Below are 72,089 nucleotides of genomic sequence, written 5' to 3'. Positions count from 1 at the left end.
TACCATAAGAAAACAGACCAAATCTCAGTCATGTGCAAACAATAACATTTGTAAATTATGTTTTTAATAAGTCATCTAATAAGAACCTGGCCTTCACTATATAACATTATATGAATTACAGTTTGCATACACATAAGAATTGTGTTTGTTCATTAATTTGTTCATTCATTCATTCATACATTTATTCCATATGGGAAAGTATGGGAACTGCTGAATTCAGTTACAGTAGTAGCTCAACTTAAATTGAACTAAACTATGCAGGTTCCTTATAGGCCTTAGCAAACCAGCAGGGCTTTTCAATAAATAAATATCACCAGTCCTGCCATGTTTCTTACATACAACCCTTGCACGGTTTCTACAACTGACTGACAAGCAGATAAGATTCTGAGTTTGTTACATAATCCTGTTATTTTGTTTAGACTTTCAATAAACTCTTATAAATATAATAAATGTAGGCAAGAGTAGCAAAAGTTTATTTATGATGAATGTATGGTGTATTTTTTATTAAATGTATGATCTTGATCAATTTGAATTAACTACACTACTATAGAAGCCTTTTCCTGGTGTTGGATTTTAGTAAACCAAATTCATTATAAACAAAACAGAAATAAAGGAAATCCAAAAGTGTTTCTTTCTTAACAAAACATTCTCTCTCTGTATATATATCCTGTAGGTCCTCTGGTTTTGGTTCCACGTTATTTCTCCAGTATTAATGATTGCCTTGATTAGTCAGTTTTAGCATCTAAAACATTAATGGGTAATTAAATTATGATACCATTAAACATACAGTGTTACACTTCATGATCACTTTGATTTGAGTATGATGTTGATTGTTATCATAGAATTTACTATCTAGGATTTAAATGAAAAATTATCTGTCATTCTAAGAACTCCAGTACATTTACAAACATCAACCTGACGCTCTTTCGCAATCACAGTCCATGTACTGTCTATACTAAATTCAAATTCCAGATCTAAATGAGAATGACATTTTGTCTACACTACATTAAAGCAATGCAAAATGAACTTACCACTGGTGCAGCATCACAGAGAAAGATGGCGGCAGCAAAAAAGATAAAGATCATGGCACGGCCCATTCTTATTTTAGTATCCGATGCTTACTGAAGTATGAGAGTATTGCCTTGCAGATTTTTATACCCTGTCCCATTACCTTTTTCTGCATTTTTCACTGACCATGTGATTGCAAACCTGCTGACATTGCTTATTGACTCAGTAAATAACAAGAGAATAAGTAACCCATACAAAAACTCTTTGTAAGAACCTTATAAAAACGAGATTTAGCTTTAGCTAATCCCTTGGTGATAATCCTCAATCCTTTAGTACATACTTATCAATTCACATTTTTTAACAAATAATGAAAACTATGAGTTTAGCCAGTCTATGAGTCTATCAAATACTGTGGGTTTACCACTAACAATGATTTTCAAAGACTCCTCAACGTAACCATTGTCAATTCCATTTAAAACTCATAGCAATTATACTTTTATATCATTGATATATACACTCACCTAAAGGATTATTAGGAACACCATACTAATACTGTGTTTGACCCCCTTTCGCCTTCAGAACTGCCTTAATTCTACGTGGCATTGATTCAACAAGGTGCTGAAAGCATTCTTTAGAAATGTTGGCCCATATTGATAGGATAGCATCTTGCAGTTGATGGAGATTTGTGGGATGCACATCCAGGGCACGAAGCTCCCGTTCCACCACATCCCAAAGATGCTCTATTGGGTTGAGATCTGGTGACTGTGGGGGCCAGTTTAGTACAGTGAACTCATTGTCATGTTCAAGAAACCAATTTGAAATGAATCGACCTTTGTGACATGGTGCATTATCCTGCTGGAAGTAGCCATCAGAGGATGGGTACATGGTGGTCATAAAGGGATGGACATGGTCAGAAACAATGCTCAGGTAGGCCGTGGCATTTAAACGATGCCCAATTGGCACTAAGGGGCCTAAAGTGTGCCAAGAAAACATCCCCCACACCATTACACCACCACCACCAGCCTGCACAGTGGTAACAAGTCATGATGGATCCATGTTCTCATTCTGTTTATGCCAAATTCTGACTCTACCATCTGAATGTCTCAACAGAAATTGAGACTCATTAGACCAGGCAACATTTTTCCAGTCTTCAACTGTCCAATTTTGGTGAGCTTGTGCAAATTGTAGCCTCTTTTTCCTATTTGTAGTGGAGATGAGTGGTACCCGGTGGGGTCTTCTGCTGTTGTAGCCCATCCGCCTCAAGGTTGTACGTGTTGTGGCTTCACAAATGCTTTGCTGCATACCTCGGTTGTAACGAGTGGTTATTTCAGTCAAAGTTGCTCTTCTATCAGCTTGAATCAGTCGGCCCATTCTCCTCTGACCTCTAGCATCAACAAGGCATTTTCGCCCACAGGACTGCCGCATACTGGATGTTTTTCCCTTTTCACACCATCCCAGTAACTGAGCAGATTGTGAAATACTCCGACCGGCCCGTCTGGCACCAACAACCATGCCACGCTCAAAATTGCTTAAATCACCTTTCTTTCCCATTCAGACATTCAGTTTGGAGTTCAGGAGATTGTCTTGACCAGGACCACACCCCTAAATGCATTGAAGCAACTGCCATGTGATTGGTTGGTTAGATAATTGCATTAATGAGAAATTGAACAGGTGTTCCTAATAATCCTTTAGGTGAGTGTATATATATATATATATATATATATATATATATATATATATATATATATATATATAGATATATATATATATATATATATATATATATATATATATATATATCTATATATATATATATATATATATTTGCAAACTGGGATTCTAAATTTTTGGAGATTATTTCTTGGCTGTCTACCTGCCCTTAAAGCTGTGATCAACAGGTACAGTATGCCCACTTTGCCAAAATTAAAGGTTTACTGTCTGCTCTGTTTGCAGTTGTAAGATCTGTTCTTTCAAACTTAATTAGAGTACAAATAGTATAATTTTTCACCTGCATTACTCTGCTTCCCACAGCTGAATTGTATTTGTGATTATTTAGAGGTTCAGTGTGCTGTTTGTACAATTACAGGTATACTGCATGATCACATTTAATTATATATGGAAATATCACAGTTTATCAAGTATAGAGTGCGGAAAGCTGTTGTACCTTACTAAGAAAACATAATTTCCTGCATTTAAGCAATTATTCTTTTTTTTTTGCTTGCTTGTTCTTTAAATATTTGTTACTCATTTGTTGCGAGTGCTTCATATCAGTGATAATGTCAGTGAAATAATGTAAGGAACTCTAAGGCAGCATGGTTAAGAAACACTTATAAATAATTTAGAATGTGAAATGTTCACAAAAACAGAAAGTCCTGAATGTTTTAAGATATCAGTACCTTGTACATGTGTGACTTTATTTAATACCTATAAAAACGTTTCCAGCAACATTTATTAATAGTGAAATTAATTAAACCATCAGTTACATGAATCGGCTTATATATAAAGAAAGCAACATGTTTTTAAAATTTGAATCCATTCAGCAGCACAACAGAAGTTCATTCACCACATAGGGAAACATTGCCTCGATGCTTACTTTCTTTTGCATTACCTTTTACCAAGACCTGCTTTGTACAGGTCTTTTCAAATGGAGGAAAATACATTGTAGATGAGTATTCTGGATAATAAGATTGTTTGCATTGTGCAAACTCCTGTTAACCATTTTTAATCAACACAAAATACTAGAATTAAAACACAAACATTAGCACTCCAGGCATGTTGAGCTGATTTGCGGTTCATGTTGGTCAGCATGTGAGCATCATTTCAATCAAAAATCTCAATCATTAAAGTCAGTATATCAACTGCCTAATGAGTGTATACTTTGTGCACAGATTTATTCCTTTTCCTCATAATTTGTTTTGGAGTTTCCTGGCTTTTCTATTCCTATTATTCAAGTTTGCTTTACAATGCATCCAATAAGTATTTGCCTGGTTTATCCAACTGAGGATTAAGGAGTTTAACTTTTTCTGAATTCCCATGGATGAAATTTTCATTAACACAAACAACCTGGAGGATTTTAATATTAATAAAAAACATGTAGGGGTTTCAGACGTTTTTATTGTTAGTTTTGGGGATCAGTCAAGGCTGTTCTGATGTGGATTTTGTACAGCTTGTAAGATATAGCTATCTATAGCTAGCTATATTCATTGTTGTGAAACCATGATAGAGAGAAATATTGGTTCAAACATAACAGGATATGTAGCAAACCAGATAAATGGACCCTAGTAATTATTAGACATTTGACCTTTTATATGTGTAATGCCATATTCACATATAAGTTGAACAAGTACATACAAGCACACAGCCAAAGCAACACTTGAGTGGCTTAAAAACAAGATGGTGAATGTCCTGGAGTAGCCCAGTCAAAGCCCAGATGTGGGTGCAATTAAAAATCTGTGGTAAGACTTGAAGATTGTTGTCCACCAATGGTCCCCACTCAACTTTACAGAGCTAGAACAGTTGTGCCAAGAACAATAGGTGAATATTGCATAACGCAGATGTGCAAACCTGGTATAGACTTACCCCAAAACATTCACAGCTGTAAATGCTAACAAAGATGTTTCTAGCAATTATCGACTCAGGAGGGTGAATCATTCTCTAACCAAAAAATATCAGTTGTCTTATCTTGTTTCACAATAACATTTCTCTTGCCTCTTCAAAGTGTTAAGTAGGTTGTGTAAAGCACAGGGATAAAATCCAATTTAAATGCATCAAAATTTGTGTGCAACACAACAAAATGTGAAAAAGTCCAAGGGAGTGAATACTTCCTATAGGCACTGTAGGGGACAAAGCAGACTTCTATTCATCTGGAGGTTTACTAGAGCTTGCGGAGTCTTTCAGGAGCAGGAGTTTTTTTCAGTTTACACTAACTAAATTCAGAAAGGAAAGAGTCAACAACTTTACAACTCTTACAGTCAGTAAGAGTAATTGGTAAGGCTTTATTTGAATGCAGCTCGGTGCAGCCTACATAATACCTCTGTAAAGCCTATATAATATGTCATTACAGGTGCATAATTATTCACACTCATAAAATTTGTCATAGCATTATGACAACGTTTTGACAACACAGAGCTGCATTCAAATAAAGTGTTACCGAGTAATTTTATGAAAATAAAATAAAGAACATTTATCACCATTAGTCTTTTGTGTACTCCATATGTCTCATACCTGATAAGCAGGGGAAGGAAGCATGAGTAAAAATAATACACACACTGGAGAATTGGGTGTCAGTGCTCACAGAGCATTAATGTAAGGCTACAGGGACACCACACAGATGCAGTTCAACTGATATTTACAGTTTGGCTCACCTTTCCCATAGTCCCTTGCAGTTCTCATTTGTGTATAGGGGAAGAATGCAGCTTTCTAATCCTTTTCAGCCACTGCAGTACTGATGTGTGCCAGGACAATGCTAACTTGGGTTTCATTTGACAGCCCACTCAATATCTTTGCTAAATCACCTTACATAGAGCTTTAGTTTGTATTTATTATTATTATAATTTTATTAGCAGACACCCTTATCCAGGGGGATTAACAAAATATAAGAGCAATACAAAGTGCAATAATACAGTAAACTAATAACCATTCTTTGGGACCTGCAACAATACTGTACTATTATTACAATATGACCTATTGTGATGTGCACATTCAGTATATTTTCAGAAAATGGATATAAATAACTACATATGTTTCTCGTGTAAAGAACATGTCTTGTACCAAGGGCCTCTCAGATTGGGTTTGCAACCATAATCCTGTTATACTTTGAGACTTTTTTAAAGGCCTGTTAAACAGGTGACTATAGTGCCTGTTGGCAACATTACTTCCAGTAAATACTGTGACTCCCTGGAAATCATATTTCTCCCCTCTAGTTCTTTGACCTCCAGCTCATAAATATCTATCAATGCAGTAAACAATACTGTTTAATGTTTAATATAAGATCACACACATCACAATAAGCATATTGTGAATAGATTCAAAGACACAAAGAGTGAATTTAAAATGAGGATCAATGCAATGAGGGCATTTGAAAGGCCTACAGTGAGGAGATACTGAATTCATCAGTTATCTTCCTCAATTATCAATTATTTCTATGTTGCAGCTGAATCATATTTTCTGACATTTTTCAGAACATTAAGCAGAGTCCTTAATTGCAGTGACATCACCTTGTAACACACAAGTAAGTACATAAAAGACAGGTTATTGCATCAACATCGCACCTTCTTTCTCTTCTTTCTCACCTCTCTCCGACTGAGCTCTCCTCTCTGCTTCAAGGTCACAAACTCACCTTGTGTGCCCTTGACCCCCTCCCCACTTGCCTTTTCCAGGTGACTCCTCCTCACCTGGTGCTCCTCCTACCTCAACGGCTGCACCTACTAGGTGACATGGTGGGGATGTTCTTCTACACTGCAAAATCTCCTAACAGGTTTTACTCAAGGCTGTCCTGCCCCCTCCTGTTCTCTCTACACTTGCTCTCTGGGCCCCCTCATCACATCCCATGGGTTCTCTTACCACTTCTGTGCAGATGATTCCCAGATCTTTCTTTCTTTTGCCTCTTCTGATCCTCTCATCTTCTCCTGCTTCTCTTCCTGTCTCTCTGATATTTCCTCCAGGATGCACTTGGTGTAACATTTCCAAATCAGATCCCCACTTCTTTCCCTTCTTCTCCACACCTTCTACGGACCTCTCCATTTAAATTCCATTGGAATCTACCACACTCTACCCTTCTTGTTTTTCTATTAAGAATCTTGGAGTCACCCTTGACCCCACATTGACCTGCTCACAGAACATCACTGTCACCCAACTACTCAACTTAGTTGCTCATCCAGGCCCTGGTTCTCTCCTGCCTGCATTACTGCAACTCCCTCCTTGCTGGCTTGCTTAAATCTGCTACCCGCCCGCTCCAGCTCATCCAGAACACGCCACACCACGCCTGTCTGGTGTTCTCTCTGCCCCGATTAACACTACTTCACTGGCTCACAATCTCTGCAATCAAACAGTTCAAGACTTTGGTTCTTACCTACAATAATCTCGATCAGACTCTATCTAACTACCTACACACTATCATCTCTCCTTACACTTCCTCCAGACCACTCCAATCCTCCTGTGCCAGAAGACTCACTGTACCCCATCTCCACCCCTCCTCCTCTATAGCAGGGGTTCCCAATGTCTGGTGATGGAGGATCAATTTCCAGAGGTTGCATGGGATGGGGGAGCCACAGTAAAAAATTCACTACTGATGAAAACAAAATATGTGCCAAATCATACCTTTTTATTTCCTATAAATTTCTATTAGGGAACATTTATTAACTTTAATTGTTGTTTTATTATTATCCCCCAAATTACATGTGCAATGTCTAACAGAAAATGTTCAGAAATTGTACAAATAGAGTAAAGGTTCAGAAAAGGGGTGGCTTTGGGGGGCCGCACCAAACATCCTCGAGGGCCGCACTTGGCCCCCAGACCGCACTTTGGGATCCCCTGCTCTAGAGTCTGCTCCTTTTCCACACTCACCCCTAACTGGTGGAATGACCGTTCCACTCAGATCAGGACCACACAGTGTCTGACCACCTTCTGGCGATTACTCAAGACACATCTGTTCAGACTGGGCCTGAAATACAGCAGCCTAATCCACTGGGCTAATCAGCACTCTTGCTATTTTGCACTTTATTTGACTTTGCTTCCTTATGCTCCTGCTTATTTATGTATTGTTAGCAATTCTTTTCTAATACCGTAACTTCTCCTATGACTACCCCTCCCTTTAGCACATACCTAGGACTTAAACTGTACTAGGTCTTCACTTATTAACTCATTGTTCTAGGATGTATGGTAATTGTATTACTGCAATTTTGTAATGCTTTAAAAAGGTTTGTGTACAGCGAAAGTTATACTGGATAAGGGCAGCTGCTAAGATATACATAATAACTGAATCATATCGTAGTTTGCTACACTTGGAGGATACGAATATGATGCTCTACCATGATAAATATTTCTAAGACATGTTTACTATGCTAGATCATAGATTATTAATTATTCATACAGACCTTGATTGCCATTAGTCTTGAAGTACACTACCTAAAATAACATTGGCTAGTCCAAACTATGTGTGAAACCATCCCACAGAGTGCAGTAAAGCACAAGTGAAGACAAATTCAGTTCAGTAAAAGTATGATACAGCCATTGAAGAACCATATAAAAAGTGTACAAATTCCATGACAAACTTACCAGGGTAAACTTGCATAATGGTGTCACAACATCCAAACAGTTGTCCTGCTGCATAGCATTAAATTAATAGTTAGTGCATTTTCTTCCAACAGATGGCACCACAATGCTGTGTTTTAAAATACCTTTTAACAGAGTTAAATTCAGATATGTGCATAGAACACCCACAGATTTAACAACAGTGTATTTCAATGTATGTTCCATATTTTTAGCATTGTTTCCAAGTGTATTTTTTCAGGGATTTCTTGCCTGAAAAACAACAACATTTAATGCTCTCTTACTCTCTATCTGTGTTTGTCTCACTCACTCTCTTTCATTGCAGTGTATTCTTAAGTAAAAATAACATACACCAGATTCAGATACAATTAACTGGAATACAAATGCTTACATAACAGAACAAAATATAATTCTGTATATAGGCTATTTTTCATTGTATTCATTGTTTTGCTTTTCAATTTTATTTTTTATTTACTTTTACATATTTATTTGATATTCCTAGGGAAGTGTGTACATTGATGATTTAACAAGTTCCAATGAGGCAGTAGTTTTAACAAAGTCACTGTCATTTACAGATTGAGTGGAATATGATATGTAAAAGTTTTGAGAAGTGAAACATAAATTCAGATAATGCGTTTAATATAAATGATACCTTTGGTATTCAGTACTCATACAACCCACTTAGAACAAGTGAAACATTGTCCATTGTTTGGCATATCTTGGAATGCATTACAATGAAAATGCCGACAGTAGACAATTACAGGTACTTTATTTACATACTTCTAGCAACATTCAGGGCCTTATATTCCCAATGGTTAGAGACTGTAATCGTTTTCTCTTATCAGTCCCACAGTGCACCAATTTCTGCACTGAGGATTGACCAAAGGCACTGAAAATCCTTAATTGAAAAAGATCATTCAAGACAATTAGTCTGATAAGACTATCACCTTTGGACTTTTAAGGATGGGTGACTCACCTTGCCTGTTACACAACATTAGTTTTATATAGGCCTGCTAAGTTGTCTGTAGGAATAGGAATAGATATTACATTAAAACATTGAGCATCTCTTTAAAACACTAGCATGTACTGTTTTGTGTAAAAAAGCAATCAAATAGTAAGATAATTAGCCCATAAAAAATAGAATTTGTTTAAATGAAGATGTACAATTGTTGTTTTGTTTATATGACTTTCTTTTCAGGCAAAAAAAGGCCTGTTTGTATGCTCATTGCATTGAATTCCAACACAGTTTAGAATGTATACTATTAATTCATATTTAAATTAGTTCTCTATGTAGTAAGCTTTCATATATATTATATGCTTATGCTAGTATCACCACCAACTTCACCTAAAAGAAAGCCTGGAGAATTACATTGTACATTTAGAATTCATAATAGATAAGTAAACATTGCAGAATATAAGGTTTTGTTATTAACTATTACATTTGTAAATTGTTTTCATATTATTATATAACATATTTTACCTGTGTTAATATGCCTAAACCTCCTGCTGGTGGCTATGGTTCTCAGAAACACAGTCATTGCCAAATATCCATAACAATATTCAACACCATACTTAATTGTTTATTCTGAAATGTAGGTAGGCTAAATCTTGTCACCTGTTGACCATGTTCAATGTGAAAATATACTGAATAGCAGGATGAAGACCCTATGATATAAATGTTTATAACTTCAAATAGAAAATAAATTCATTATTGATACTGATGATTAATATTTTAATTGTGTGTGAGTGAAATGTGTTCTGCCAATATTTTACTTTTCAAAGGAGAGGAAGTTGTTATTCATTTCTTTAGAAAAAATAATATTAGTATTACATATTAGTTCATTTAAAATGTAGCACGTTATATTACCCACTACAGTCCTTGCTTTTGCCCTGTAAAACAATGTGACTAATCTCCTTAGTCTGTTAATGCATTTTTTCAACATATGCCAAACAAATGTAACTTAAGGCCGTGGGTTTCCTTAGTTCTCAGGTTAGTATCGTGACAAATGCGAATGAACCAGGATGGGTGATATTATCTTACTTCCACTTCCACTCTGTGACTTCATTACACAGGCTCAACAATAATAGACAAAGCAACCTTTAGTAGTCTGCTCTAAATTGTGTTACAATTAAAACAGTAAATATAAATAAAGTGGAAGCACAGTAGGGATCGCTGCGCACTCGACAACATCTGCTGCATGGAATTCACTGCTATTGAGGTAATAAATCAACACTATAAAATCAAACTAAATATTGCAATCCGCTAAATTCATTCACAAAACTAAGAGCAATCATTTACTTTAATTGAGATAACCTTTCAATATATACAGGGGTGTGAAATGAAAATCCCAAAATCCAAGGAAGAAAATGTACATATTGTAGTTTCACTTTCTCTTTTTTAGCTTCAGTTTAATGTAAATTAAACAATGGTAAAAGTGTAAATCTAGCTGTGGAACACAATCACATATTATTAAAATGTATGTTTAAACATTTAACACTGGTTTCTTGCATTAACTGTCAGTGTGGCCAAAATACAAACAATCTTTGGGGGAAATATGACAAGTGTGCAGGTGTGCTGTACTGTAGGGTCTACTCTCATATGAAGTACTGCCCCTGGTGACACCCAGCAAAACTTTGTACTTGTATTGCCTCTTAGCTAACAGTAGATTACTAGTATAGCAGAGCTTTCAACATAAATGAAAATGGCATCAGGAGATATTAAAATTACGTATTTTGTACTGTTCACTGTTCAGTTTCAGACGATGATAAAAAAAAACCACATTACAATGAATGCATTTATATCACAATACTTTGTCCATGGCTGGGATTTAATCAAAACTTCCTACACACACAATTGAGTAGTAACCACTATGATGTACAGTTTTTTAGTTTGCTGTATAGCCTCTGGGTCAAATTGTTTATTTAATCCACCACGCTATTTGACTACACATAAATGGACACTGAATCAAATATGTGCATTTATCTGTTAATCACATAAGCCAACACATCAGCATTGATCCACCCGCTGATAACACTCGGATAAGGGCGTCTGCCAAGAAATTAATAAAATAATATGAATAATAATTTAATAATAATAACTACACAGCTGTCATCAATTGTGGCTTTGGTTTTTATGTATTCATTTTTTCACATTTGCAACCACTAAGAAGTACAAGCTAATAGTTTTGTATCAGTGAGTATTAAAGCTTGTGATTTACAGCACGGAGCACCAGATTACTGTGTTTGTATCCCTTCATGAGCCATCACTGCTTCTCACAGGGAGCTCTTGCTCTTCTGCCTCAGTTTCTTCTTGAACAACAAACACTGTGATTGGCTCACGGTGCCTCTTGCTCTGCCTGACCATTGTGGAAGCCACACCAGCAAAACATGTCTCCCCATTATCTATCACTGCCCCAGGGGGATGGGGTTTCAGAGCACATTGCTGGAATGTATCGAAGACATTTGTCTATCAAAGCTGCCATTGGCCCTTGTGCCCGTCACTCAAACAGGACCCTTTCAGTTCCTGTTTGTATAAAAGGTGACGTCTGCACAGAGACGTCCTCTTTTTGCCCTTTGCCTTGTTTCGTAAAGACAGGTGAGAGCTTCCGTGTTGGTCTAAAACCAGAAAACTGTGTTTTTCAGCTGGCTGGCTCATACATACTGTGCTTTCCTTCCACCAGTTCACTACAGTTGTGTGATATTGTGCTATTTTCATTTATTTAAATTAGCCATGCTGATTTGTTCCCTCCACGCCACAGAAGTCTGTCGGTGCCTTGGTTCATTTCAGCTTTCATGCGACTACTAGTCGTTTAATATTAATATATTATTATTTAGGCTAGTTCACTGTGTTGGTTTTTGTCAACAGGATTCCACAGCAAGAGCGCATGCAGCGGCATTCATAGCTGAGGCAGGCTGCCTGGCCTAAAGACTGCTTTATACTTATGCTTAGGTACGCATATGCGTCTCTGTGGAGCAATGCAGAGCAGGGGTTTCTGGGTAAGCGCAGCCCGCAGAGCCACGCAGAGGAGCCGACACGCACTCCTCCGAAATCTCAACAGCACGTCTCTGCGTCCTGCGTGTCCTGTGCTTCAAGCCAGCGCTGATTGGCAGGACATTCTGAGCACTGCGACCAATTGCTCAGTGCTGGGGCGACTGGTGTACGATATCTGGCTGTAGGCACTGCAGCAGGTCAGAGAAACGATGTGGTGACATACGAAAGTGTTTAAAATGCATCACCTCATCCATGAAAGGCATTTGTCCACATAATGAGTATTTTGTCCATCGAACCGCACATTTCGTGAACATAATTCACATTTTATCCCACGAAATGCCCACGTATTTCGTGCTTGGAAATTTTGGACGAAAGGTAAAATGTATTTTGCTTTCCGTGGACGGAATTAACAATTAGCATTCATGATCAAACCGGTGACTGACAAGGGCATTGATCCAGAGACCTGGGTTTGCAACATGATCAAGATTTAATTCCAAAGGAAAGTTAGACTTGCTGAGCCGATCAGATAAGCGCTATATCAAGTGCAAATCTAATACAATAAATAATGATAATAATGAATATATGATGTGTAGAAAGTCACGTTTCACCAATCAACATGATTATAAATCTTTCACAAATAATAATTTGATTACAAAGCCCATATTGTCAGCTATATTTAATATATTCATCATAAATTGAAGAAGATTGTCTGACGTATTTATAGCACATTCATTTTGATGAGTTTAACAGCTGAAACTCCATATATGTATTTAATTTAAATATTTAGTAACATATTAGAATGGATATGCAGGAGAAGTTCACATACACAGAGATGTGTGTATGTATGTTCTAGTGTTAAGTCTCTAGCCAACTATAGCAAGACAATATAGATCTGCACATACAGGATGCAATTTGTATTTGTGTGTGTGTGCATGTAGTTTCTGTAACATGTCATTAACAGTATGTTAATTTACATCCATACATTTTTAGGTGCACCATAGAAATCGGGTTTCGTTTTCTGTAGATTGCGATGTGTTAATGTGACACTGCCCCCTATGGACGCATCAACCTTACGTGCAAGTATGTTGGCAGACAGCTATACGAACGTCTGCATGTACACAGAGACGCAGACACAGAAATATAAATCAGCCTTAAGCCTTGGTCTGTCGAAAGAGACCTTGCCCATGAGAGGGTCTCCTCCGCTGGCTTGTGCCCACACTACAGCCCACGGCTGTGGCTGTAGGAGGTCACTAGTGGTTTTAGTGTGTTAAGCCTCGCTTTGGCTGGTGGTTTTTCTACTGTGGTCCCTCCGGATTCTGAACAGCGCAGCGCCCAGTGTCCCCGGAACCCCCCCGGCACACGTGGTCCGACTAGGCCTGTACAGCCCGTGAAGCACTTGCAGTGTGCAGTGCTTTGTTCGGCGCACTTCAGCAGTGCTTGTTGTTACTCCTTGGGACCTCCCGTGTTGTTGCCTCAAAAGAAAAGGCACTCGGTAGTAGTATTCCCTGTTTTTTCAACCCAGTGCCCCAGTGCTGTAATGTGTGGTCGGAGTGTAGTGTCTTTCCCCCACTGTGTTGTGTTGCATTGCCAGTGGAGATGCACTTACAGCGGAGGACTCGCTGTGCGCTCACATGGTACTGATAGGATGGAGAGACCCTGTTCCTTCTCCTCCCGCCCCCGCCACTGTGCTGTCTTCGGCCACCACACATTACCTTCTTGAAGCAGTGATGTGGTCTGCCCCTTCTGTTCAGGACCGGACCAGGGGGGAAGAGCATCTGTGGGCCTGTCCCCTGCTCAGGCACATGCAGGGTCCCAGTCACATCCTGGACGTGGACGTTGCCACCGCAATGTCAGGCTGTCCTCCTCTTCAAGCGAGGGCAGGGCTTCGGTGGATCCGTCTTTCCGCCTAACCCTCAGCTCCTGTCTCCTCTGTCAGGCCAGCGACTGCTACACTCTACCTGGGACCACCGGCGACGTGCTTTGGCCCTAGCATGGACAGGCGAGGTCTACACCAGGACCAACACCTGTCTGCAATGGACAGGGAGTCCGGGGCAGTTGGACGGCACATGTCAGGGCCCTCCATATCAATGCCCTGAAATTATGAGCTGTGCTCCTCGGTCTCCATCACTTCATGCTGGCCCTTTGGGTCAGTCATGTTCTAGTACAGCCAGACAACACAGCGGTGGTTGCCTACATCAACAGGCAGGGAGGTCTCTGGTCACACACACTATACCAGCTAGTGCATCGTCTGCTTGGACGCAGCCTAAGCAGCGCTCCATCAGAGCAGCCCACCTCCCAGTCATCTCCAACACGGCGGCAGACCTCCTCTCTTGGGGAGGCCCCCCGGTGTCAGAATGGCACCTGCACTCGCTGGTGATTCAGCAGCTTTGGAGCCGCTATTGCAGGGCAGATGTGGACCTCTTCACTTCGGCTGAGTCCACGCATTGCTCTCTATGGTTCTCCGTTTGGTACCAATCAGGGACCCTGGGGATTGACGCACTAGCCCACACATTGCCGTGCTGTCTCCTCTATGCATTCCCACCATTCCCTCTTCTCCCAGTGGTTCTGGAGAAGATCAGGCAGGAACGAGTGACATTTCTGCTGGTAGAGCCTCATTAGCTTCGCAGATTGTGGTTTGCGGACCTGGTTTCCATCTTGGTTGGAGAGCCTTGGCAGCTTCCCCTGTGGGTGGACTCAGGTGCAGGGCATCCCAACCCGGGCCTGCTGCAGCTCTGGGCATGGCCCCTGAGCAGGTTCACCTGATGACTTGGGGTCTGTCATATGCGGTACTGGCTACTATTCAGTCGGCGATAGCTCCCTCTACGAGGTCGCAGTACTCCTATCGACTTTACAAACTTGTTTTCAGGAGAAGTCTCATGACCCAGTTAATTGCCCTATAGTTGTCATTCTGAAATTCCTGCAGGAGCTTTTGAACCAGGGCAAGTCCCCGTCCACACTCAAGGTTTATTTGGCTGCCATCTCCTCATGTCATTTCAGAATTAATGGCGAGCCCCTGGGCTCTCATTTTTTGGCTGTGCAGTTTCTGAAAGGTGTGCACAGACTGAGGCCTACTCACGCCCCTTCCCTGCCTGCGTTGCACCTTGATGTAGTCCTGGACGTGCTTTCCAAGGCCCTTGCAATCAATTGACCTCAGATTAGCATCACTGAAGACAGCATTTTTGTTGGCAATCACATCTGCAAAATGTGTGAGGGAGTTACACGCCCTGTCCGTTTACCCTGCGTGTATCCATTTTGAGGGAGATTTCCAGGGTTACCCTTCGGCCTAATCCTGCGTTCCTCCCAAAAGTGCTGTCTCCTTTCCATATCAACAGGCCTATTGAGTTGATGGCTTTCCATCCTCCACCCTTCTCTTCGGAGGAGGAGAGTAGGCTACACCTGTTGTGCCCGGTGTGGGCTCTCAGGTGCTATTTGGAGCACACTAAGGACATTCGGTGCTCGGACCAATAATTTGTGTCCTACGGACCATGGATGCAGGGCCAGGTGCTTTCAAAGCAGGGCCATTCGCACTGGATTGTGGACACCATTACCACGGCCTATGAGTTGGCTGGAGCCCTGGTGCCTGAACACCTGGTGGCCCACTCGACTCAAGGTGTAGCCACATCGTGGGGCCTTTTGGAAGATGCCCCACTGGCAGACATCTGTGCAGCTGTGAGTTGGGTCTCGCAGCACACCTTTGTTCGGATCTACAGGATGGACATGACTGGCCCAGTTCCTTCTATTGGGAATTCGGTGTTGACTTCAGTTGAGCCTCAGTAGCCTATCAAGTACTGGCTCCTGGCTTTTCTATCCCTGTCTGCCCCTGTTGAGCGTACTTGGAAAAAGCAACACAGAACCATTTTCCCTTCCTACCAGACTGTGACTTGTATATAGTTAATTCTGTAGGCGGGAGCGCATGTGTTTTTTACACCTGTACCCCGCCATTGTACATAGTTCCTTTGTCAGCAGGCCTTTGGCCCCGCCCTAGCTACGCCAACTGTGCTGAGGGCTGCTGCTGCAGTGTTCAGCGGGAGGCTTTTGACTTTACTGTTGTGCCCCACTGTGTATATAGTTCATTTATTATTAATAATCAGTAGAATGTCTGTAGCCGCTAGCATTAGCTGGTTCCTGCACCCTGCAGTGTATATAGTTAATTGGAATAGACAGTTGAGCTTGTCCGCTCCTTGTTAAGTTGAGCGTGGATGACTGCTCCTGTTGTTACCGGGGGCACATTGCGTCTTGCTATGTATATAGTTCCTTTGCCAGCAGTCTGAGGCCGCTATTACTAAGCTTTGTGGTAGGCACAAGGATTCTTGTTCCCCCGTGGATACACCATTAATTATTTAGTGTGACTGCAGTCTTCGTGTCTGGGCAGCCCAGTTGTGGCCCCAAGGGGCCCCTGTGGCTTCTATCATAGAGTTAGTACGGCTCCTAGTAGGTACGTCTCGGGGCAAGCTCTCTTACCAGCTCGCTGCCCTTCCGACAGTTTGGTTATACTGTAACCCCTCCCCCTAGGGCAGTGCTTCTAATTCAAAAGATAACGATAGGTTGCGAATGCAACAGTGGTTATGAGAGAAAAGAAGCACTGCCCAAGGGTTGCAAGGTCGGGGAGTTCTAGCTCCAGGTAAAAAGAGGAAGTCTTTCTGCAGACACCACCTTTTATACAGACAGGAAGTGGAAGGGTCGCATTTGAGTGATGGGCACAAGGGCCAGTGGCAGCTTTGATAGACATTTCACTGTAATGTCTTCGATACATTACAGTGAATGCATGCTGAAAACCCCTCCCTCTTTGGTAGTGCTTCTTTTTCAGATAACCATGGATGCATTCGCAACCTATCGTTCGCATGTCCTCATATTCTAGATTTAATTAAGCAGGAAGCTACGCTGTGATATTCCCTCCTGTGACTCTTCTGCAACTTTTTGCGTTCGCATATGGTGAAAAAAATGTATTAATTCGGTCCCAAAGTCTGCAGAATTTCGCAGATTTTTCACACCCCTTTATATATATGAACACAGAAATTAAAATAGCTAACTCACTCATATCAGGAAACAAGAAAATATATAACCAGAAATCTTGGCAAAGGCTCATGGTCACTCATCTGTATTAAACTACATAAAGCTTGAACGAAGAAAAGTTTTTTAATCCCACATTACTTTTATAAATTAAGGTGGCAATTGGCCACATTAAACATGACTGACAAGTGTCTTCTGCAGGTGATAGGTTGCATTGATGAGCATTTCCTGAAAAGTGATTAACTGCATAAAAAAAAAAGATTGACAGATACTCCAATAACCAATGCCAGAGCTTCGAATCCTGTGTGGGCGTAGCTTGCCCAGAGAAAGAGTGGGTTTCATAATGACGCCTGTGTGCTTCTGAAGATACTAGCACGAACAAGCACATGTGCGCACAATTATTCTTTGATTTTGATATGGCACATACTAAATAAGTCTTGTTGAATTTATAGCTACTTGTTTCTGATTTAAACACCACATAATTTATATGAAGAACAGATAAATGTAGCAAGAAAACATTTATTTTTTGCGGAAAGTTATATTACTACTCAAATGAAAACTGTAGTGTTATATAAACTCACTACGACATATTACAGTAGGCATTACTGCATACATACATTCACACACACATATGCTTTATCTTGCAGTTAAAAGTAAAAATCTGCTTGAATAATAAAATGGAAGAAAGTAAAAAAACATACATATATGAATGTAATGCGTTTTATTGAGATGTTTGGGGGAAAATACATGTAATTTGTTTGCTGAATTGTTTCCAGACATGGTACTTCTATAATGAGAGATCTGATGAGCACAGTGGTCTTAAGCAAAACAAAAAATTACAATGGCACACATACTGCTTCTAGTAGGCCCCTTGCTATGAAAACTGTAATTAAAAATGCTTTGTCATGCTTATTAGTAAAAAAAAAAGATTTTCATATACCATAAAACAAACTTTTACAGTAATTTCAATTCCCACATACACTTTAATTCAGAGTTAGAAGTTATATATGGTAATATATCGATATCGATTATATATCTATATCTATCGATAGATATACATCTATATAAATATAAACGTTTTCAACATTGGAAACACCCAATACTATTTACATTGGCTGCAGTTTCATGTGTGTTTCAGTTATGCAAAATGCTGTGCTTTACATGACATTTAAAGGCAACCATGTTTCCAAGGGGACATGCAAGTCTGACGTGCTTTGAACAGCACCTATGTTCACAATAATTATCTTAGAAAACATGGAATAAAAACAATACAGCAAGTCCATCTGGACAAAAAAGTACAGACTCGTCTATACAACACTGTTGCAATTCCGCCTTTTCACTTCAAGCAATGGTATTTGGCATGACTGAAACGCACAGCCATTGATCATCATCTAATAAACAGTCTTGCTTTTAATAATCATTGGTAAAAAAAAATAACACTTAAACACTTAGTGAAAAAATCATATATGATAACAACTCTTATCTTCATGCAATATAAACCAAAGATGTTAACTACTTAAACATCTAAAATCTAGTGCCATTTGAAAAAGGCACTTCTTACACTTACATTTGAAATTTTTGATACATTTTTTTAAGTTCATATTTAGCTTTACATAGATTGTAATTTTACATATAATACAAAATAACCCTTAAACATGACGGACATATAGAAATTATTATTATCGGTCAGTCTGAGATCGACAGATAAATTAGTAGTTAACTACTTGAGTAAGGTACTCTAAATATAATGGAGAGCAATTGATTTAACATAAAGATTAAAATTAATCCAAAAAATATTCCTGCAAACCCCTCTCCTAACTTCAAAGCCAGCTCCATTAAGACAAACACCAGTAGAGGAGGCACAATGGTTGAGAAAATAAACCCAAATGTACAGTATCCTGCTTATCTTCCATTAATTACAATCAACAGGCACAATGCCCTTTTCCAGTGATGCTACCTTACACATGGCGACTAGTGACCTCTTCCACGACTACCTTAGACGAGCTAGTCATATTACCCAAAGCAGAGGTGCCCCTGTCCAGACCCATCATCCCACCCTGTGAACCCGAGCTGGTTAACCGAGTGTTTTCTCTTGACACAAAATTCTGCGATCCAGACAGGGAACTCATTTGTACAACACCTTGATTGAGCCCTGCCATTCCTTCTTGCACACCCTGCCCAGTCCCCACTTTTCTCTCCATTAACACCACATTCTGTGCGCCAGGCAGATTACCCATGTGATAAAGGCCTCCATCGAGCCCCCTCATTCCACCATGTGAGCCTGAGCTAGATGACACAATTTTCTCTCTATACACCACATCCTGCGATCCAGACAGATCACCAAAGTGAACAACCCCTTGATTTAACCCTGCCATTCCTTCTTGCACAAACTGGCCATTTCCCACTTTCCTCTCCACTAACACTACATTCTGAGCACCAGGTCTTTCTCCCATGTTCAAGGTACCATGCTGTACATTGATCATCCCACCTTGCATTGAAGGTCCGGACATCATTCCCTTCTCTTTTATGATTATATTCTCTGAACTGGGAACATCATTTACCAGCACCATGCCATGGATATTGGGAGCAGAAGATCTTTCTGAGACTAGCATGGTGTTGTGGACATGAGGGTCAACTACGTATCGAGTGGTTTGTATAACTGGTGTGGCAGCATAGTACACAGGTTGTTGAATGACGTATGCTGAATTGGGAACAACAACATTTTCTCTAACGTGCATAGTTGGGAGAGTAGAGGAAGAAAATACTGTACTGCTTTGTTGAATAGGTTGGGGTTGTGGAGCTGGGGTGGGCATAATATTTGTATTGATCACATTTTCTTTATTGGTCATTGTGTGAGTCGACATAGCAACTGGCTGGGTAGGTTGTGGTGGTGATGGTGGTCTGATAACTTCGATCTTTTCTTCTTTGCCTGTGCAGATCTCTGCAAGAGTTTTAAACTTGGGTCCTAGATCATTCAGGAATTCCAAGTCCTGGTCACCTTCAATGAAACTGCAGCACCCCACTGATCCAACAGGGGATTCACGCCCTTCGAAGTCATAAATAAGCAACGCATCTTTCTGAGTTTGGCCTTCCACTGCAGCATGCTTCGCCTTCTAAAAACAAACAAAATAAATGCAAATGTGAGTCATTATAGTTTTTAAAAATACACTTTGCTCTACTTACTTAAAGTAATAAACTGTCATCTTACAATAAAATACATTAACCTTCTCAAAAGGAAATGCAACAGAGGATGTTCAAAACAACCCTTTTCTAAACAAACATTAAATCAGGTTTGCAATGGATCACGGACAATAAAAATATTAAATTATGGAAAAAGCAAAGAAGTCTTCAAGCTGGAAATATGTGTCAGTAATGCAAACATTAAAATGCCCTTAAGAACACTAAATCATACAGACTATTCAATACAGCAACTGAAAATAATTTTAACTTTTCAAGTTTTAAAGTACAGAGTGTCTCTATTCCCATAATACTTACATTTCCTTGCCTTGACACTTTCAGGGGATGAGGTAAACATGGTTAAATTGATACAAACAACTGCCAGTGTACATATAAATCAGCTACTACAATAATTAGATGTATTAAGTTACCTCCATGTAGTAATTTTCCAAATAAGCTTCAGGTAGTGCAATCCCATCATAAGAATCATCATGTAGTTCAAACCTTGAACGTAAAGTGCTTCCGTTTTCCTGACTTATAAATGTACCACCATTGTACCTATGGCTTGAGCTCTGATCTGGGTACTTGTACCCAGGCTGGTTATTATAACCAGATCCAAGAGAATTCATATTCATTTGTTTCATCCCTGAATCAATTCCTCCAGAATCCATTTCCATGGGTGGAATCAGAGTTGGAACTGCCTGTGATGAAAAATAAATGAACTTCATTGTTATTAAGAACCTAGAAAGATTATACTAATTTTTCCAAAACCTCTTTTTTCAGTAACAAGCATAATTTGTAGGAAAATTATTCTTTAGATGTTTTCAGAGAATAACTAGGATGCTATAACTACCAAAGTTTCATCCCCATAGTTAACTTAAGTTACTGGGAATGTAGCTGCAACAAAAGCATTAACCTGTTTACCTTGTCATCACCTTGTCCTTCTGTGGAATATGCGATCAAATGCTCTTTGGTATCAAAAGGCATTTCTTTAAACCCCCCATAACCAGCTGCACCAGGGCCACCACACTTGCAAAACAGCAGTAGAAGAGGTAAAACTGTTGAGAAGATTAAGTCAAATGTTGTAATTCATGAAGACTAAGTCAATTTTGTAAGTAAAATAAATTTAGAATACATTAATCACTTGTTTGTATTATGTATATCAAACATATTGAAACCATAAAACCTCCACTTAGTCCTACATATTCTGGAATTGAAGATAGTGCTGGCAATCAGCCAAAAGCAGGGGGAAGTGACATAAGAGCAACACTGGTGCAATTAACAGTATGCATGAGGGGCATTTAAAATGACTGTAAGTGTGCAAATACTTTATGAAACATCAGCACAATCACACACAAACACAAATGAACTGGCACAGACAATATCAAGGGGGGGAATTGCATGTTTTCATAATACAAGTCAATATATGTTATGTTAAGGGATGCAATTAGGCAGATGGGGCAAACTGAACTCCAGTAGAATTAAAAATGTTTTACTGACCATTACAGAAAATAAACACATCTTGACTTGGTAGCATGCATACATACATGGATACATACACACATACTTGTGTTACATGAAATAAGTGCTTACTGCTAAAGATGGCAATGCTCCTTTTGGGAAGGTTGCAAAGTAAATATACAGGTTAAATTGCAGTTCAAGGTCTGATCAAACAGTTCAAAATCAAAATTGTGTATAATAACACTCAGTCCAAATATTGCTGTATGGAAGGTGTGCTGAATTAAGTTTACTTACGTAATAACATTAGACACCCAAGGATAAGGAGCCCAATGCCTGCAGGTCCAAATACAGCACCAGATGTTTTTCTTGACTCTCCACAGGATTTATCTTTATTGCAGGTACAAACATCAACTTGTAAAACCTGTTTGTCAGGACAGGACAACCCTTGTTGGTCTTTAACTTCAAGACCGATTGTATATAAACCAGGCCACATCTTCTCCGCATTCCTTAGGATTACAGATGTATCTTCAAGGAGAGAAAAACAAATTAAACAATGAAAATACATGTATTCACCGAAATAAGGGGACTCAGCTCACCTGGACTTCAGAGTCCAGTGAATTGCTTAGATTATCTCTTCAGACCAGCAATAGATTCACCTTGAATTGTTTAAAAACAATCTGAGAAGTCACACGATTTGGCATCATCTTAAAGAGCATCCCCATTGATAGACTTCCTAATAGCAGCATAATATTATTGCCTTTATGGAAATGTGTACCAATGGGAAAATGCTAAACAAAATCATTCAAAATGATAAAGTTAAAACAACCTCATTAACAATAAAATATTTGGAGGGTTTATTTAAATGTTATGGAATGCACTGAGAAGATATTGCCCGCTAAAATATATTGTTCAAAGAATGAATAGCGGTTTACATGCAGTATTACGCTGGACAGGAGGACAGAGAGCTTACAGTTAAAACTTCATGCTGCCAAGAGGAAGATGGTAATTAAAATTAATAATGTTATTACTATTAATATTATACTAATGGTAGAAGTCATGTGTGTAAAAAGAGCAGACAGCAATTCACATTATTGCTTTTCTTAGGCTATATAAGCACTATAGCTACTGGAGCAGGCAGGGAAGGCATTTGATCAGACTTGTCAAATTTAGGCTGTGCATTCACAAGACATTTTCAAATCACTACGATAAAGCAAGCAAAAATAAATAATACGTGCAATAATACATCATTCCCCCCCGGTTGAGAAACAGTCACCCTCCTCCCTCTCCCAGTTGTGCCCCTGCCCTCTTAATGTCCTGTGCACATTACTGGTAATAGTAATACATTACCATTCAGAGGTTCAACTGTCCATTTTCCCTTTGTATCTTCAGGTATAATTGTGAATGAAAACGGGGCTCCATTGGGATCAATGTCTCCATCCTCAGCAGTGACATACACAACGTGGTCATCTGTACATAAAATCTGTGAAGTACTTGTAAGATGAGGACAGTGATCATTGAAGTCTTCAACCTGAATGGCAATGGTACCAGTGGCTGTTTTTGAAGGTAAATCTGCAAAAATAGATTGCTTATTTAAACATTTGTATTAAAAAGTAAGATTTATTTCCAGTTCCAGTTCATCTATTGTAAAATTATTGGTTCCAGACATTAAAATACAAACACTAATACCTCCTTGACAATTATGTACTAAAAAAAGTAAACAAAACAACAGCAAAACAATACTTCTTTGACAATTAATAGGATATTTTATATACATCATATATTGGGAAATCTGTTATCTAACAATGACAACATTGTTCATATTACCAATACCTACAAGAGCTCTTTAGTGAACAGTATTATCTATTTTACAATGCATTACATTTAATTTGATTGTTTTACCTACCTTCAGTCATGCACAGAATTTTTGCGTAGTATGTTCCATTAACCAAGTGCTTGGATTCCCGGTCTGGCAACTTGTTAAGCTTGATTTCTGCAGTACGTTCATCAATTGTCAGCCAGTAGTCGGGATCATATCCTTTGGCATATCTATATTAAATTATATAGTTATATAATTAGTTTTTCATGGAATAAAACATTACTGTAGTAGAACATTTTTAGTTTAAATTTTATCGCACAGGAAACAAAACAAACCCTCATGTTATTACATTATAAGGTTGTATCCACACTGGACACAGCGAGCACAGTTTTTAGAAGTCAGTGCATTTCTATGGGAGATTCTGTATTACTTGCGAGCGACGCCACTGAGAAAATTGTGTCCCTAAGTTAGAAACTGTTCCTATTTATTTTTGTCGTCATGACTCTAGATTAACTGACCTATCGAAAGCAAAGTTAAAACCCTTGTAACACGTTGTATACAGAGACACATGCCTCAGCTAATGCTGATTTCTGAGGTACAGTATTATTTTCAATTTATTAGAAAGATATAGTGAAGTAGGGTACTTTAACTTTTATGCAGTAGTCAGTAGGAGGTGTATTTAGAATTTAATTTAAGCTGTTTATCCTTAGTTTTTTTTTCATGACATTTTAATCAATACAGTAGACTTTCACGATGCACTGTGAGAAGGTCTCTACATATGCATAATAAAGTGAGGCTTTGTGGAAATTTGAACTGGAAATGAAATGAAAAACCAAAACATTACCAAGGTCCTAGAACAAAAACTTTTCAACTGCCTGTAAATAATGATTCACAGGAAGAAATAAAAGAGGTAAATGTTTTATACATATGACTGACTATACTCCAATACTCAAGTCAGCACTGTTTTCTCAGTAGACTGGACATGATGCTTGGATCACTTCATTATTAATGGACACCAAATGAGCATGATGGGTTGAATAGCCTACTCTCTTTTGTAAACTTTATGTTTCTTATTATCTTCGAGCTCTGGGGGTCTTTTTATGAAACTATGTATAACACACAAGTTTATACAAGATACATACTTTCTAACATACTGTGCATTCAAATTATGATTATAATCAAGAGAACAGCAATACTATTAATAGCTATAGTGAATATAGTGGGTGTACAGTGCTAGCAACAACATGGAATAAATAATACAAACAACATTGGTGATCATTTAGTGCTAAACAGTGACTTAATTCTACTAATAATAATTTTAACAGCAACCACAAAAATCATGTGAATAAACAAAGTATTAAAGCAGGAAAAATAGCCTAATACAGAGGGCATCTAAAGTTATAATAGTATATCCAATAGGAATGCAGAGGCAGGCGTATGTATTTATTTCCAATCTAGTGTGGATTGACATTTATTCCTTTGTTTCATTGCTTGTGTCCAGTGTGGATGTACAGTGAGGGAAAAAAGTATTTGATCCCCTGCTGATTTTGTACGTTTGCCCACTGACAAAGAAATGATCAGTCTATAATTTTAATGGTAGGTGTATTTTAACAGTGAGAGACAGAATAACAACAAAAAAATCCAGAAAAACGCATTTCAAAAAAGTTATACATTGATTTGCATGTTATTGAGGGAAATATGTATTTGACCCCTTCGACTTAGTACTTGGTGGCAAAACCCTTGCCCATTATTTGATGCATGTTTTTTTTTTAAACTTAAATGTCTGATCAGAACTTAATACAAATACTGTATGGCTTTTGATTAAAAAATAACAACCATGTACTAACCTGACATGCTCAGCAGGCTTTAAAGTATCCCCATTCAAGGCTGGATATTTTACAATCACACTGTTGATGTTCGTTTTTGCCTTTTCCTCAGATACTGCAACAGCTTTTACCTTCGGGTCAAACCTTGGTCCTTCAGGCTGGTTTTTTACTGTGATTTTAACTGGATAGGTCTTTGAAAATCCACTGTATGCAGTTGAACTACCAGATCCTCCGCCTCCGCCTCCGCCTCCGCCTCCGCCTCCGCCTCCAAATCCACCTCCACCTCCTCCGCCACCTTCGCCTCCAAATCCAACTGAAGCTCCACTACTACCTCCTACACCCACATATGGTGCTACATTTCGGACAACCACGTCCAGGTCCAAGTTCTTCAGTTGTTCATAATCTACTTCCTTTTAAAGATCAAGAAGAAGGAGGATGAAAGGGAACATAAAAGCAGTACCAGATCATTTTGGGTGTCCATTTTAAGTAAAATACGATTCATTTCCATATAATTTAAATTTGCCATAATGGGACTATTGTGCATAGAAAGACCATACAAACAGATACCACATTTATTTTACAATCAAATTGAATTGAATAAATATTGTTTTGTTGGTGCAACTATAATAGAAGGCACTGAAACACATACTTTATTAATCAAATGTTTTCTTCACCTGTGAAATAAAGGACTATTCAAAACTTTGTGCTCAACATATGGAAAAGCTTACCTTCTTCAGCACTAAGATGCCTTCGTTTGTCTTCTTATCAGTTGTGATACTGAAGTATTGTCCTTCATTTCCTGACACAATCTCATATTCAGCATTCCAGTTGTCAGTGCCCACCTGGTCCAGATCAGAGGCCTTGAATCTCATTACTTCAACATCTCTTGTATTTTCCTCGATGGTGCCATCATACTGAAATAAACAGAATACAATTACCATTAAATATTCACAGAGCAATGCCGAGTAGTCATTCAGGAACAACCAACGAAAAGTTCAAATCCACAGTTTAGAAAATCTACTACATATAGGGAGTTTTCATGTCATTAATTGATAATTGTTAGCACTTATTTTTTAGAGGAGCTATAAATTAATACGGACAAAGTATAACTTCCCCATAATAATAACTGACATGGACATATTGATCAGTATTAAATATGTATTTATTAATATTTTAAACATGTAATACATCTCTTTTATACATTTCATGGAGTATAGTAAGTGTTTACATTTGGTTTGAACTGGCTTGGGAACTATGGCCTGGTCACATGGACGAGGCATCTGAACCCTTCCCCATGGTGTGGAACAGCCATGGAGTTTGCTGCAAATGTGATCTTTGGGGAGGACGGAGGGATGCCAAGCAATGAATGCTGGGAAAGTAGGGTAAAAGACCCATATTTATGCATGATATGGGTGGGATTACGGTCTGACCCCTCTCCTAAAATATTCTTTAAGACTCCATTGTTTAATTCTTTGGGGGAAAATTATTACAAAAAAAAAAAAAAGGTACCAAGATTGCATCCGAAATTTATAGTATATATGTGAATGGAAATTGATGATCTGTGATGTGACAATTCACCTTATATCAGTAAATCCACATTCCCATTGTAACACAAATGGTGTTAATTATAATTTACTTGATTTTGATAAATTAATATTATGTAAAAATTATAGAAACACACAGGGTAGCATTGAATGGATACATTATAATTTCATTTAACCAGTAACAAATACATTTTTATACCTGATCTTTCTCCAGTGTAGGTGGATTATCATTGATATCTCTGACTTTAACTGCAACTTTTCCATATCCAATGCGGCCATTGGGTTCACCGCCTAGATCTTGACCTTGAACAGTCAAACTATAGGTGTCATGCGTCTGAAAAAGTAAGTTAAACAAAATTAGATTAACTACAAATAAGTAATGATTTGTCCTTACTTCTTGCCATTTAATTAAGTATAGCAATACATAATTGATAAATATATTTTTTTGTTTTGTTGGTTTTTACAAATTTGTGAACACAATTTAAAATAAGGTGCGATATTTTATATTTATATTTAGTCAATATCGTTCTACAGTGAAGTTTACAAACTTTGTGCTTCTATATTTTCCTTTATATGTTTATTTTTCATTATTGTGATAAGGGATGTTTTCAGGCATACAACCAAGGCAATCACTTTAACATCAGGGTGAGGATTTAAAAATATTTCTGAAACAGCCACAATAAACCAAATAATTTAAAACTAAAGTAAAGTAATTTACTTCTCTGTCGAGGGTAGACTCCTGAACATAGATAACGCCAGTATATCGATCGATATAGAACATCATCTTATCCGATGGTGACTGGTCCACAATTCGATATGCAATTTTTGAATGTGTAGTATTAGGCTGATCCAAATCTGTAGCAATTACTTGCATGACAGATGTGCCTAAATTTAAAAAGAGGAATGCAATTTTTTATTTTATTAAAAAACATTTAATAAATGTTTAATAACATTTAATAAACTACTTAATATAGTGATAACTCCAAACACAGATGTTGTAATGTTACAGTAGCTATATAAAACCATATCCTGAGGTGGTTCAATGCCAACACAAACTATACCTGTATAATAGGTTCATAAGCAATTTACACAGAGAAATATCAGAACAACACAGTCATAATTCTTCTGTGGGAATGGGTTATATGCAACACAAAATTAGATGTGATTGCAGCACAAATGCTTGCTGTTATCTTCATTAGCAATATATGTTTGATGGACTCTTAAGTTCATTTAGAGCCCTAGTGGCAGCGATAGTTTTGTTCTGGTCGCTGGAATTAAATATATATTTAAATACCGCTACACATAGGGTATAAGGATGCACATGGAAACCTACACATCAGTACTAGCATTTAACATTTTCCCAGAGGAAGAGATTTATGACATATTTATGTCATTTTGAAATTCTGCTCAGAAATTATATATGCCTGCATTTTGTATCAGCCATAAACATATTACAACAGCACTATTAACACTAACATCTGGTTACTGAAAACATGTCCTGCCTAAGAAAATCAGATGAAGTTATATTTTTTTTAGAGTTAGTTTTAATTTTTTTGAGGTTCTGTGTTAAAGATTGTTTTAATTTTTGAGTAAAATGTGTATAAACAAATAAGGACAAGTAAAGTGGTTTTACCTGCTGGGCTTTGTTCATCAACTTCTCCAGTTTGAAACTCTTGAAACACTGGGGTATTGTCGTTTTGATCTTCAATAAAAAAACGTAGATCAATTTCGTTCTCCACCAGCTCCCAGTTATTTTTGTTTCTTGCAATTCCTCTGAGCTGAAAAGGAAAACATTGACATGGTGGTGAAAACAAGTTCACTTCATTTAAAATTTCACCCTTAAATTTTACCAGGAACCCAAAATTACAAAAACATTTACATAGTAACTATCAATTTTCTCTCGATCCACTTTATCTGTGATTTTGATTGTCCCTTCAATTGGATCCACGATGAATAAGTTGATAGGTTCTCTATCAGCACCCACTCCCGTCAATGAATACACCACAGAACCATAGATCTCTTTGTCAGAACGAATCTAAAAAGAAATGAATATAAAATAAATAACAACATTAACAACAATATCAACAACTACACTCATCATTAACTAAAAACTGTTGGCTTTCTGCAAGAATGTAGAATAATTAACCACATGTATATACTTAACTAGATTATAAACATGTGCATTTCATATATATTCATATAGAAACAGATAGATGGGTGTACTGAGGGAAAAGAGGGTAGTGTGTGATCACTTGGATGTTTTGATTTGTATTCATAACATGACTGAAGTTATTGTACAGATTTGCACAACTGCAGTTCAGCTCCAAGATAGTGACTCATTGCCTCATTTTTTCATTTGTTGTTTATTTTTCTTTACAGAAAATACACCTTTTCCAAATTCAATACTAAGGAAAACCATTTAATATGAAAAATGCTTACCTTGGCAATATATGCCTTCTTTGTATAGTCCTCATTTTCCATGATTTTTATCGGAGGAATAATCCATTCTCTTTTTTGCCTCCTTAGTTGACCAGCTTCAATTCCATTTTTGAAAACCTTAAGAATTAGAATTAAAAAACAAAAAAGGACCCATGAAAATATAAACAAAACTGAACTTATTCATTACAGATCAATCGGGAATAGTTTTGGAATTAACCCAAACAAATAGAAGCATGCATTTAAAAAATAAAGATCTAAATCATATTATACCGTATATAGTCAATTTTATGACTAATCAGATTATACTGTAGTAGCAGTTACTACTACTACTAAAATTACTACTACATAAATTCAAGAGACAGAGATTCTCGGCAGGTTTGATCTTACAACAAGTATTATTATTATGTAATTTACAATTAGTGGATATACAAAGTTATTAAGAGGTTAAAAGTTCTTCTTACTTAATCAGGGCCTAATTATGATACAATGCGATCTACTTTTTCTGAGACACCTTTATACTTTAATGTCTTCCTGTGTAAGAACTGCATTTTTATAGATGTTTGACAGATTTCCCTGCATTAATGTAGCCTATGATCATTGGCAAGTACCACGAATAATCAAAGAATACGAAAACAATCAATTTACTACAAGCTTATGATATTCCAGTTTTCCTGCTCTTATTTTTATTTTTTTTAATAAATCAAGATACAATAGTTAACACATTGTAGTATACCAGGGGGGTACCGCCCCTCGATTAGTGCTACATGCAGGGTTATAACGCAAGCCGTAAGTGATTAGTCTTGTTGGGAATTCCTCTTTCATATCGGTGTACAGTGCTAACGTGCCTTGCGTGTAATTGAGGGAGGGGTACTGCTAAAACAAGACCCTATCATGCCTTATACTTTAAATTTAATTGGATTATGTGGGTTAACACAGGGTGGATGTGTGGAGATAGGTGAAGTACTGGCAGGGGGACTGGACCTGCACACTAGTCATGCATAGTCGGGGAGATTATAATTTAAATAATATATTAGAGAGAGAGAGATTCAGTTAGTGCCCCTAGTGTGGAGCTAGGGTACTGTTTCAACATGTCTGTCTTTACATCAGGGATGACGACAAACAGTTTCTCCATGTCCAGACATTTGGATACTACAAATATACTGCTCTAAAACATTAAAGGAACACTTAACATTGATTCTGAACTTGGAGTGTTCCCTTAATTTTTTTGAGCAGTGTACATTAATCAATCAATCTTGGCTTTGAGACAAAAGTGTTATAATCAAATAGGAGACTATATTTAATAAGAAGTACAAGATGAAAATATATAAATTTATAATACAGATTTGTTTTAAATGTGATGTCCAGTTAGTTTATTTTAGTGTCCCTTAGGGCCCTGTTCCAGGACCTATGTTATTAGTATTGATATGCCTTGGCCAGATAATCTGTTTCTATGGAATGCGTTTCTCTGCCTACATTGATAATACAGTCTATTATATTATACTGTATTATCTATTACCAGATACTAGATTACCCATCTATGTACTGTATACTTATTTGTCTGAAACAACTATGGATGCAACAGCATTTCATGCATGTATATTAGCTCTGATACTTAGCATCATTTCTCAATAAGCAGATCTGATGACAAATCAAACATTATTCCTTTCTATTTAGAAGGACACTATTTAAACTGTGGTTAAGTGAAACACAACAGTGCATGGGGACTGGTAGTCTTGAGATTAGTTGTTCACTAGAAATCTTTTGTGGCCAGTGTTAAAAATGTTACCAGCATTTAAGATATTCTTTAAGATTAACATTTAGTGAATAATGGAGCAGTGTAATGTGATGCTTACTATGGTATCTATGAAGGTCCTAAACAGGTTACAATATTCACAGAGATCAAATACATGGATTTAAGCTATTGCTAATTAATATTACAATTCTCATTTTTTAGTCCTGTAGAGTGCTTTGGGATTGTTAATTTGAAGGTATTATTTCAAAAGCGCATACCTGCTTATTCATGTTTTGAGATTACATTTTGAGCCTGTGCATGTAACCTGCTAGAAAAGCTAGTAGCTGATTTTTAGTTAAAATAACTTGAAGCCACAGATAAAAATAAATAACTCTAAACTCCATAGCAACTATGTAAGTGTCTGCTCAATGTGCAGGTTCTGATGTATAGTTCCAGAGCAAAATTCAGAGAACAGGAGAAAATCTCTTATTTTAGTGCCACAGTGTTGAGTTGATTATAAAACTAATTACTGCAAATTACAAAAGTAAATAAATACAATATAGTCTGAATATAACCTGATTAATAATCTTATTACACAAGACTCAAATGTTACATTATCTTTGTTAAAAGTGGCTGCAATTTGCCTGTGGCAAGAACTAACGTTTCATATGGACACATTTTGATATTTCATATAGCTTTCACTTAAATGAAATCCAAACACTGACGCACAAGTCTAAAGCAGATTACAATAACAATAGTGTTTGTTAGAAGATTCTAGCAGACCTGCCATCAAGTACGCATTTTACTAATGTAAAATCAAAACGTAAAATATACATCAAAGTATATTTATTATGAAATCTTAAACCTTAGCTTTTTGTAATACGATAGAAAATATTGAGTAATAGTTCAATTTAATGAGAAGATCTATAGATCAAGTCATTCGAAACTGGTTGTAAACTAGTTTCATACGAATAAATAGGCTAAAGTATAACACAAAAGTTAAAATGTCATAATATATGAAGCAAACAAACAAACAAAATCTTGTTACTAGGGTGTTATTTTTTTACTCATATACACATCAGTATACAGACGCGTCACAACTCGCTGTTCTAATCTATTGTGAGAGTTGGGTGTAACGCCCTTAGGTCCCATACCTGGTTAATTACAGAAACTGAAACTTTTTTTAGTTTTTTAATTTGACTGTTTATTGTTAATAATACTAATATAATAAAACAATAGGCTAGATTCTGCCTACCTAGTTTAAACTGTGCCGTAACGTGATACATTGACTTTAATACAATAAAAACATGTTTGTCAGTTACTTAAGTAATAATAATTTACATTTCTAATCATTTTGCTAAATATAAATACAGTAGTCGTATGAATAGTATTACTAATAATTATAAATTCAATATTTCGAGATAAGTTACCTCCAAAAAATGTGATCCAGATAAAGACATGCATATAGATTGATTTGCCTTGTATATTTTATTCACGGTGAAAAACGAGTTTTGTAAGTACTACTAGCATTGTTAAAAAAACCGTATAATTTACCTTTCCCCCCATCAAGTCATTATTTCCCACAAACTGTATATGACTATATACGAAATACGCACCTAAACCTTGTTGAATAGTTAGTAGCACTTTTATATCGTTATGGTTAAGCATACAACTATCATAATTGATAGTAAACAGTACACTCAAATTATTATTATCGGATTATTCCACAGATTAACACCAACCACTTGATTTAACCAAACGTATTCTTCACACAGAGACAAATACACGACCCGCTGAACCCGCAACAAACTGCGCCCCACTCACCGTGATCACGACCAGCAGCAGTGCGACCAAGCCTGGGAGAGAAACCCGGGCCATGGCAGGTGAGTCTTCTTCAAAATAGTGCTGCTTCAATACAATCCAGCCGGTGAACTGCAGATGGGTTGAGTTAGATGTCAACCGTGAACAAACTTCTCCAATTCCGCGGACTTGCTCTTTGTTATGTATAAGCAGCACTAGGAGGTGCTTAATGGAGTTTCACTTCGCCCGCACCCAAACCTGCTGGTCTGGTCTGGGAGGTGCTTTTCCCTTGGATGTCAAACGTCATTTCATGTGAACCCACTGTGTTGTGCTCATACTTGCCGGATGTTTCTAGACTATATTCGCATGAACGCAATTATTCACCTTGATAATAAAACAACCCCCAAGCAAAACCAAACCAAAACAGTTTTGTTATTCTCTATACTGATACTGCACCATCAAATTAGATAGGTTGTTGTTGTGTTAAGCATGTATAGTTACGTGTACATAATATGTAATTGTGTATTTTAAATAGTAATATAAAAAGTTAACACTGTCATCCCGAATTGTTTGACGTTACAAAAAATAATCAAATGTATTTCAAATTATTTAATAACAAGGTGTTTTTGCCAAGCAATCTACATATCTAAATTCTCAAAGCAACCAATGATGTAGATAATGGTCTTTTTTAAAATTTAAATATGGCTTAAGGCTAAGGAGGCTTTTTAATAAAAGTTACTTGTTAAGGAAATATAATTTATTTGAACATATTATGTGCTACAACTTAAGCACTAAATAGTTTTTTAAGCAGATAAGCACAACATCTTATTGGTTTTCTATTGTTTTTCTCAAAGTAATAGCATTTAAAATCATGCCCTTATTAGGACTGTTACAGCTCAACGGGAAATGAAGATGCTTTTCAGATTGAAACTATAAGGACATTCATTACATAATGTCTACCCAGCCACTTTGTTGAGGCTCTCAAGGACTCTTCAAGGCACATCTAGATTATATTATTTGATCAGTAAGAAAATACCAAACAAGCATAAGTAAATATGTTTTTAGATAGACACACAAAATGTAAAGACATATCACTGGTTTTAAAATAATACTGGATGTTAATTTTATACATGCTTATATATAAAATGTAATGGCTGAAGGCAAATATATATGAAAGCATAAGCACCCTCAGTACCATACATGAAACTGGTTCATTGTCTAGCTATGTGGAAAAAAAAATAATAATAATAAAAAAATAAAGGTGTGTACAGTACTTTGAATCTAATAGATTAAATACATTAATCTAATAGAATAATAATGTTCTGAAATGCATGAGCAGGCTAGCTTTTAAGTTCAAACAAGTTAACCCAAGTTGACACAACAGAAATATTTCACTTAAATCATGGCTTTTATTTATTTGACAAATAATAACAGTAATGCTGGAGCCTAACCTGGCAGCCATGGGGCGCAAGGCAGGGGACACCCTGGACAGGAGTCTGGTCCATCAGGGAAACACTAACACATCCACACAACTACAAGGCCATTTTGAGTAGCCAATCAACCTTAGCGGCATGTCTTTGGGATGTGGGAGAAAACTGGAACACCTGGACTTGGGGAAAACCCACGGGGAGAGACAGCAGCGTTAACTACTACCCCACAGCACCGCCCCCATTCATTGCTGTTTTAAATACCAAAATTACAGAAATAAATTGCATAAATTGTAATTGGATTTGGCACTTTTATTAATTTTAAGTATCGTTCCAATTTGACTGAACATGTTTACTCCTTTTTCAAGAGTTAATGCAGATCATGCTTTGAGACATAACTTTTATTGAAAGTCTTAATTTAATTTAAAACTACAAGCAAAATTCTTAACTGATGATGTTTTTAGTTCAGCAAGCAGGCAAAGCACTTCAAGGAGATGAAAGTCTGGAAGTATCTGTCTGGTTGCGTTATCTATCAACACTGCCCACTGAAGTAAAAGTAGCTTAAATATATTACAAAATATAAATTAACTGTACATCTGTACAACCACTATAACTGTCCCAAATTTAAAAAAAGTAGTATAAAGAGTAAGGAAACTATATCATGGAGGTGGTATGTTTTATTGAGATTTATATTACTCATTACACATAAACCATTGGTTATTTAACAGGTATTTCAAACATTTGCCAAACAATGTTTTTTACACAATTCCTGAGTATTTACAGTTGTAGTCAAAACAATTCAAATCCCTCTTTTGAAAAAAAGTTATTTGGTGATTTGTTTAGTTTAATAAGTATTGTTTATTAAATTATTGATCAATTTGCTGAACACTGATTCATTGTACTAGTCATGTCACTTAGTAAAATTATTGTTACAGAATAAATAAAAGCATTTCTATGGTTTTTATCCTGGTTTACTATAGCTCTACTTTCTTTTCAATTATTTCAGTAATTTATTCAGTAATTACACATTGGTTAGCTATGATGTTTAAAATAAAATGTAACTTTGAAACTGTGGATATGTAATAGGTAATATTTTATGATGAACCCATCAGATTGCAATAAGCCCCTCAGAAACAGAATATTTTCATTTTAATTTACACTGATAGTAAGAGTAGCTTCTAACAAAACAGCCCTTAACTACAAAACATGAATTGAACAGAATTATAGAATAAAGTATTTCTTGTCTCACATTGTTAAATCAATGAAAATGAAATGTTACAAAAGTTAATTTACATGAATCTAAAAAATCATCTACAGTTGGCAACTACAAAGCCATGTAAACCTGAGCCAGATGTTTTTTCTCTAAACACCAAATTCTGTGGTACGGATAGGTGATCTATTTGTACAGTTCTCTACCTAGGCCATACCATTCCCGCTTGCAAAACCTGTCCAACCTCTACCTTCCTTTCCACTACTACTACTCTCTGAGAGCCAGATATGGGATCCACGTTCAAAGCACCATGATGTACACCGCTCACACTACCTGATGCAACAGGTCCATACACCATTCTCTTCTCCTTAAGGATGACATTCCCTGAATCCAGAACATCATTCGTTTTTAGAATACCCTGTAAATGTGAAACAGAAGACCCTTCTGAGACTAATATGATGTTATGGACTTGAGGGTCTTCTGTGTATTGAATTGTTTGTGCATTGGGTGTTGTGGGATAGAATGCTGGCTGTTGAATAACACATACTGAATGAGGAACTACTGTATTTGTAGTGAGGTGTACAGCTTTGTAAGTGGTCTCTGTGTCAGTTAATATACTGCTGGGCTGGACAGGGGATATTGGTGGACAGATCAAAATATCTGACTTCACTTCTTTGCTAATGCAGATCTCTGCGAGGCTTTTAAACCTGGTTCCAATATCATTAAGGAATTCCAAATCATGGTCTTCTTCAATGAAACTGCAGCACCCCACTGATCCAGCAGGTGATTCTTGGCTTTCCTTGTCATAAACCAAAAAGTCATCTGTGCCCCTATGGCATTCCTCTGCTGCAAAATGGTTTGCCTTCTACAAAACCAAAGGAAAACAAAATGTGTAAGTCATCATCACCTTTCACCATATATGTCTACCATTCAGATACAAACATAAATTCTCACATAAACATACAGTATGTTAACATCAATCCATCAGTTCAATCAATCATAATTTAATAATGTCTGTTAAAAAGCAAGTTTCTTGCTTCAGTCTTTATGTTTATTGTTTTTGAATCTCACTTTCTGAATATAGAATTTGAAATAAGAACTGGATCCAACATTAAGTCTTTCCTTTAAATAATAACAACAAAATATACTTTTAGTCTTTCCTTACCTTGATTACTAAAACTAAAAAGATACATGGTCTATTGAATATAATGTCATTAAAATATTAATACTCATAACATATATATATATATATATATACAGTAAGGGGAAAAAAGTATTTTATCCCCTGCTGATTTTGTACGTTTGCCCACTGACAAAGAAATGATCAGTCTATAATTTTAATGGTAGGTGTATTTTAACAGTGAGAGACAGAATAACAACAAAAAAATCCAGAAAAATGCATTTCAAAAAAGTTATACATTGATTTGCATGTTAATGAGGGACTAACATCATATTAGTCTCAGAAGGGTCTTCTGTTTCACATTTACAGGGTATTCTAAAAACGAATGATGTTCTGGATTCAGGGAATGTCATCCTTAAGGAGAAGAGAATGGTGTATGGACCTGTTGCATCAGGTAGTGTGAGCGGTGTACATCATGGTGCTTTGAACGTGGATCCAATATCTGGCTCTCAGAGAGTAGTAGTAGTGGAAAGGAAGGTAGAGGTTGGACAGGTTTTGCAAGCGGGAATGGTATGGCCTAGGTAGAGAACTGTACAAATAGAGATCTTGCATGGAGCCCCAGACCGAGGGAGACTGACAGTTATTTTGTGTTTCTTCCATTTGCGAATAATCGCACCAACTGTTGTCACCTTCTCACCAAGCTGCTTGGTGATGGTCTTGTAGCCCATTCCAGCCTTGTGTAGGTCTACAATCTTGTCCCTGACATCCTTGGACAGCTCTTTGGTCTTGGCCATGGTGGAGAGTTTGGAATCTGATTGATTGATTGCTTCTGTGGACAGGTGTCTTTTCTACAGGTAACGAGCTGAGATTAGGAGCGCTCCCTTTAAGAGAGTTCTCCTAATCTCAGCTCGTTACCTGTATAAAAGACACCTGGGAGCCAGAAATCTTGTTGATTGATAGGGGATCAAATACTTATTTCCCTCATTAACATGCAAATCAATGTATAACTTTTTTGAAATGCGTTTTTCTGGATTTTTTTGCTGTTATTCTGTCTCTCACTGTTAAAATACACCTACCATTAAAATTATAGACTGATAATTTATTTGTCAGTGGGCAAACGTACAAAATCAGCAGGGGATCAAATACTTTTTTCCCTCACTGTATATATACACTCACCTAAAGGATTATTAGGAACACCATACTAATACTGTGTTTGACCCCCTTTCGCCTTCAGAACTGCCTTAATTCTACGTGGCATTGATTCAACAAGGTGCTGAAAGCATTCTTTAGAAATGTTGGCCCATATTGATAGGATAGCATCTTGCAGTTGATGGAGATTTGTGGGATGCACATCCAGGGCACGAAGCTCCCGTTCCACCACATCCCAAAGATGCTCTATTGGGTTGAGATCTGGTGACTGTGGGGGCCAGTTTAGTACAGTGAACTCATTGTCATGTTCAAGAAACCAATTTGAAATGATTCGACCTTTGTGACATGGTGCATTATCCTGCTGGAAGTAGCCATCAGAGGATGGGTACATGGTGGTCATAAAGGGATGGACATGGTCAGAAACAATGCTCAGGTAGGCCGTGGCATTTAAACGATGCCCAATTGGCACTAAGGGGCCTAAAGTGTGCCAAGAAAACATCCCCCACACCATTACACCACCACCACCAGCCTGCACAGTGGTAACAAGGCATGATGGATCCATGTTCTCATTCTGTTTACGCCAAATTCTGACTCTACCATCTGAATGTCTCAACAGAAATCGAGACTCATCAGACCAGGCAACATTTTTCCAGTCTTCAACTGTCCAATTTTGGTGAGCTTGTGCAAATTGTAGCCTCTTTTTCCTATTTGTAGTGGAGATGAGTGGTACCCGGTGGGGTCTTCTGCTGTTGTAGCCCATCCGCCTCAAGGTTGTACGTGTTGTGGCTTCACAAATGCTTTGCTGCATACCTCGGTTGTAACGAGTGGTTATTTCAGTCAAAGTTGCTCTTCTATCAGCTTGAATCAGTCGGCCCATTCTCCTCTGACCTCTAGCATCAACAAGGCATTTTCGCCCACAGGACTGCCGCATACTGGATGTTTTTCCCTTTTCACACCATTCTTTGTAAACCCTAGAAATGGTTGTGCGTGAAAATCCCAGTAATTGAGCAGATTGTGAAATAATCAGACCGGCCCGTCTGGCACCAACAACCATGCCACGCTCAAAATTGCTTAAATCACCTTTCTTTCCCATTCAGACATTCAGTTTGGAGTTCAGGAGATTGTCTTGACCAGGACCACACCCCTAAATGCATTGAAGCAACTGCCATGTGATTGGTTGGTTAGATAATTGCATTAATGAGAAATTGAACAGGTGTTCCTAATAATCCTTTAGGTGAGTGTGTATATATATATATATATATATATATATATATATATATATATATATATATATATATATATATATATAGAGAGAGTGAAAGAAACTTGTATAGGCGGAAATATTACTGTATTTATAAAATATTGGTTACCATCATATAGTAGTTTTTCAAATAAGCTTCATGAAGTGCAATGCCTTCAAAATTGCTCTCCGCAGGCCGAAATATGATATTTATTGGTTCTGGTCTGGGTTTTCCTCCAACATATACATTGAAAGGAGGTAGTTCCTGCTTGCTGGAAGTTTGTTTTTTCAGCATGTCCTGGAAAAGAGACATAGCTAATCTAAACAAGTGGAAACATCTTGGGGTGATCTAAAGGCTTCTGCTGCTGGTATAAATTAACAACACCCCGACATGCATTGGTCTGAATTAATCATGCCTTCTTAAAAATGCAATACCTGATATCAAACATAATAATAATGGAAATACAGATGTTATTTCCATCTATAGTATTTAATTTATATATAATATAATCATTTCATTATTATGTAATTAAAACATTTTATTGCTATAATTTTTATTCCTATATAAAAAAACTATAAATAAAACAATTAAATATTTTGTTATAGTAAATGTAGTACAGATTAATAAAGAAATACAAGTTGCACTGTCATTAGTTTATTAAGCTTTGAACAATATTTTATAATAATTAACCCCCCCCCCCAATTTTTCTTTTAAAATAAAGCATAATTTATTAAATATTGACAAATACTTCAATAGTGTTAATCAAGTGAAACCAAAGATGAAATAACTCACATTGTCTTCACCTGGTCCCTCTGTGTGATATGCAATTAAATTACTGATACCAGTAGATATTTGCGAAAAGTTATTTTTATGATCTTCTTGACAGTCCCCCCAACAGACTCCTCCACAGATTCCTCCACAGTCCCTTCCACACACACAGAACAATAGTAGAAGAGGGACAACTGTAAAGAATAAATAAATTATATATATATATAATATATATATGTATATGTATATGAATATAGATTATCTGAACTCTGTAGAATTGCAAACTGTTATTCTGAAAAGCTAAAACAAAGAACAACTTATAATATAACTATATAATATATATAACATGAAATGTGCAATGGTAGAGATCTCACTAATATGTTACAACTAATTAAATTAGTATATTGCAGCATACTTCATTAACATACTTACTTTTAGTACATACATAACATGTATATGTTGTGAATTCTCACACTCAAAATGCAAGTAGTGGTATGTTTACACTGCAGACACCCCACGTAGTATATCTGCCCCACTGCTTTTAATCCCAATCCTCAAATTCCCTCTATATATTGAGTTCTGGAGCCAGGTCCCAGGTGTTTAAATCTTAGAGTAATTACTCAGAAGCAAAGCTAAGTTGTACTCACTGAGACAATGGATCTTTTAATCGTTTATAATCTTTAGTTGATTTATAAGACAAGACATATCCCACATGTGCAGCTTTCATAGTAAAAGGAGGATATATTCCCCCTTGCTTATCCTTGTGAGTCGGGGTGTAGGAATACATAATTATACTTATTTTAGTAATCCTGTAACATAACTTAAAGGTAAATGGTGTATTCCCATTTAATTTTGGCCATTCAATTAAAATCATACCATGAATAATATTTATACTTGTTGAATCCCTTTTATTTCATTATGCTAAACAAATGATGGAAATCAAGAGAGTATTTCGTGAAAATATCCCCATTGCACACAATGTATGTTAAATTACATTTACTTACTTGATAGTATTACAAATCCAAGGATTAGCAGAGCAATACCTGCAGGTCCAAATGTAGATGTTTTTTTTGGCAATCTATCTCGACAGGGTGTTTTTACTTCATTACAGGTGCAAATGTCTACTTGTACTACCTGATGGTCAGGACAAGCAAGCCCCTGTTGGTCCTGTACATTTATTGTTACTTGATATGAACCAGGCCACAGTCTAGTCTTTGACCTCAGGATTGCAGTTGTTCCTTAAATAAAGAAAGGACAAAATCCATTATTCATAAAGAAAATATTTGAATTAAAAGCTGAGCTATGTTAAACTGTACAGGGACATGACAGTGGGGGTGATTACTAAACCTGAATCAGGGAATTAGCCATTTTACACTAATTCTGTACTCAGCAACACAAGTTCTCTATGTATATCTGCATGTAAGTATTCAATACATAATATCAAACATAATCACCTTTTTGAAGGAAACACTGATACTAGTTCCATGTACACATTTTTCTTCTCCCCCTAACACCTTCTTTTGCAGTGATTTTGGCACTGTAATAAATACTGAACACCCCCCCATAAAACCTTGCATTTTGTATAAACTTTGCATATGTCTTTCATTGAAACACATGATATCATAATCACAATATCATAATATCAGAGTGAACAGAGTAATGTATTTCTTATCTAACACTGATACTTAGAACCCCCATGGTCACCATAATGTATTGTATGTGTGTAACATTTAAATTCAGGGCAAAACCGTACCATTCAGACTTTCAACCATCCATTTGCACTTTGTACCTTCAGGTACAATTGAGAATGTAAATGGGGCCGCATTAGGATCTGCATCTTCATCCTCCGCTGTGACATACACAACTTGATCCTCTGTACACAGAGACTGGATGGTACTTGTAAGACGAGGACAGTGATCATTGAAATCTTCAACCTCCAGAGTAATGGTGCCAGTGGCTGTTTCTGAAGCAAAATCTGTAAAAATACATGAATTCTTTATAAAGATTTTGAATACAATGAATTATGTTTTTCCCAGAGTTTCAGTTTTTGTTTTCATAATTTCATGTAAAAAACGTAATTCTACAGAGGCAGCATTGCTACTACTACTACTACTACTACTAAAAATGTATTTCTTTTTTGACACAAATTAATTATGCATCCTTTTTCCAATACATTTTATCTCATAAACAAGTTCATATGAAAACAAATTTCTTGCCAAAGCATTATGTTATTTACTTCCAAGGTAAAGAACATATTTGTAATTGATTTTCTTATTAATTTCTGAAAGGAAATCCTGGCAAAAAAATTGAGTGACTGACTCATTGTGCAACTTTGTTTGTCTGATTGGAAACTGACTCCCTCCACATTAAGTAGGTAATCTTGAATTTTCAGTTTCTGAAGATGCACTCTATATTTGCACTATATATGATACAATAAAATAATAATAATTTGATTATTGTACTTGCCTTTTGTGATGCACAATATTTCTACATTGTATTTTCCATTAATGATGAACTTTGACTCCCGATCTGGAATTTTGTTAAGTCTGATTTCTGCAGTGTGTTCATCGATTATTAGCCAATTTTCGGGATCATTTCTCTTAAAATAGCTGTTATAACACAAATGGTAAAAATGTGAGCAAACTATCTGCTTGGATAAAAAAACTGAGCATAATAGAATGTGTCAGATGTATTAAGCATCTCCCTATGGATGATTTTCATTACAACAGTTAATGGTAAGATATATGAAACTTGAAATTATTATTTTTAAACTCATGCATTGGCAGTCAAAATACATAAAATACAAATACAACTTTTAGTTCTTTTGTTTTAGTTCTCTCTTTGGGGCATGTCTGTTGGCTTACAAATTGTGAAATTTCATTTTACAATTATTTTCTTTAGTTTAAAAATGTTGTCAATTCTTTCCCCCTCTGACCACTCTTTTACCAAGGTAATATATTGGGTCGAATTGGGAAAGTCAGTGGTGCTGAGGAGAGGAAATATATGTGTTTTATACATGAATTAACCTTAAATTTAGTACAAAATATATATTAATATATTCATATATATATATATATATATATATATATATATATATATATATATATATATATAATATGTGTTATCAGTTTAATGCAATTTGTGGCATGACTATACTGTGACAAAACTTACAGAAAAATGGCTATGGTAATAATTACTTGTGCAGTATATACCTTATATGGTTACAAGTTTTGAGGACAAAATCATCTTAAAAAGCTTAAAATGTACTGACCTGGCATTCTTTATTATCATTCTATTATCCTCAGATATGGCTTGATATGTCCCAATCACAGTGTGACTTGTGAATTTTCTTCTGTCCTCAGAAACTGGGATAGCATATATCTTTCTGTGAAATTTGGGACCTTCTAGGACGTTCTTTACATTTACTATAATTTTATTATGTTTTGTTTCAGAAACTGAAGTGTAAAAGACTGCTTTGTTTGTGACTTCAACTGTAAGCTCAAAGCTTGAGATTTCTTCATAATCTATAGCCTTGGGGAGAAAAAGCAAAAAACAAAACCCAAATGAAAAAACGAAAGTGATCTTTAGTGATATCACATTAAACCCCTATTTTTGAATCTAACTGTAAATAAAGTAGAATACTTAAGAGGAGAATAAGGACATAGAAACACAATACTTTCTAACAACTACAAAAACAAAATGAATTCATTTTAAATACATGAGGACAGATTAATGAATCACAAGGAATACCTTATTGAGCATGACAACTCCTTCATTGGTCTTAGGGTCAGTTGTTATAGTAAAGTACCCTGCTTCATTTCCTGATTTAATTTTAAAAACTGCCAGCCAGTTGTCAGAATATTTTTGATCTAAATCCTCAACCTTGATTCTCCAAATTTCACCATGATCTATATTTTCTTTCACACTGAATACACACTGAAACAAACAAGAGAAAAACAAACTTGTTTAATGGTTTACATTTGCATACGAAATATTTAGTGACAAAGGCCTCAACCAAATCAGGCTTGCAGCATTTTTTATATATAAATAAAACGTAGCATCACATTAAAAATAAATAATAAAGCAAACACATTTGATAGTTGGTCCAAAGACAAACCCCAAAAATAAAATATATATTTACAGATTCTCCAATCAGTGTAGGAGGGTTATCATTGACATCTTCAATTATGATTTGTACAGTTCCTGTTCCAGTCATTCCTCCGGCTGATCCACCAAGATCAGTACCTTGAACAATTAAAGAATAGGAACCTTGTATCTAAAAGCACAGAAAAACAGGGAAAAGGGTATTCAGTAAACCTATATGCATACACACATAAAGACAAAGGTGCAGGCAAAAAAATAAACCATAAAACCATACAAAGAGTCAACAATATATATACACATACATATACATATATACTTACTTCTCTGTCAAGGTTTGATTCTTTAACATAAATCTTGCCTGTATTGCTGTCAAGCCTGAACATCATCTGCCCTGCTGGGGACTGTTCCAAAATGCTGAATGCAATTTTTGAATTCTGAGTATTGGGTTCATCATCATCAGTAGCAATTATCTGCATTACCTCAGTTTCTAAAATTAAAGGAGACATCATTATATTATTTACAATTAAATAAATAAAAACATCACACATCAGTATTTTATGCTGCATTTACATTAGGGAGTTTCATCATGTTTTTACACAACATAAATTACCAGTGTTGCAGTTTTATTAATTATTCAATTATTATATTTGGCACAGTTATACCTCAGGTGTGTGTGTATGTGTGGTACTGAGGGCACTTGGCCACTTTTCCAAATGAGTAAGAATGGTCCAGAACAAGAAGGTGAAAATAATTAATTAAATATATATAAATATATATATATAATTTGTTTCTTTTACCTTTTATGCTTAGTTCATGAACAGATCCAGCTTGATTCATTTTAAACACAGGAGGACAATCATTTTGATCTTCAACAGTAAAATTAATTGTAATTTCTTGCAACTCTACAGACAGGTTGTGCATGTTTTTTGCCATTCCATATATCTGATAAAAAACATCAACGTAGGCAGAATGAAAACAATGACAGGAAATATTAATACAATATTCAAGTATTCAAAAGAGCAATGTTTAATATTTTCCTTTTGAGTCTACATCTGAAGGAAAAACAAGTATTTACATCATACTTACTGTATAATGTGATTGTTTCTCTCTATCCAGGATGTTGTTGATTCGAATGTAGCCATTTTTCGGATCAATAGTAAAGAGGTTCTTGGGTTCTTCAGTAGCACCTTGCCCACGGATTGAGTACTCTATGTGTCCTTGAGTATCATTGTCTGACTGAATCTGAAATTACATGGAATAATCTAACCTTTTTATCTACTACTACTTCTACAGTTACTTCTACTACTACTACTACTACTACTACTACTACTACTACTAATAATAATAATAATAATAATAGTAATAATAAGGAATTCCATCTAAATCAGGTGGAATCCATACTGAAAGCTGTGACATATTCTTAGCATATGGACACGACCAAAGGGCAAGACGAAAATCGAAATTTCCCACCCCTGCATCAAGCATACCTACCAGTGTGAATATAGACACACTATTATTTATCCATAAAACTATATTTCAAGTGCCTTATGAAATCATGTATATAGACATTTTGTCAAAACAAGTTACAACACATGAATCAAGTTGACAATATTCCTTGAGCTAATATACAACTGGCTAAATTTGCATGACTGTGTCTTCAGACATGTTTCCTGGTCATCTCAGTCCAACTACCCAAGTGGGGGGGGTGCAATGTCAACTATAGAACTGTTTCTCATCAGAAATATAGAAAATATTGTTGTGGGGATTTTGTTAATGAAATAAATGGAATTAATACTTACTTTGACAATAAATTCACGGTCTGTATAGTCTACATTCTCTTTCAGTGTTACTGGAAACGTAATCCATGATATTTGTCGTTTACTACGGTGACCATTTTTCTTAGATTCACATTTGTTTATGATAACCTTTAAAATATAAAATACATTTAGAATAAGTATACTTTTATGGAAGTTATGAAATTGTGACTAGGTAGAACAAAAACAGTGCCCGTTGAAGAAAAACCAGACTGGCGTAACTGCTTCACCAATGACTAGTGTATCCCCTGCTGTCTTGGATATTTGTAATTATAATTACCCCTCTGGCCTAACATCTAAATATAAAAAGAAGATCACATGTGTGAACACACAGCTACTGTGGTTCAACACCAGGAGAATAGTACTGAAAACATGTCATGGCCTGTTCAGAGTCCTTCTGACTTCAATTCCATGAAAGATGTCTGCAGAATGGTGAATGTGAAATAGGCTGCAGAGACCAGATTTTATAGAAAGTACTGCAGGATCCACATTTTCTACCTGGCATTACATATTTTGTCAAGGATGGTAAATGACTAAAAATCACTGCAGAACCTCCCCTCCACCAATATGCAAGAGAAATTAGTCCCCAATAAGATTAATCACGCATAGCTTGCTCTGTAACGCTGCACATAACAACATGACATTGGTTGAGGGTGGGGGGTTCCCCCTGACACTCTACTGTGGTAAAAAAAAATTGCTCCAGAGGATTCTTTCATATCAGAGTAGTGATGCACTGTCTTATACTGCAACAAAAAGATAAGTCAAAATTATATCAATGCAGTATCAGCATTCTAAAAACTAATACATTTTTTAGCCTTTACGGATGTCATAATTTGTACACTTAACTAAACCAAAAAGCATATGAAAAGGTCACTTACAATTCATTAATATTTAGAGATGCACAATTGTTTTATAATGTAAAATTTAAAACATCCTGATACTTTTCTCAGTTATATTATAGATGTGGCTATCAAGAACATGAAATGTTTAGCCTACATTTTAAATAGATTTAATGGTACCTTGTAACAAATTTAATTAAACAATTTCAGGTATGAGTGCAAGCAAAATGTTTTTAGTAGAATGTTTAGGAGACATATACAGACAAAACAAATCATAGACAAATTCAATACAAAACCACTGACAACAGCATCCAACTGTGTTCTCTACTCACAATCACAATCCACAAAGTGCCAATGCATGCTATAGAAATCTTGGCCATGACAGGAGAGTCTTCTATGACATTATGAACACTAGATACAATTTCAGACTTTTTAAAATCCAAATAGCAACTTTTCAAAGAAAGCTAGTCCACTTTATATAGATGGAGCATGAAAAGGAGGTGCTTAGTGCAGTGCAATTCCGTTCAAAGTAAAAGACCAGCTAAGCAACTGTAATTTGAATGCAGTGAAACAACACAATCATGTAGTTTCCATAGTATTTTCATTTTCATCCTTTATCTAACATACTTGCATGGACCTGTCAATGTGTATTTTATTAAAGCATTTGTCCTTGACAGTGGCGTTACCAGGAATTTGTGGAGGGGGGAGCCAAAATGAGGGCAAAGAGGAATGATGATTTCACAGCAGAGGATCTGTCCTCCCCCATAAAACTTTGAAAATGAAATAGCTGAAATGCGCAAATCTGAGTCATTTTGGAGTCGAAAAACTTCTGATGAAATCGGGCAGATTTTGAATCAAACATATCTTTGCTTCACAGCCACATCACTATGGGATACATCAACTTCAACTGACATTATACAGGCAAAATAGACTCAGTTTCTGGTGCTTGCCAATCACAGAACTCTATTCGGTGGAGGTCTGTTATTGAAACGGGTGAGAATGCACAACTTTCGATTTGTACGGCTGATAGAAATATGTCTTCATTGTAAATCATCTGTTTCCACAGCTGATGTTGGAGTTTCTATGTGAATGCAAATCTCGTGTTGTGACGCCCAAATTCATCGATATCATCAACATAAAATAGTTTGAGGTCCTTATACAGGTGCGCTATCAAGTCTTTCTTCCGTCAAAGTTTAGCGCAAATATGTTTTGAGTAGTTTTAGCGCACTGTAGGATTGCTCCCCTGTTGCTGTCGTAACTGGTATGGTATACACTCACCTAAAGGATTATTAGGAACACCTGTTCAATTTCTCATTAATGCAATTATCTAACCAACCAATCACAAGGCAGTTGCTTCAATGCATTTAGGGGTGTGGTCCTGGTCAAGACAATCTCCTGAACTCCAAACTGAATGTCTGAATGGGAAAGAAAGGTGATTTAAGCAATTTTGAGCGTGGCATGGTTGTTGGTGCCAGACGGGCCGGTCTGAGTATTTCACAATCTGCTCAGTTACTGGGATTTTCACGCACAACCATTTCTAGGGTTTACAAAGAATGGTGTGAAAAGGGAAAAACATCCAGTATGCGGCAGTCCTGTGGGCGAAAATGCCTTGTTGATGCTAGAGGTCAGAGGAGAATGGGCCGACTGATTCAAGCTGATAGAAGAGCAACTTTGACTGAAATAACCACTCGTTACAACCGAGGTATGCAGCAAAGCATTTGTGAAGCCACAACACGTACAACCTTGAGGCGGATGGGCTACAACAGCAGAAGACCCCACCGGGTACCACTCATCTCCACTACAAATAGGAAAAAGAGCCTACAATTTGCACAAGCTCACCAAAATTGGACAGTTGAAGACTGGAAAAATGTTGCCTGGTCTGATGAGTCTCGATTTCTGTTGAGACATTCAGATGGTAGAGTCAGAATTTGGCGTAAACAGAATGAGAACATGGATCCATCATGCCTTGTTACCACTGTGCAGGCTGGTGGTGGTGGTGTTAAGGTCGTGGAGGATGTTTTCTTGGCACACTTTAGGCCCCTTAAGGCCAATTGGGCATCGTTTAAATGCCACGGCCTACCTGAGCATTGTTTCTGACCATGTCCATCCCTTTATGACCACCATGTACCCATCCTCTGATGGCTACTTCCAGCAGGATAATGCACCATGTCACAAAGGTCGAATCATTTCAAATTGGTTTCTTGAACATGACAATGAGTTCACTGTAGTAAACTGGCCCCCACAGTCACCAGATCTCAACCCAATAGAGCATCTTTGGGATGTGGTGGAACGGGAGCTTCGTGCCCTGGATGTGCATCCCACAAATCTCCATCAACTGCAAGATGCTATCCTATCAATATGGGCCAACATTTCTAAAGAATGCTTTCAGCACCTTGTTGAATCAATGCCACATAGAATTAAGGCAGTTCTGAAGGCGAAAGGGGGTCAAACACAGTATTAGTATGGTGTTCCTAATAATCCTTTATGTGAGTGTATAAGCACAATACATGTGACATAACCCTCAGAAAAAAAATATATAAATCAAGCCTTTTGCATCGAAATATGAATCCAAATGGCCTAGCGGATAATTGGAGTGTCTGAGGTGCACAGTTCGAATTCTGAGCAGGGAGCTCTTTTTCAAAATTGTTATGGTCCCAAGTGGGGACCCATGGCACCATACCCCCCTTCCCCCCTAAATACGCCACTGCTCCTCGAGTATAGTCTAGTGCAGTGGTCCTAGTGGCGGTTCTGAGGGGGGCAAGGCGGGGCCAGTGCCCCCGTGACAGCAAGCTTGGCCCCCACTGTGGCCCCCTCTTACTAGCATCATGAACAAAACACTGTCAACTCCCACCACAGCTAAAATTGTGGACAAAACACCCCACTGTTAGCATCGCTGACTAAATATACCATCAACACCCCCCGCTACACCCATAACATCGCGGACAAAACACCATCAGCACACCCCCCCCCCCCCCTCCACTAAGATCACGGACAAAGCAGTGTCAGCACCCCCAAGAATACCACTCCTAATATTTAAACTGGCCCCAGCCATGCCCCCTAGTTGAAAGGGTCTCTAGAACCACCACTGAATGGTCCACAACGTTTTGTGCCCACGATGCTTATTCTAAATTTTAAATGAAAAGTTTCTTGAGGGGAAAAAGCACCAAACCAAAAATAGTTGTCAGGCACTCTCTAGATCAAGATCCAGCAAGATATCAGACTTTCAGTTGCAGTTACCCCTTGTCAGCCTCCGCGGTGTGCACTATATTAATAAAATAATCAAATCATTAATTTTGCTTACTTGTCAGGACCCCATAAATGGTTTCATTTTAGAGGAAAATCTTAAATTATTTATAAATGTAACTGAATCTCAGAAGGTCATACTTTCTTGGGACCCTCTCGGTGTAAATGTACTACACAATATTATATATCAGGTGGACCAAAGCCAGTTTAGACAACATGTTTGAATCTTTCTCTTTCTCTGACTTTTGCATTGACATCTCTGTTATTGATTTGGATTTATTCAGATGAAGAATTGCCATGTTTTATTTAATGTTTATTAAGTTTATTTAATTCTGTATGAGAATAATAAAATTCATATTAGGACAACAACATTTGTTTGTATATATTTTTTTTTACTTCAGTATGCATAAAATCAACATGGAAGGAAGACAAAAGTTATTTATTAATCCTTGAGTAAGCTTCATCTAGTCAGTTTGACCTTTGTACCAAAGTAAAAAAAAGGCATAATAACACCATGAAAGGTTAAGCATAGTATTGATTGTACACTACGTGTGAATCAGCCTGTGAAATATTCATTATAATGACTTGCAGTGTCTTTCTACTCTACATAACAAAGAATTGCAAAAATATAATGCCAGTATTTGGTTTCATGTGATGTACAATTCTTTCAGTATCTGAACGGAAGAGAACAATGATTATTAAACTTAAGCTGAAAACAACGTTTTTGCCACATGAAAAACATTTTCACTATTTTAAGATCTTTGTTTTCTTCTGATTTCTGATTTAATTTGTGAAGAAAATAGCTGCTCTACTACATCATTCCTGTTGCAATTAGGCTTATTAAATGGTATGAAATTTCTAAAAATAAAAAGTATGAACAGTGTGGTATATTATATATCTGCCATGTAAATACTTGATGAGCAATACTGATACCTATGTGCTGAACTTCACTGAAAGAAACAACATTCCTATGCATCCCGCTTTTGCCAAGAGCTTAAGTCTGAGAAAGTATTGTCTCACTTGTCTCATACATACTGTACATGATTATAAAATGTGTAGATTTATATATTAAACATGTTCTACCTTTTTACTTAAAATGCAGTTTAAAACTGCAGTAGTTCAGTCCTGTGCTGTGATTCATTTAGTTTAATAACGATTGTTCATAGTTTCAGGTTAATATTTTCTTATTACTTACAATGAACAGCTCATGAACTTCTTGGTATAATAGAGATGGCAAGCCTAATCAACACTAATGATATTTTAATTTATACTAATCAGCATAAACCTTCTTCTAATTTCAGTTCAAGTATGACAATCCTATCCTGGTTGTACAGTTTCAGACGGCTCCTTCCTTTGTGAGGAATTATTTACGCTGAGATGTACATCCATTGTACATTCATTCTCTCATGAGCAGAGTTGAGCAGAGCCCTCAGCTTGAACAGTGAATTTCTGCAGGAGGTCCAGAGTGTTGTAATTGAAGTGGAGGTTAGCTTTTATTTGTTTGCATCTTCTCATGGGCATTAGATCAGCTATCTTGTCAATATGCATGCTTGCTTGCCTGTCTGCCTGTCTGTCTTAATTATTTATCCCCTTCTGAGACTTTCCACATGACATGTCATTTTATTACATGTTTAAAACCTTTAGAAAACATCTTTAGATATCTAACTATATATTTTTTATAAAGGATCTGACTAAATTATCCACTGCAAAACTAACTTACCATGACGCCTTTCTATCATGTGACCGGAAGCATGGAACTAGGAGCTTTTACACTGCCATTTCTGATCCGGATTAAATGAATTGATACAACATGTTCTGATGAAGACAAACTGTTGAAACCCGTTGTTTGCTGACTTTTTAAATGTGCAAGTCTAAAAAATACAAAATCAGATAATATGTACATTTTTTTTTTCTAAAAAGCAAATATAGATCTGGATCTGTCCAAGGGATTTGTGGTTCCTTTCCTTCTGTGGTTTTTCAGTCAGGTATTCTCTCTCTCTCTCTCTCTCTCTCTCTCTCTCTCTCTCTCTATATATATATATATATATATATATATATATATATATATACAGATGGGTGACAAATTAATGAAAAACCAGCATAAAGTGTCTCAACATAAGTAATGTGTTGGAATTTACAATTTACAACCCTATATACTGATGTCTTTCCCATAGATCTAAATGCAGATGTAACTTTAGTCACTGTTCCTATAGGAACACTAGTCAGTTGAGCATCTTTGTAACTGAAGCTCCTGCCATTTGTGCCCCAATAATGACCCCTCTTTCAAGTCACTTAGATCCTTTCCTCTTGCCATCTTGATCCAAAATCAAGGTCAATTGGGCCTGCTCAGCATTTTTATACATGCCACAGAGCATGATAGGATGTTAATTGCTTAATTGTATCATGCAGTTTGGAGGCAGTTTGCAGGCATCTGCATTCATTATTTTCCTCCACTCATTTATTCAGGTTTTTCCTTTTTTTTTTGTCCTTATTCATTATCATCATCATCATCATCATATCATCAGTCAACTGCTGGATGAAGGCCGCCGCAAGATCATTATTTTATTTTCAATCTATCACTTATTTTTGCTATTTTACCCTTTGCAAAGAGTGCTTCACAGATTAAAACAGCAAGCCGTTTTGTGTTCTGTAGATAGGAAGACAGTGTATTCTGTCTCTTTCTCACAACTCCCCACTTGAGCAAAGACAGAAGATATTCAAAGTCAAGGCCATGAGATATTAAGATGTGCACTAAATATTTTCTTCTCTCATGTCTCCTTCCAGGCTCCATAGGTTGCATCTTAAAGTGTGTAATTTTAATAGAAAGCTGTTATTTGTAAATGCATGATTCATTGTCTCTCCATCCTTTAATTGAGAAATTGATGACTGCTTGCAATCCAAAACAGATATACATTAAACTACCAAATCCCATATAACATACTGAAGCTTTATTTACATTTGTCACATCAAAATGTGTTTTTGGGAATATGAAATACACACAGACAAACCAGAAGGGTATTTTGCTGTTGATTATTAAAATTAAGTTGTTCTGAAGTCTTATGACAAGTTGTTACAGTTCCTTGCTTTCAAAATCTAAAATAGTTGTTTGATGAGTTATAGAAATTCAAATTGCTTCCTTAGAACTAAGTGAATGGTAAGTATCTGGTAACTCCCTCATTAATATAATGTATGTTTTATTTCAACATGTGAGAGCAAACTGAAAACAATTTCATATAAACTCCACTTATTACACAGAACTTCATGATGCCAAATTACCTGTTGGAAACTGAAAGGGACCTTCCCTGAAGCAAAGTTGACATTTAAACAGGGTGTATATACATACGTTACATGTGTTTCCTGGTAAGTCCTTAAATATAAGAATAATATAACATTGCTTTGAATAAGGTTTAATTAAAATGAACAGGAATTATGAGTAATGTACATTACGATTTTGTACGATACACCACTTCTTAGATATGATAACTTGTTCCACAAAATGATACACTATACATGTTGTTTAGCTCAGGTCATGTATTGTTTGTGTAATCTATGTTTTATCTGTCTATAGGTATGTATCCGTGTACTTAAAAAAAATCCTCATACTCTGTATGTAAGTGATCTTAATGCAAACTTTGGACCTCGATGACCACATAATTCATGGTGGTTATTAAAACAACATTGGCTAAGGGTTTCATAAGGTCTAATTACTGTTGCTTGCAAAAATATGAAATAGGGCCAACCTAGTGCCTAATGTCAAGGCAACATTAGGCCAATGTCAGCATGTTTTCTAGGGACTAAAAAGTGTCAGGAGCAAAAATGTTTTATGTGTGCAAAATGTTTAATAGAGAACTAGAGCGGTAATGAAAAGGTTGGTTAATATATCCAACATTATTTATTTTCACATTATAGTCGCGGATAATAGATTAATGGATGAATGGATGAATGGATAATGTGACTGTATCCGGTACTGGCTACGTAATTTCTGGAGCAGATGTTTTCTAAATGATGTTTAGAAAGAAATTAGTTTCTCAGAAATTCTCCTGCCTTGTCCTGTATGCCGTGATCCTGTATTATGGATATTACCACCCCTTTCCCTCCCCTGGTGGCAGCTCTCACTTTGCACTTGTCGGCTGCTGTAATATATATACACGTTCCAAACATAATAAAAAAAAAGTGTAGATTTAGTTTCTGAAGGGTGACAGCAAGCGTCCAAGAAACATATTGACAGTGGGACCCTCAGATCCTAATATATTTAGCCATATTGTATAACTAACCAACCTGTCTGGGCAACATTATAAATCACGGACCTGTGATAAAAGTACAGAAAAAAGTGGTTTGGTGGTTAGGGCCTTTAGATGACAAGCACTGCCATTGACCTGTTTTGATTACTTCTGTTGACCTAAGTCATAATTGTAAAACTTTTGGTAACTCTATCAAGCAGAACACAAGATGAGCAAGCTGAAAACTTATGAAAATTCAAATGTCTCTGTGCCAAGCTGACATCAGCCTAACATGTTGAAAACTGAAAGGTTCCTCGCCTGAAGCAAATTTCCCATCAAAACAGGGTGTAACCATTTCACATAATCAGTAATTGTTTGTGATTGCTAATATCTGCATCACTGAAAACCAGAATAGATGGTGCTGCTGAGTGTCATGCACACTAACTTAAATTAAAGGGAATTATGATACACTACAGAAATACACAAAATTATAATAAAAGTTAATTATAATTCTAATACAAATACTTCTAATCATTATTTAATATTATTAAATGTTATTGGAAAACTTGTTTAGATAATATCATTATAATCAATGACGTGCACAGCCTAGCGGGGGGGGGGGGGCAGTGGCTGAAACAAAGGGGCACTTCGGTCCCGGGGAGGGGTTGTGGGGGTGGCGAAGTGAGGTCTACGGGTGAGGGGGGCCTGGGTGTGGGATTCTGGGGAAGTGCGGTCCAACTCCCCAGTTGCGGATCGCAGCTCGGATCGGCGGAGGGGCGATTGGGACAAGTGGGGCACTTCTGGAAAGTGAATATAATGATACATCAACACGATTACTAAAATGTATTTTAACTTCCCTTATGGAAATGAAATATATGCAGAATATATTTTTCAAAATACGTTATATATAAAAAATATATATATATACATATATATATATTAATATCTGTTACAATATCTTCCTGCAAAATATATTACAATATCTATCTAATATTTTAAAAATGTAAATTGTCTATTTTGTATATTGCGATATATTTTTCAAAATATGTGAATATATTATAAATATTATAAAAACATCAAAATATATTTTTAATATATAGTCCTATCTTCCTGGAACGTACAATATACAATATATAAGACTACAATATATTTTAAAATATATTAATGATTGCTGGGTTTGTATATTGAGATATGTTTTGCAAAATATATCAAATTCAAATTCAAGTTCAAATTAGCTTTATTGGTATGACCTGGGCACTGGTGTTCCCAAATCTTTTTTTTTTAAAGAAACATGTTACATGTACAATACAACAAAGTAATACAATAGTCATAATATAAACAGGGATGTGATAATACAAACAATCACAGAATTAAACATATATATATATTACAATATATTGTATTTTTTCTGGAAAGTATATTACAGTATCTTGTAACATATTAAAATATATAAATTGCAGTATTTTGTATATTGTTATATATTTTGTGAAATACATTAATATATTTTTAAAACATAAAATATTTATATATATATAAATATTTTATGTTATGTTAAATATAAAACATACACAGATTAAACTCCAGATTAAAAAATGAAAACTCTTTCCAGGTACCAGGTTACTTGCTTTAAAAGGTAAATATATGATTAATTTTTTACCACAATGTGTTTTTCATTAACCCTTTCCACTCCTTTCCACTGTAGAGATAAACACATATTTTGGTTTCAACGAATAAAACAATGCAAATTCAATATACATAACTTTTTAATTTACAATATTATACTTTATAATAATGACATTTTGTAATAATAAAAACAAACAATTGACTTAAATGTAAATAAACAAACAAATACAAATAATACGCAATACACTGAAACGCAAATTAAAATACACTAACGCTATAATGATAATAAACAATTAACAGTAATTATCAACTAAAACTCATCAAAACCTGTGCCATCACCGGCTTGCTCTGTGCCATGTGTGGAAATGTAGATATAGATGCGCTTAGACGCTCACAGTCCAGTGGAAACTGTAAACACATGCGACTGTATAAAATGAGCGCCTCCGCCCCGGGGCCATTAACACTGAAACACAGTGTCCTCCTTCTGCTTCAGCAGATAATTAAGCTCATTGATTTTTCCGTTGAGTCTTCGTGATGTCCCCTTGTTTAGTGCCCGGATATTTCTTTGGTTGCATCTGTGAAAATAAATTAGTAAGAATAATAAGTAGAATTAAATTATGAACAGAGACTAAGCTCATAGGGTTCACGGTGACCGATCAAAATAATGTATGTGATGTTTACACAAATCAGGTATTGACACTTATTGACACAAATCAAAACTTTGCTTTTTACCTTGATTTGGTTCGCAGAAAAATCATTAGGGAGGAAAAAAGAAAGAAGAAGCCCAAAACCGAAACAGTCCCGATTGCACACACAGAGGAAGCACTGGATCTCCTGCCTCATCGGCTCCTGCTCTGGTTTCAGTGGGAGCGCTGGTCCCGAAACAACTGGCTCCGGCGACTCCATCCCAAAAAACCCACGTCAGCAACAAGTCTTTTCATCCTTGTCCGTCTGAAATCTCTTCCTTTAGTTCTTAACGCTCAGAATTTTTTTTTACATAACTGACATAAAGCAAAAAGGAAAACATTGTGCTTTTTGTTGTCCCAATCTCCATCTTTCCCGCTCGACTCATTCAAACCGTCTCTCCGCCTCCGTCTCTGCGTCACACGCCCCGCCCCCTCTCTCTCCTCCAATCAGCTCCGAGTATAAAGTGTTTCAAACTCGATTGACAGCAGAGCATATCACGTCAACTCGGAGCCTGTACGGCTTAAACTTATTATAGATAGACAGATGTATAGATGGGTAGATAGACAGTGGTCATATATTAGGAATATGTAATATTTTAATAATTTAAAAATGTGATTAGATTAAACATATATACTGATATATATACAGGTGAGACTGAAGTTTTGGCATCCTTAATTTAAGCATTATTCACTAATTTAGTTTTAAATGTATTGCATTATTCCAAATTGATTGAGCCTAGACTAGAGAGCAGTAGTGAATATTCCAGTTGATTGAACTGAGTTAAGACAACCCCTCTCTAAAGCTCAAGCCCAGCTGAGCCCAGCATAACCAGGGTAGTTACATATGAAATCTTTTGAGTTATGTGATACTTGTCCAGTTTGAGACTCAGGCATTTCACTACAATGCAATGTTAAATATGTATTATTGAAATTGGAAATTATATATTTGCTGAAATATATTTTGTAAAAATTACAGATACATTTGGCGAAATATATTAATATACATATATTCTTAAATGTATTTTAGATATAATTTAGGAAAATGTATTTTGAACTGAATATATTTTACATTATATTGAATGATATGTCCACATATTTGTATAATATATTGCAATATGTTTCCTTTCTGTATGGGTTTCTAAACAGTGCAAATTAAGACTGAATAGTGTTACACGAGATCCATTCCATGTCCATCTGGAAAATCTGGATGAAAAGCAGTTAAAACTGTATTTTCATTCCTCAAAGACACACAAATATTAAACCACTCTACAGAAATTCAATGGCCCATCTGGGGTGGTACTTTCCAAGACTGGAACACATACAGAGCAGGGCTATAGAAATGTGAGGTACAATGATTTTTGAATGTAATGGATACAAAAACACATTATTTTCCACATGATAAATGTTTCAACTTGCATTATCTTTGCATCTTTGGAATCATATTTTGTTTTCAGTGGCATTCAGGCACACTTCCCCCCCCAACTCACCACTCCCAACCTTTATAATGCTGCATAATCATGTCATCCTGAAATCAGGTTATATAATCAATGTAAACTGATAGGCATAATATGTCTGTACTTAAATCAACAGTAACAACAAGTGTATAGCAATTTAGGTCAATTAAAATAATAAAATTGTTTATTATAATGTACACATAGTGAGCATCAGTCTTGGAACAAGTGCAGGTATTAGTTGGGAAGTTGGGAACAGCTACGACATATAGAATCTAATCTGGTAAAGTTATTTTAAATGCTTGAAAGCCTATACTATACTGTCAAATTATATACAGTCCTACATTTGTGACATACTGGATCAAATTAATCACTTGACGCACCGGAAATGCATAATTCAATTTGATCTTAAACTAGTTCTACCAGCTATGGGGAAGATGCACAACTATGCTTGTGGAGTTAACAAGAGACAAGCAAACAATATTTGATAAACCCCATTAAGAAACTTAAACATGATGGGGGAGTATCACAGGCTGATTTTCAAACTCTGGACATCAAATGCTTATGGGTTTATTTCAGGAAACCACTTGTCTAATTTCTATGGCAACCCCAAGACAAATTTCTAAAAGCCTATAGGTTCTAGGTAACATTTGACTATGTGTCTCAGGGTATAAATAATTATGTGGTATAATCTTGCACAATTTCTTGCAGAAATAACATTAGACCAGACCTACTACTAGGCATTACAAATAATAATTGTCTTCACAATCCAAATCAATAATTGTAAAGTTTCATTTCCAAAATTGAAGTATTACTGTCATATGTCAATCACATATTCAGTGTGCAACGTGCAGTATGTTATGCACATTTTTTCTCTCTTTTGAGATATGTTAAAATGAGATGCTTGATTGGATCCAAAGTGCAACAACCTTTAGTGGTAGAGATTTGTATTACTTGGCAGTTATTGATTTCCAAAATGTTGTTTTGGATCAATACATGCAAAAAGGTACAGAAGGTAAATTTGATTCAAAATACAATCTACTTAGTTGAAATGAGTTGCATGTCGTAGTTCACATATTTATGTAAATGCTAATTTGCCAGTTTGCTTTATGAAGGTCAACAACCCATGTCTCATTTTATTTGTGAATTCTTTGCCTTCCATGATTAAACATTATACAGTTCCTTAAGACCAAGATATATAGCAGATTTTATTTTGTTTGATTTTATTTATAAGAATCTTTTTGAGAAAAACAAACTACTAAAATAATTTTCTCTGAGCAATTGTATTAGTAGAAAATAATATAGTTTTCACATATTTTTGAAAATAAAATATAGCTCATTACCCAGGTTGTTTATTTTATACAGCCTTTTTTGTTCAGCTTTGTCAAGGGTGCTGATCATTTTGGAAGTGACTGTATATACCAACATACAGTTAACAAATAAAGTAGATCTAAGTATTAGATATAAACTTCCAAAACAGGAATACATGGGAGAATTCTATTGAATGTGAAAGTTTAAAAAAGGTTTATTTTCCAAGGGAAACAGTGTGCATATATGAATCATACACTACTGACTCAACAGGCAGGTTCAGACAAGAAGTGTAATCATTACACATTTACGTCTCAGATTATGCTGGGATTTCATAGAATTGAATAGTTGTTCATCTAGAGTTTGTTCAAGAAAGATTTGTTCAATGGGGTAGAAAATAAATGTAATGTTGTTATTTATTGCATTGAAAACCTTTTGTTTTGCCCCATAATCTATGTCATTTCTCCTTCAATACTGATTACTTTTAGATTGCTGTTTTGTTTTGTTTGTTTTTTGTGGGGTTAGGGGGGGCATATTCAAAAGTTTGAAAAACATAAATTTGAAACAACTCAATTCCATTTTTAAAATTAAATAACCTGGAATGTATTTTCATTGAAATTAAATAATCGCTTCACAATTCTGAACAAAAAATATACTTTATGAAGCACATTTACTCATTCCATGCAGATAATGAAGCTGTTTTGGGTGTGGGCGAGGCTGCAGACTTTTTCCTGGCAGTTCTGAGTTTATTGTTCTCACTACCTATTGAGGTGTGGCTGCCTTAGTCATCTGTTTACACACCTTGCTAGGAATCAAAGTCTGCAGAGACTTCAGATCTGATACCCACCCTTTCGCATTGAAGTTAAGCCAACTTATTTGTGCATGGTAGGTCAGAAAAAAAACTATTCTTTGAGAAATGCTGATCCGAAAAGTGGAAAAATAACCCTGTGAACATATTGCTTTAATTATCAGGGCATGGTTGGACTTTCAGAATCAAGCAATGTTTAATCAGTAGCATGTTAATTAACATTTCAAAATCATCTATAGGAAAATGTCACAATACATCATCTAATATTAAACAAATATTGTTTAACACAGTAGGGTTTTATATATATAAAAAAAGAAAAGGCCTTGACCTATTTGAACTGTATTTTTCAAGCACATTTAACTTTTGCATTTCATTGGCTATAATGTTATATATTCTTCAGCTTTTATTCTCCATTTCATCAATTATTTAGAAAGTGGTTTTAAAGTCTGGATTCTTTGTCATAGCACTCAATAAAATGTAATCTTCTCACAACTGGTAAATAACTTTCTTTTACAGTTCCTTGTTGAATATGAGTTGCCTTGAAACAAAGCCTAAACCAAACAGATTACAAAGAGTTAGAGTTATCAGTTTACTAAACTTTATTCACTGACTCAGCCCCATTGTTTTCAACCTGTTGGTTGGTTGAGATATATCTATTAACATCTCTGGCATTATTATAGCCTAGGAAACTAGAGACCTGGGGCTTTCAACTGATACCAAGGGCCGGATTAAATCAAAACTTTGACCCACCTGCTAATAGAAAACTATAGAACTGTACTCAGTTGCGGCTTCATTTGTATTAAGATGACACTTTCTTCTAATGATAAGTGTAACCACTATGATGTACAGGTTTGTATTTTACTATTAGCAGGTGGGTCAAAATTTTGATTTAATCTGGCCCCAAGATTGTTAAGATCTGATGCTGCTGTGTGGAGATATTGAGTAGAGAACAAAATGTACTCAGGTTCGAGAATTGCTATTTTTAATAAATACAAAATAAATAAATACTTAAATTTGTATCCAATTTTCACCCAGTTTGTCTAAAAAGTTGTAGTTTGGCAAGTACTTCAAGAAGAAAAAGTGTTTTTTTAATGTTTAATAAAAAATATGATATAATTTATCTTGAAAAAAGGAGGTAATGTTGTAATATAGTGTGTTTAATCATGATCAACAATGCAGAAACTGATTCTGTAGTTTATATGCTTTAATTTGAGTGGTCCCACATGCTTGTGGCACTTATAATGGAATAATGGCCCTTTTGCATGTATTTTGTGGTACAAATTTTCTCTAAACTTTTCATCATAGGCTAGGTTCTTTCAAATGCACATTATTCCTTAAATTCTTATGCTATTTCACCCAACAACTTCTATAAGTTTCAATTTGAGTGGTATTTCAACATAAAAATGTCATCTCTAAATTTCCCATAGACTTTAATGGAGGAAAAGGTAAACAAATTCAAAAAACACATTTCAGTTGTTTAGTGAAAAACTTGGAAGTACTGTAATATAGTTAATCTAATCATGATCAACTATGCAGAATAGTATAGTACAAGTTGTCTATTTTCATTTGATAGGTGTCACATACCTGTATTCCTTATAATGTCCGTATTAGAAACCTGTGCGTGTAAGAAGTTCAAACCAGGCAAAAATGGGGCTGAGATTAGTACATTATTAAAGTTGCAAAAAACACATTATTTAAATACTTTGTGTCCAAAGTTTTCTCAAAAAAATTGGCAAAGATTATGAATGTTTCTGACAACACATAAGCAAATGCCTAATTGTTTGGCCAATTTAGGAAAATGTGTATTTTGCCGGAACATTATTTTGCTACTACTTTAGTGCCACCTGTTGTGTACAACCTGCCAAACATACTGAAGTCATTTTGTATTTTTGTTTCCTTCTGTTGTTTGTTTTCCTACAAGATAAGTATTTATACATTTCTTAATGTATTTATTTAAATCGGTGTACAAAATTCTTCAGTCACCTAGAAATATCATCACCATATGCCTACAACAACAATAACAAACAAATTACAATCAGAATCTCAGGTGTAGGTTTCGTTTCAGAGTTGTGGGGGACCCCCTACGCCTATGAAGCCGGGAATACATTATTAAAATAATAACATCTACATTTTGTCTCTGCTGATATAGTCATATTTCAGAAGTCAAGACCAGACCCTGTATGCCTCACAAAACAGGAGATTTACCTACAAGGTAGATAACAAGGTTTTGGGCAGTAAAAAAAAAAAAAAAAAAAAAAAAATATGTTAATATTCATCTTATTTTATCAGCTTTTATAAATATAAATGTAGAACTGAAATAAGCAGACAGTTTAGTGCTGGTTAATTTCAGGCAATTTGTCTGTTTTCTGGTATATTTCCTATACCAGCATTTTAGAAGTCACCCCATTATTTTGACCCCCACTACTTATTTATGTATTTAAATCTCATTTAATAGGACTGACTAACTTTTAAAATACTGCTGTTTTAATCTAAGTACCATTCAGGTTTTCTATATAAATATGAAGGAAGATTTGTTTAATGACATTGTCCACCCCTGCATAGGAGATTATTATTATTTTATTATTATTATTAAATATGGTAGTAAAGGGAAAAGGATTATCATAATGTTTTAGATTTAAATAAATGAATACATAAATAAGTGAATAAATAAGAAATAATGTTACTGCAAAACACTGACTTGAAAATCAGTATTTTGCTACTTTATTGTTTGTCCTATTTCATACATTTTGCTTAGGCCTATACCATACAAACCCAGCCATTTATCACATATTAAAACACTATACTTCATGGTCGGATTATATCAGCTAGGAAACGTAAACCTGCCTTCAAGAATTTTAATTATAGTTTGCCTTATATAAATAGGAAATGCAAATGTTGCTATTCACATTCCTATAGAAAAGATCTAATAACACAACCATTTAATTTCAATAAATTAAACTAATCAGTCATTATATGAATTGCAATGCAATACAATGACACAATCAGCATGTTTGTGTAATTATTTGTATATAGTATAATTAACTAAACAAATAAAACACGAATACAAGGAATCACTCCACTAAGAATTCATTGTGGTTATTTTGTTTGTATAGTTTTATTTGTAACATTTCATTTTAAGAGATAATATGATAATACAATTTCAAGTTCAAATTAATTTAGTTATTAAATTCCCTAAAATACACATTTAGGGTACAATTTAAATCTATTAGTTTCCACCTTTATTCAGACCTTTTATGAAGTGAAACAAAGATGATTTAATATTTTTTTTCAAGCCAAGTGTACAGTTGAAAAAACAATCAGCCCTTCTCACAAGTGGAACTCTAAGTCAGCAATTTAAATATTTATTTTTAAATCTTATGAACAGGTGACACAGGAATATTTAAAAATTATGATTAAAAACATCTATTTTCAGCTAAATCTTTTTTGATGCATGTTTGTATAAATTCAATAAGCACTTGAGATATAGACTGGATGTAACTCAAATTACTGTGTAAAGCATTTTTATAATTTAGTTGGAAAAGTTCAGTTTTAGTACAATTCACATCTTCCTTTTGTGAGAGTGGAAGGACTGTTACAGTGTGTCACAATGCTGTACATTGGGTTCTTTTATGTGGTTTGATCTTGACCAATAAAGTGATCTTTTCTACTACTTTGACCATACAATCCATATACACTGCAGTGAAATTGGTAAAGGTGCCACCAGGACAAGCAGAAATAGTAAGAGAGTAAGTGGAATTTGAGCTTTTTGGTGTTACACCTTTAAACACATTCACTCAATGTCCTTGCATGGCTTATCACTAAGCCACACCTCAATGTGGGCAAACCTGTCTAAGAAAAACCCAATTTGCAATTTCAAAGTTCAAATAGACTTCATTCAGTGCAGGGCCATCCCATTCACTCTCTTCTCTGCACCTAATCACTTCCCTGTTTTATATAGTCACTAACCCATTAAGGTGGACTAGGGTGTGTACATTTAAAGCAGTTTTATCACACTTCTGTAGGTTATTATTAATATATTTATTTGCAGAAACCCTTATCCAGGGCAACTTACAATTGTTACAATACATCACATACATTTTATATACAATTACCCACTGAAATGTTACCAGAGTAATCTAGGTACAGTACCTTTCTCAGGGGTACAGAACCCACAACCCACCCCTTCAGAGTTATCACTACTCCACACTGTTTCTACAAATACACACACAGAAAAGGAGAGATAGTGTTAATATGCACGCTTCAGCTTCAGAAACAGAAAATAACAGACATAATCACGTTTCACATAAACATCATTTGCTGCTTATACAGTTGATTATATGATAGAAATTGGTCAAATTCAGATTGTAAGGTGTCTAAAATAACTTATTTATGTTTTGTTGTTTCTTGTTAAAAAAAACCCTCACAACAAAAAAGCCTTACATACATTAAGGGGCCTTGCAGTGCCCTGCTGGTACACTCAAATATTTCTATAACTAGGTGTGGCTGCCGTCTCAGGTGTGGCTGCACAGTCTCGTTCCTGCATGTCTTTTGGTACTTTCATAAACACACCCTAGATGCTACTCAGCAGGTTTCACTTGCATTCCTCTCCTGTTGCAGGGTAGTCTTTGAACAGCAGAGTTTTTAAATAATAACAGCTAACATTGCTACAGCAACCCCAGTAACAGAAATGTGAGCCAAGTGACATTTGTGTGTCACTGAAATAAGATATCATAACAGAATGAGAGAAAGGACAGAAATAAAGTTGATTTAATCAAAATGTTGATTTAGGAGATTATGTTGTTTGTTTGCTTGTTTGTTTTACAATCAAGGGAAGAAAACATTGAACATATAAGGTAAAAAATAAGAAGCTTATTTTTTATATTAGCCATGTCATGATTGGTTGATTAATCAAGTGGCAGATGAAGTTGTCAGAAACAAACATTCTGTACATAGTCTGATGGGTGATTTCATACATGTTTAGTTCGATTGTTCGATTAAGTGTTCAAGTTAATAACAACTAAAAAATAATAATAATAAAAAGTAAAAAAGATTGCACTTTAATAGGAGTACATGTGGAGTATAAGCTTCAAATAACCAAATTAATTCTGACCATTTATTCCAAATACAATTTCATGAGAACATAGAATAATGTATATGAGTGGAGCTCTCTTGACCACTCTAGCTCATTTAGATACTAGATCATTTAGATGCTAATAACTAGGATCCCAGACAATTCACTGCATTTTTCAATGAAATGCTCAAATGGTTACGGAGAAAAACAAAGAACTTCACAGCATGTCAAGGTAAGATATAGTTTGTTCCATATAGTCACAATTACTAAAACACTTTTTCATGTAAGTTACTTAATATGTTTAATAGCTCACAACCGTTATCAACCCGATAACCAAAGGCAAGTTCAGAACTGAAACATGTTAACATCCCTGCAATTTCCTAATGAACATTGTAATGATGCAATAAAATGCAACCCCGGTTATCTGAAAAAGGAAGCACTGCCCAAGGGGGAGGGGTTTCTTTGCACTTCTGTAGGAACCCGATTGAACACGTCACTCTATCAAAGCTGGCATTGGCCCCTGTGCTCGTCACTCAGAACAGGTCCCTTCCCACTTCCTGTTCTATAAACGTGACATCAGTGCAGGCTCTTCCTCTTTTGCTGGAAGCTAGGACTCCCATGAGACCTTGCAACCCTTGGGCAGTGCTTCCTTTTTCAGATAACCGGGGTTGCATTCACAACCTATCATTATCTTTCAAGACGGAAGTACTGCCCAAGAGGGAGGGGTTACTGTATAACCAAGCCGTCACAAGGGAGGAGGCAGCGAGCTAATAATAATAATGGAGCCTGCCCCGAGGTGACCGCTGGGGGGCCTCAGCAACACAACTCCAGACAGGAACCACAGAGGCCCCTTGGGGCCAACCTGGGCTGTCCAGGAGTGAGAGGGCTGCAATCATGCTGTACCGGGAACTGTCTACAATTAGCATATACAAAGCAGGGCTACAGAGGTCAACTCTTACACCCTCCACTTACAATTGCAAGGCCAGCTGCTCTACTAGTGTATCTAGGAGCGAGGCCGTATATCTACTTGCACGATATATAGCGCGGCAAACAAGCAACTTGTGCACCCTCTGCGTATTAACGGATTAACTGCAGGATTAACTGATCCTGCAGGAGCGGGGCCACAGACCCACTGAATAACACACAGCTGGCTAGTCAACTGAGTAGCCACAGCTGGACATAACAGTATACACAGCGTGGCAGCAGGAACATTCATGCTGCCTCTGCGCAGCACAGGAGAAATCATGTTCACTGAATGGTCCAGCTCCACTGTGCTGTCATAACAACTCTACACGTCGCAGGGTGCAGGAAGCAGATCACGCACCACCACATAACACGGGAGCAGTTGTCACCTATTAGCGTAGCTAATGCAGGACAACAGCAGGCTCTACCATGACAATCAAACCATAAACATTGCAGTGTGCAGGATAACAGTTCATGCACTCTTCGCATAACATGGGAGCACTGGCCACTTGCTCCACTAGACCAGCTAGGAGCGAGGCCACACCAGCTCTACAATGTTGTACAAATTAACTATATACACCACGGGGCTTGGGAACCAACTCATGCGCCACCCGCGGAACACAGGAGCAGTTGACGCCTGCTGATTAGACCAGCTAATGCAGGACAACATTAGCTCTACTGTGCTGACAAATGAACTATGTACACAACTATGTGCTTACCGCTGAGGACAGCAGCAACGAACTCTTGCTCTATGTCACACAGCCAGGAACAAAATCCACAGGCTATCCAGGAGCAGCTCAACTGGAAGGCATATTCCGGTGGAAGGGAAGACACGGTTCAAATAGCTCCATCAGGGTGCACTTAACAGGGGCAGACTGGGAGAGAAAATCAGGAGCCAGAGTCCGTGGGCTACTGGGGCTCGACTACAGCTAACACCGGGTTCCTAATGGAAGGGACCAGTCCCATCACATCCAACCTGTAGAACCGGGCAAATACAAGCTGCAACCGCACAAATGTCTGCCAAGGGGGCGCCTTGAAAAAGGGCCCATGATGTGGCAACGCCTCGAGTCGAGTGGGCCACCAGGTGTTCAGTCACCGGCATCCTGGTGTATTCCTAAGGCCATGGTAATAGTGTCCACAATCCAACGCGAGAGGTGCTGCTTTGAAAGCGCCTGGCCCCGTGTCCGTGCTCCATAAGACACAAACAGTTGGTCCGAGCACCTGATGACCTTAGTGTGTTCCAAATAGCACCTGAGGGCCCGCACAGGGCAAAGCAGGTGAAGCCGACTTTCTTGCTTTGAAGCGAAGGGAGAATGATGAAAAGCCATGAACTCAATAGGCCTGTTGACATGAAAAGGAGACAGCACTTTCAGGAGAAACGCAGGGTTAGGCCGTAGCGTAACCCTGGAACCTTCTCCCGTAAAATGGACACACAATGGGTGTACAGACAGGGTGTGTAACTCACTCATGCGTTTTGCAGAGGTGATTGCCAGCAAAAACACAGTCTTAAATGACACTAGCTTCAGCTCAGCTGAGTTCAGTGGCTCAAATGGGGCTTGGGAAAATGCGCCCAGCACTATATCAAGGTGCTATGTGGACAGTGAAGGGGTGCGAGGAGGCTGTAGCCGTCGAGCTCCCTTCAGAAACCGCATAGCCAGGAAATGAGACCCAGGGGGCTCGCCATCAATCTGGACAGGTCAGGCGGAGATGGCTGCCAGATACACTTTGAGCATGGACAAGGACTTGCCCTGGTCCAACAGCTCTTGTAAAAATTGTAATATGGCCAGTGGCAGCTTTGAAAGAGTGACGTTTTCGATCGGGTTCCTATGGAAGTGCGCAGAAACCCCTCCCTCTTGGGCAGTGCTTTGCAACTTGCAACTTTTACAAATTGTTGAACAATCGCTGGGAAAAACAAGTCATTTAAAAGGCTATGCTTTGGATGCACTTGTAAAATAAGTTAACAACAAATATTAAACTTTAATTGCTCAACTAAAAACATTTCAAATGTGTTGCATAAAAGAATAATACTTTAAAGCTAAAAATCTTCCAATCTTATACACAAGAGACTTGTTGTCAGCATTGACATTGGACCAAACATGACTACCAAAACTGTACACAGTATATTTAATGGGGTCTGACTTTTCCTTTGTACAACTTAACATAACTTGCATTCATTTAAATTCTACTGTTGTAACTATATATCCTAGCATTGTGTTTGGCCTTTTTATTGCTTCCCTGCAAATTGATGAGTCAATAAAAACACCTAAGTCTTTTTCATAGGTGGCCTATTCAAGGTCAGTGCTCCTCATCCCACATCTATAATGGAGATTCTTACTGTCTGTGTATTACTCTGTCTATTTGCCAACTCTGCCCAATCCCAAATATGGTCTAAACTGTTTTGTAACTTCCTTGCAGTTTCTATATTGATGTTTCAATCATTATTACTGCTCTCTGCTTTTCTGGTTGGGATTAAATCAAACAAGTAACCCACAACAGAGGCAGTAATGCTTGTGCTCAGAGTCGGTTTTAATTTTTGACAAAGGCTTCTTTCTTCCCCACAGAGAAAATTGACACCAAGAACAGGATTATAATCTGTACAGGCTTGTAGTTTTCTGTTAGTGGGTGGGTCGAAGTTTTGATTTAATCCATCCCTTGATTTCTCTGAGGAACTCTATCAAAAGCCAGCACCAAACCTAAATAAAATACATCATATTCTTAGGTGCTTATCCATTTATACTGCTGCTTGTTCAAACAGGTCTTACTGGGTGGTTAGACAAGATTTACCTTTTCTAAATCCTTGTTGGCTCTTCCACTAAAATACATGACAGCTCAGTACTGAATGAGTTTCTTCCTTAATATCTGACATGTAATTGATTTCTGCCCTTATAAATACCTCTAATTTAGTATTCAGAATCCTTTTCACATGCAGTTTTTCATAGAACATTATTAATACAAATATGAACTAAAAATAAACATACATACAAACATACATACACATACATACACACATACATATCCCCAATGCATCAAGGTAGTTCAACAGAGAGCAGTCATTTGATGGGATTACTTCCCCCCTTATCATATCAGTTGCAAGCTAGGTTTACAACCCACATCACTGTTAAGTGTATTTGCTGTCTATGATATTTTTACATTAATTTGTTTGCGTTTCTTGAATTGAAATGTTGTAGCACATGGTTCTGGCTGAAAAGTAGATTCTGTCTAGTTTTATTCCCAGCATTATTATGTGATAATGATACCTCTACATAAAAATGAAACACCCCACCCTTTCACTAAGCAGTGATTAATGCAGCAAAAAACAGGATGTGAGTGAATGCCAAATACAATGTTACAGATGGAACAGGGTTTGATTACAGGCATGTGGCCAGTGTACACTCCTATTTTGTAAGCTTTATTATTTTGTCAGATTTTACTTTTTACAATATTTCCTTTAAAAAAACTATATTTTGAAATCCATCCATCCATTCATTTTCAATTTCAACTTCATCCAGTACAGGGTGGTGGTGAGCTGGAGCCTAACCCAGCACCCACAGGGCATCAGGCAGGGGACACCCTGGAAGGCATGCCAGTCATGCCTGAGTAGCACTAACACACCCACATGACTGCAGGAAGATTTAAAATAGCCAATCAACCTTAGCAGCAGTCTTTGTGATGTGAGAGGAAACCGGAGCACCTGGATAAAAACCCATGTGGCCAAAGGGAGAACATGCAAACTCCACATGACATGTGTGCCAGGAGCTGTGAGGCAGCATTGTAACCACTACACCACTGCGCCACCCCAATCACTATTGTAACTTTACCAAAATGCTTGGGTAAAGTTAAAATAGTGTTGGGGGTTGTTGTGTTGATTTCTGCAGAGTTTATGTAAATTGTGGTAGCAATGGCTAAGGGACTGCAAAAACTTTCACTGCACCTAGTAACCCTCTGCTGGGTTGGGCTGCCTGGACACACCCTAACACACTCGTGCAAAATTTAATTTGCAGGCGTCTCACAATATCCAGTTCTGTCTACAGTTGGTAAGAATTGTGGTTATGATTTTGGAATGTTATCCTTGGTTTCATAACAGTTTAGACATGTCATGAAAGGCATTAAGCCAACCTTTATCTATGAACAAATAGTCATTAGTTGTCATTGGACAGGTATAAAACAGAAAAATAAAACTGAAAAAAGGAGATTTAGATACATTTAATTCTGAACAGCTTTTTTAATTAATGGGGTTAAAACACAGTAATTGATGGATAAGTTCTCATACAAACACTCTTTTGTTAATAGTGTAATAAATACATTATATATATGGATGAAGGCCCTCCCAAGAGCTTTCTCTATAAAACCATTATTATGAAGGAATACCACAATTATAAAAATGTTAACTCCAATTTTATTTCAGTTATCGCATAAAACGTATTACATGTATGTCATACAGTTTTGTAATATTACCCCTTTTTTAGAATATTACATTTTTTTCAAACACAATATATATATATATATATATATATATATATATATATATATATATATATATATATACACTCACCTAAAGGATTATTAGGAACACCTGTTCAATTTCTCATTAATGCAATTATCTAACCCACCAATCACATGGCAGTTGCTTCAATGCATTTAGGGGTGTGGTCCTGGTCAAGACAATCTCCTGAACTCCAAACTGAATGTCTGAATGGGAAAGAAAGGTGATTTAAGCAATTTTGAGCGTGGCATGGTTGTTGGTGCCAGACGGGCCGGTCTGAGTATTTCACAATCTGCTCAGTTACTGGGATTTTCACGCACAACCATTTCTAGGGTTTACAAAGAATGGTGTGAAAAGGGAAAAACATCCAGTATGCGGCAGTCCTGTGGGCGAAAATGCCTTGTTGATGCTAGAGGTCAGAGGAGAATGGGCCGACTGATTCAAGCTGATAGAAGAGCAACTTTGACTGAAATAACCACTTGTTACAACCGAGGTATGCAGCAAAGCATTTGTGAAGCCACAACACGTACAACCTTGAGGCGGATGGGCTACAATAGCAGAAGACCCCACTGGGTACCACTCATCTCCACTACAAATAAGAAAAAGAGGCTACAATTTGCACAAGCTCACCAAAATTGGACAGTTGAAGACTGGAAAAATGTTGCCTGGTCTGATGAGTCTCGATTTCTGTTGAGACATTCAGATGGTAGAGTCAGAATTTGGCGTAAACAGAATGAGAACATGGATCCATCATGCCTTGTTACCACTGTGCAGGCTGGTGGTGGTGGTGTAATGGTGTGGGGGATGTTTTCTTGGCACACTTTAGGCCCCTTAGTGCCAATTGGGCATCGTTTAAATGCCACGGCCTACCTGAGCATTGTTTCTGACCATGTCCATCCCTTTATGACCACCATGTACCTATCCTCTGATGGCTACTTCCAGCAGGATAATGCACCATGTCACAAAGGTCGAATCATTTCAAATTGGTTTCTTGAACATGACAATGAGTTCACTGTACTAAACTGGCCCCCACAGTCACCAGATCTCAACCCAATAGAGCATCTTTGGGATGTGGTGGAATGGGAGCTTCGTGCCCTGGATGTGCATCCCACAAATCTCCATCAACTGCAAGATGCTATCCTATCAATATGGGCCAACATTTCTAAAGAATGCTTTCAGCACCTTGTTGAATCAATGCCACGTAGAATTAAGGCAGTTCTGAAGGCGAAAGGGGGTCAAACACAGTATTAGTATGGTGTTCCTAATAATCCTTTAGGTGAGTGTATATATATATATATATATATATATATATATATATATTCATTGAGAACATCTTACAGGTGCTATCTATCTTTTATATAGCACCACTTTGTTTTATTTATTTTTCCAACTTGAGAACTTACAAAGGATAACATAATTAGAATTGCAATCTTGTATGCATCTGAGGGGGAGGGTTATATTAATTTAACATAAATTATTGGCATGTTT

General features: G+C 36.6%; 3 protein-coding genes across 3 annotated transcripts in view; all 3 read right to left on the bottom strand.

Annotated features, from left to right (window-relative positions):
• The window catches only part of ttr (transthyretin (prealbumin, amyloidosis type I)), a 5,423-nt gene extending 4,273 nt beyond the window's left edge, over positions 1-1,150 (bottom strand). Inside the window, exon 1 of the mRNA XM_066719600.1 lies at positions 1,032-1,150. Coding sequence (XP_066575697.1) covers positions 1,032-1,097 — 66 coding nt within the window. The 5' untranslated portion in view covers positions 1,098-1,150. The remainder of the gene's footprint in view (positions 1-1,031) is intronic.
• Positions 1,151-17,984: 16,834 nt separating this feature from the next.
• On the bottom strand, positions 17,985-33,315 carry LOC136765575 (desmoglein-2.1). Its single transcript, XM_066719597.1, has 14 exons — positions 33,098-33,315; positions 29,542-29,658; positions 28,982-29,137; positions 28,736-28,880; positions 27,821-27,987; positions 27,302-27,436; positions 26,287-26,472; positions 25,580-25,968; positions 23,820-23,962; positions 23,264-23,485; positions 22,211-22,441; positions 21,380-21,513; positions 20,887-21,156; positions 17,985-20,391 (listed from the first exon to the last, which is right to left on the bottom strand). The coding sequence occupies exons 1-14, from the start codon at positions 33,149-33,151 to the stop codon at positions 19,237-19,239; spliced, it is 3,504 nt and encodes a 1,167-aa protein (XP_066575694.1). The 5' UTR covers positions 33,152-33,315; the 3' UTR covers positions 17,985-19,236.
• A 1,844-nt stretch (positions 33,316-35,159) lies between these two features.
• LOC136765559 (desmoglein-2.1) lies at positions 35,160-47,256 on the bottom strand. Its single transcript, XM_066719596.1, has 14 exons — positions 47,078-47,256; positions 45,892-46,017; positions 45,179-45,334; positions 44,890-45,034; positions 44,413-44,579; positions 44,130-44,264; positions 43,739-43,924; positions 43,260-43,519; positions 42,455-42,597; positions 41,742-41,963; positions 40,993-41,226; positions 40,013-40,182; positions 39,350-39,517; positions 35,160-36,575 (listed from the first exon to the last, which is right to left on the bottom strand). The coding sequence occupies exons 1-14, from the start codon at positions 47,123-47,125 to the stop codon at positions 35,913-35,915; spliced, it is 2,823 nt and encodes a 940-aa protein (XP_066575693.1). The 5' UTR covers positions 47,126-47,256; the 3' UTR covers positions 35,160-35,912.
• Between the last annotated feature and the right edge of the window lie 24,833 nt (positions 47,257-72,089).

Source organism: Amia ocellicauda, chromosome 2 (assembly GCF_036373705.1).
Source record: "Amia ocellicauda isolate fAmiCal2 chromosome 2, fAmiCal2.hap1, whole genome shotgun sequence".
NCBI classification, from domain to species: Eukaryota; Metazoa; Chordata; class Actinopteri; order Amiiformes; family Amiidae; genus Amia; species Amia ocellicauda.
The sequence above is the reverse complement of the archived record's forward strand: the minus strand, read 5'-3'. Positions and strand labels throughout refer to the sequence as shown.

Coding starts and splice junctions, on each gene's coding strand:
- LOC136765575 (XM_066719597.1), bottom strand. CDS start 33,151: ATGGCCCGGGTTTCTCTCCCAGGCTTGGTCGCACTGCTGCTGGTCGTG. Junction 23,486..23,819: donor AATTCTGTGCATGACTGAAG/GTAGGTAAAACA, acceptor CTATTTTTGCAG/ATTTACCTTCAAAAACAGCC. Junction 20,392..20,886: donor TGGAAAATTACTACATGGAG/GTAACTTAATAC, acceptor GTTTGTTTTTAG/AAGGCGAAGCATGCTGCAGT.
- LOC136765559 (XM_066719596.1), bottom strand. CDS start 47,125: ATGGCCAAGATTTCTATAGCATGCATTGGCACTTTGTGGATTGTGATT. Junction 42,598..43,259: donor ATGATAATAAAGAATGCCAG/GTCAGTACATTT, acceptor GTGTTATAACAG/CTATTTTAAGAGAAATGATC. Junction 40,183..40,992: donor TGGATTTGTAATACTATCAA/GTAAGTAAATGT, acceptor TATTCTTTACAG/TTGTCCCTCTTCTACTATTG.